Source organism: Eulemur rufifrons, chromosome 2 (genome assembly GCF_041146395.1).
Source record: "Eulemur rufifrons isolate Redbay chromosome 2, OSU_ERuf_1, whole genome shotgun sequence".
Classification (NCBI taxonomy): domain Eukaryota; kingdom Metazoa; phylum Chordata; class Mammalia; order Primates; family Lemuridae; genus Eulemur; species Eulemur rufifrons.
This window is the reverse complement of record NC_090984.1, coordinates 10,775,267-10,845,396: the sequence shown is the minus strand read 5'-3', so window position 1 is coordinate 10,845,396 and position 70,130 is coordinate 10,775,267. Positions and strand designations below refer to the sequence as shown.

Below are 70,130 nucleotides of genomic sequence, written 5' to 3'. Positions count from 1 at the left end.
TCTCTGCTCACATTTACCTTTGATCTCGTATCAACTGCTCAACAGACTAGAACTGGCACACCTCATGTTGAAGTCCAAGCTCCCTTTCTTTTTTTTTTTTTGAGACCGAATCTCGGTCTGTCACCCCAGCGAGAGTACAGTGACATGATCATAGCTCTCCACAACCTCGAACTCCTGGGCTCAAGTGATCCTCCTGCCTCAGCCTCCTGAGTAGCTGGGACCACAGGTGCACACCATCACGCCTGGCTATTTTTTTCTATTTTTAGCAGAGATGCGGTCTCACTCTTGCTCAGGCTGGTCTCGAACTCCTGACCTGAAGCGATCCTCCCACCTCGGCCTCCCAAAGTGCTAGGATTACAGGTGTGAGCCACCGCGCCCGGCCTTAATTCCAATCTCTTGACATGGTTTCCACAGCATTCCAAGAGGGGCTTCCATTGCCAGCTCCAGCCTCACCCGGAGGCCCTCTCTGTGCCTCGCACCGTGCATTTCACAAGGATTCAGACACTTTTACTTCCCCAAACACACCAGCTCCCTCGGGGATGCTTCCACCCTGGCCTTTGCACGGCTGTCCCCTGGAGTGGAAGCGCTGCCCTGTCCCCATGCCCAGCGTGGTGAGTTTGTGCTCACTGCTTCCCTCCCAGCCTCTCCTGCTTTGCCTCCTGGCCCAGCCACGCAGAATTAAGACGGGACTGGGCACCACGTCAGGAAAGGGCAGGCGGTGTGGACGTGCCTACTGAAAGGAGAGATGGTGCCCTTTCCCCACTAAGATCTCCGTGAATCCGTGGAACAGACTATAACGTGGAATTAGAGGCGAGCGCAAAAACCAAAAAGAGTGAAGTCTTGGGGGGGAAATGCAACTGTAGACAGAAAAGCCAGGAGGTGGAGGAGCAGTTTCTTTACTGCATACCTGCTGGGTGGCATATGTTTTATACACATTGTCACTAAATCTCCAAGAAGCCCTGTTGGGTAGAAATGTGCCCCATTTACAAAGAAGAAAGGGGCTCAGAAAAAAGACTTGATTGTACTAATGTCACATAGCAAGTTATTGGGGCAATAAGTATGGACTCCTAGAACTTTCTTCCCCAAAGCCTGCAAGCTTTCCCTTGCTAGCCAGGCGGGGTACCAGGCCCTGCTTCTGGGCTCTGCTCCTATTGCCACTAGGCAATAATGGCAGAGTCAGCAAAAACCGTCTTCCCGTTTCCCCACCTGCCAGCAGAGCCAATGATAACAGGCTCAGGAACAGGCTGTGAGGACCTGCACTCACCATTCAATCTCTGTAGGCTCGCGGTCCCTCAGCAGCTCTCGCACCTCCTGCCGGCAGCGCTCCTGGTGTTCCGGGTGCCTCGCAAGGTTGTACAGGATCCAGGAGAGACCACTGGCCGTGGTGTCATGGCCTGAGGGGCAGCCAGGCAGGCTTGAGTCTCTGGGCTGCTCCAGCACCAGGGTGTGGACAGCGCCCTACATTGAGGCTCTCAGGGAGGACGAGGGTGGGGGAGGAAGGGCAGAATGGAGTGATCCAGGGTCCACCCACTGCATCCCTGGGATGGAGAGACCCCTGTCCCCACTGTGGTCCCACACTGGGACGCTCACCCTCGAACATGAAGGTATCAGCCTCTGCTCGTATGTCCTCGTCTGACAATTCCTTCCCATCTTCATCCTGAAGACAGAAGGCAAAACCCCTAATCACACCAGCTCTGAGGGCACCTGAGTCTAACCTGAAACATTCCTGAAGACCCAACGTCCAAGCAGGATGCCGCCATTGTCATCTCCAGATCTGTCACCCATGTTTGTTAACTGATCTCCTGCCTCTTGCTTGCCACTCCCAGGCACCTTCTACACTACACGGTCACCTCTGCAACTTATCTCTCACTTGTCCCGCCCTTCCTCAAGTACCTTCCATGGCTCCCCAGTGCCCTGTGGATCAAGTACAAGTTCATGGATCTGATATTTGACATCAATGTCTAGTCCACCTCTTGAATTCAGGTCCCAGAGGGCCCCACCTTGGCCAGTAGGAGCACATCGATGAAGTCCAAAGTCTTGGACTTGGCCTTGGCCTTGAGGAAGTCATCAACACCCTGGCTCTCAAGGGTGCGGCGCCGTTCCTGGATGACGGCATTCGTGAAGTCATGCACCAGGTGGCAGGCCCTGCGGAAGCACCGTCCGTCGGGAGTGAGGTAGTACAGGAAGTCCGTGTGCAAGATTATCTGCCGGTGCCGTTTCACTGCGAGAGCACTGAGCCCCAGGACGGCGGCGATGTACTCGCTGGGACTCCTGCAGGACCAGGCCGGAGAGAGGAAGCAGCTCCGTGACACACACAGAACCCCAGAAGCGCCTCCCAGACAGCATCCCCGGACCACGCTCCATCCAGAAGACGCTGCCTCACGCCCACTTCTCTCTCCACCTCCACTCTCTGTGAGCTGCCTCATGTCCAGGTCCCCAGGGCAGAGCTTGGGCATCATGCTCATTTTCTCTCTCTCTTATGCAACATCCAGTCCTGCCCATTCTTCCTCAGTTTCTCCCAAAACTTCCCCATCTTCTCCACCGAGCTCAGACCTCCTCCTCTCCACGGTCCTAATCCTCAGGTCTACATGACAGTCAATCCTCTGTAGAGCCAAATGTCCAAGCTCAGCTCGGACCAAGACTCTCATCTGCTCAAACACCCTCCATGGCTCCCTGGGAACCTCAGGACAAAATTCCTACCCCTCTGCCTGGCTGTCCATGTCCTTAAGACCCAGCCAGTGCCGACCCTCCACCTCCTTTCCATGGCGTCTCCTTACCACCTGTTGCACATGCTCTGCTCGTCCTAGCCTCCCTGCCTTCACGCACACGCCTCCACCTACCTGGAAGAACTGCTCTTTCTCTCTGCCCTCCCTGCTTTTAATGCTTCCCGCCTCTTCTGGGAAGGCTCTGGTCCGCTCTCCCTCGTCCACTTAATCGCACGTCCCCACACCCTGGGCAAGGACTCACTCCTGGCAATGGCTGTCGAAGCTGAAGATGCATTTCTGCAGACTGTCCAAGGTCATGAGGCTCATGTGCTCAAACATGTCCAGACAGGCGCTGCCCTCCGAGGCCAGGCGCTGCCACTTGGCCTGGCCAGAGAAGGGCACAGAGCTGAGGCTGGTCCCTGGCTCCCTTGAGCCCCTGCCCAACCCCAACCACCAGGATAGACTCCCCCAGAAGCAGCCTCCTGGTCCTCTGCCACAGGCACCCACCCCCAGGGACGACCAGGCTTGGATGGGAGAGGAAGCTGTTACTGTTCGGAGATGAAGACCCCCAAGACTGGGATTCAGGAGACCTGAGTTCAAGTTCCAACTCTGTCTACTATGCTCTGAGTGCCCTTGGTCAACTCATTGCCCTCCCCCAGGTCCCACCTGTCAAATCTTCAGTAATAGTTAAGTTGACCTGCTTTGGTGCCAGATAAACCAACCCCTGCTCCACCACTCCTAGCTCACTTACTAGCTGGGTGAACTTGGGCAAGCTCCCTCACCTCTCTGACCCTCGGTTTTCTCATCTATAATGTGGCCATCACAGTCATCTCTACCTCATAGGGTTGTGAAAATTAAATCGGAGACAACATATATCATGGAATTGCTGTATAGTCTCTGGCATACAGCAAGTGCTCAATCTACGTTAGTTCTCATTGTCATCTCATCATTAGCATAGGGCTACATGATGGCAGAAATGTCCTCAATTTTTCATCCTTCCCCCTTTGCCATGAGATTTGCAGCTCCTTCCATTAGGGGGTAGAGCCTTTGTTTCCATCCCTCAAAGCTGAGCTGGACTTGGGACCTGCCTTGGCCAGCAGAATGTGGCAAAAAATGGCGGCATGCTAGCTCCGAAAGCAAGCATCAAGAGGGACTAAGTGTTTCTGATCACCCTCTTGGAACCCAGGCTCCACCATGCTAGCAAGCCCAGGCTAACCTCCTGGAACATAAGGGGCAAATGGAAGAGTCCAGTCGACCCACCAAGGCCAGTGAGGTTTAAAGTGGTTTGTCTTGCAGAAAGAGCTACCCTGCAATCTTCGTCACTATTACCTTAAGTTCACAGGACTTCTGTGAGAGAGACTAGAAATCACTGCCTTCCGAGCACCTATGACATGCCAGATACAGGTCTCTGTTTCATCAACTTGACCGTTCTTTAAGTAGGAATTGTTATGCCTATTTCACAGGTGAAGAAACTGAGGCTCAAAGAGGAAAAGCAATGATCCCAAAGCCACCCAGCAGAGCCAAAATTTCAGACCAGATCTGTCCGAGGTCACTCACTCCCACTTTCCCAAAGTTCCAGCTGGGACCCTGGGTTCAAGGGACTCACATGCATGATGTTGGCACTCTTGTTGAAAATCTTCACGTAGGGCTTCAGGATTTCAAAGTGGAAGGCGGGCGTCAGCAGGCGGCGGTGGCGGCTCCACTTGTCACCGGCACTCAGCAGGAGCCCATCCCCTATGAGGGGCAGCCAAGGGCGGTGGGCCTGGGTAGCAACTTCCCCTGGCCCCCAAGAGTGTCCCCAAATCCCTTCACCTGCAGTTACTCACCCAGCCAGGGTTTCAGGAAGCCATAGAAAGTCATATCCTTGGGTGTGATGGCAGCTGACGTGAATGAGGACCATCAGGGGACACGGAGAGGGGGAGGGGAGGGGATTAGGCTGGGAGATGGAGGGTCCCAGCCAGGGCTTTGCACTGCCCCGCTCCAAGCCCAGCATAGCAGGGAGGGGGCCAAGGGCAGAGGAAGCAGGGAGGACCCGGGTGGGGGGGACCAGGCCAGGCTGCAGCTGACAGTAAGCATGACACGCCCTAACATAGCACAGCACGCCCTGTCATGCCTTGACATGGCTACTGCATGGTCCAACATATTCTGCAACACCCGCGCACAGCCCAACACCCTACAAGACACCTTTAGAGGGACCTAAGACACCCTGCCTGCCTCCGCACTCCCTGGCATCTCCTGACAGGGACCTGGGACGTGGCACATGGCCTGACGTGTGTCGGCATGCTCCTGACCGTGGCCACAACATACATGACCTGCTATGACATGACACAACATGCTCTGACACGGACCCGAAATGGTCTGACGTGACCTCAACTTGCCCCACAATGAGCCCCAGATGGGACCTAAATATGGACCTGCTAGTGTCCCGGGTGTGGCCCAGACATGACCCAGACTTGCTCAGTGTCCTGCTCCACTCCACGCTAAGTACTAAGTGCTTACGGTCAAGGGCTCCTCTGTCCTCGAAGAGACCAGAGGATGCCACCCCCTCAGACGCTGAGCTCTGCCCGCCACGGTGAGCTGCCACAGCTCCCTCCAGCCCTAGAGCAGCCCCCAGGGCTGACCTGACACAGTTTACCAATCTGGGGGTCTGGCGGACCTTCCTCCGGACACCCCCTCCCTCCCAAACCGCCTTTCAGCTTAGGGTCTCTCCCAGCCGAGGCAGCTGGGGCAGCAGAGAGTGCACAGGACAAAGATGGAGGCCTCGGTATGCCGAGAGGCCTTGAGAGGTCATTGTGCCTCCCTAAGCCTCAGTTTCCTTACCCAGGAAATGTCCATCTCAAAAGGGGGTCTGTGACCTGGGCCCGGCAAATTTAAGGGAATCCTGTAAATACAGGGAATTTTCCATGAGGGTTGAGCTTCTGAGACCCACCTTTACCAGCCTGAGAGTGAAGCCATCACAGAGAGATGCAGAACTCAGAGATGAAGACAGGATCCTGGTGGCATTGTCTAAACACCTGGATCCAGCCATGCCTGAAGGCTACCCTTCCTGGACTTTACAGTCAATAGTTTCTCTTTCTTTGCTTAGACCACATGAGGCTGAGTTTCCATTACTCACAACTGAAAGCGACCTCAGTAGCCAGAGAGAGCCAGGGACCTGCCTGGAGTCACCCAGCAGGTTGGTGGCACAGCCATGTTCTCTGTTGGTTGTTTCCGTTTCCCTGCTCAGCCTGGCCTGTCCAGGGGCGGGAGAGGCTGGGAGCAGAGGCAGGGAAGAGGCCGGGGGCATAGGCTCCTGGGAGAGATACCTGAGGCCTGGAGCAGGGGGGCAACAAACTTAGGGTGGACGAGTCGCACGATGGGGTGGAAGGGCCCCATCCACCAGAGGTGGACGTCACGGAAGTAGTGGCCCAGATGCTCCATCAGCCGCATGCTCTCCTCAGTGTTCTGGGCCTGGGGATGGTCAAGGCTGACGCCAGGCCTGGCAGGGAGCCTCGGACGCTGCCACCGCCCACTGCAGCGCCCTGGCCACCACACACCCCCACCCCTCTCGGCCCCTCTGCCTGGATTATTGGTCTACACCTCTTGTGGAGTCAGCTTGTCTCTGTCTCTGTCTGTGTCTGTACCTATGTACCTCTTGTCGCTCACCCTCCTCTTCTGTGTGTCTTTCCCTAGATGGATACGTAGATGATGGATGGACGGATGGATGGATGGAGAGAGCAACAGGATGGACGGGTAGACATGCTAGATAGACATAAATGAGAGGTGAAGACATGGAAATGTGGAGAAATGGGTACATAGGTGACTGGTAGGTAGATAGACATGTGGGTATCAGTGCGTGTATGTGTGTCTTTCACTCCCTGTTTATCTGTTCCTCGCTCTGTGGCCTCCCCTCCCGCCCCCTCTCCCCTCTGTCTCCCTCGCTCTGTTTCTGTCTCTGTGTGTGTCTCTCCCCATTCCCCCAACACCTTACCATTCAGCCCACTTACCGTTCACCCCCCAATTCACAGCTAATCTCACCCCACCCCACTTTCTCCTTTGTCCCCCAACCCCAGCACGGCCGCCTGCCACCAGCTCTGGCCAGATGCCTCCCAGCTGGGCAGCAAGTGAGCTGGGAGGAGGTGCAGCCGCGCCCCTTCCCCAGAGCCTGACTGCACCGCCCCGGGACAGGTCAGCATCCCGGGCTGGAGTTCACCGGGGGACACTGTGTCCCCTCCCCGCCATCACCCCTACACGGTGCCCTGGCTGGATGCAGCTGGGAAGGACCTAGGAGACACTGGGATGGACAGAGAAGGAAGTGGAAGAAAACGGTGGACGCCAGTCCGGGAACAAAAGCAGAGACAGCGGGGCAGTGGGAGAGGACACTGAAGGACAAAGGGACACGATCTTAGCGCGGAATCTCCGGAAGCAAAGCCTGAATGGCAGATGCCTGTGCAAGCGCTTTACTGACGGAGGCACCTCAGAGGGAGCTTGGAAGAAAGAGGGAGAAGCTGAATGGGCAAGAGAAGAAACCAGGCACGTGTAGGCTCAGCTGGCGTCTCCCCTTCCGAGCTCACACACTCTCCATGGCTCCCGGTGGCCCTCAGAATCCACTCCCTTCCCTATCTCCCCTCCCCCTTTTTTCTGCCTCTGACCCTGATTGCTCCAGGGGCACCAAACTCCTCATTGCTCAAAAGCCAGGTGCTCACTCTCCAGCCTGAGGCCGTGGGGCGGGCTACCCCTCCACAGGGAACACACTTTCTCTTCTTTGCTTACAAAATTCCTACTCATCCTTCCAGACCCACTTCCAACAACCCCTCCTCCAGGAAGCCTGCGTGCCTGCCCCAACGGCAGAAACCTTGCGTCCCCTCTGAGGTCCCCCAGCCCCTGTCTCTCCCTGGAACCAGCCCTGACCACACAAGATTGGGGGAGTCTCAGCCTCTCTAGCCCTGGGTCCCCAAGATTGGGGGTGCCTCCAGGGCAGAGCCTGGGCTGAGTCTCCCCAGAGAGCCCCACAGGGGGGTTGGCAAGTCAGTGAGAGAAAGGAAAAGGTGACCAAGGCGCCCAGAGCAGCAGGGGCCCTGGGTTCTGCAGGGGCCACGCACGAGCTGGGCAGGGAGGGGCCGTCAAGTTTCAGACTGTGTCACGGCCCCACCACCAGGTGTTCCAGGTGGGTCCTAGTGGCGTTGGCAACAGACCAGGCACCGTCGGGGTGGCACAGACTGAGGAGGAGGAAGATGGGGCCCACCCACCTCTTAAACCTTGGGGATAGGTGGACAGCAGCTGAGTCAGGACCCTCAAGCCCTGTTCTGTGGGGTGACCTGCAAGGTGGCTGTCACCTCCCCAGAAGGAGCCACAGCCCGTCCCCCCTGCAGCCTCCAGAGGCGGGTGGCCTTGGCAATGAGCTGTCTGTCTGGATTCTGCGCAGATGGAGGGAATCTCTGCTTCCTCCTGCTCTCTTCCTCTGGGAACCAAGGTGCACCCCAGGACAGAGGGAGAACAGGAGGTGCGGGGAAGGACAGGGCAGTCAACAGTCAGAGAGCTGCAGGAGATGGCCGAGGTGGGCCAGGAGGGATCCATGAAATCTGGGGGCCTGGAGGTCTCAGTCATCTCAAGGGAGCATGATAGAGCTGAGGAGCAGGGGAGGAGTGAGCGGGGAAATAGAGGCAGGGAGTGAACACAGCCCGTTGCCCACGAGGGGACGGCAGAGCGAGCCGGCTGGCAGTTTGGGTGCAGAATGAGGTGCCCTGCACAGGGGGTGGGTGGGAATTTACATGTCACCCGTCTGTCCTGCTTTGTGACTCTCCCTAGCATCATTATGGAAAAGAGGTCAGAGAACATGGGCCATTGAACTGATCCGAAGCAAAGATTTTCCAAACGGCCATGAAGGGAGCCTGGCTGGCAAGAGCCTTCAGCCCACGAGCAAGCGACAGAAATCTAAGCACGATGCAGCCCAGCAAGGAGGGTTGAAAGGACACTCTTGGGAGGTAGAAGGGACCGGATGTCCTTGGTGGGGGGAAGATGAAAGGAGGTAAAGAAGGAGGCTGGAAGGAGAGGCGGTCACGGGCAGAGATGCAACACTCCAATCAATGGCTTAGGAGGTGGTGCCCTTACGGGTGACGACAAATCCTACGTACGATTCTGGCAACGGGGAGCCAATGGGACACGGAGGACAGGCCTCTGGGGATGAGGCTAGGACAGTGGGTGAGGAGCCTCCTCCCAGGGAGTTTGGCTGCGAGGGCAAAGGCCAAAGTGATCCCTTCTAGAAGGGAAAGTCGTAGACTTTGTGCAAGCTGGGCGGGGGTCCGTTGAGACATCTTGGCTGTGGAGGGCAGAATAAGCAAAAGCAAGTGCCAAGGAAAGGGAGGGACAGAAAGCACAGCCACACCTCTCCTCCAGCCCAGCTGTGCCCTGCGGGTTGGGGGAAGGGGGTCTTAGCAAATTCCTGCGGGGAGATGCACACACTGGCTGAGGCCAACAGAGATGGGCCCGGCAGGGAGCAGACCCCCAAGGAGGCCTCAAGTCCAGTGATGAAGACTGCACCAGCTGGGGGACAGGGCGGAGGCCCTGCTCCGTGCAGCCCTCCCCGGGAGCCCTCACGGTGCACCAGTGTGGGAAGACAGGCAGGAAAAGGATGCTGAGCAGGCTGGGCTGGGAGGACAAGGAGGGGACAGAGGCCTGGGACGACACAGCAGAGCAGTGAGGCAGTGAGCAGAGGAGTGAGTGAGCCGCCTCCCTCGCTTCTCTGCCGTCCCAGACCCCAGCCCACCTCCACCCCCGGCTCCCTGAGCCCCTTCCGGGCCCTGGGGACGTCCACCCACCCTGACACCCCAGTCCCGTTCTTCTGCCACACTCACCAGGCCCAGGTGACCCCAGAACCAGCTCCGTGTCGGGGGCTGCGGGAAACAGCGGAGGCGGCTGCAGGTGCCATAGAAGGCGTAGGTCCAGGCCAGGACCCGGGCCAGGAGCCAGGAGGCCCCGACCAGCAGCAGCAGCAGCCACGGGGAGGCGGCCACCGGCCCCAGGCCCAGCCAGGACAGGCTCAGCTGCGGCATCCTGCAGGGCAGACGGGTGCAGGGGGAGTTCCTGAGGCCCAGGGGAGGGAAGGGGGCTCCAGGGCCAGTGCAGAGGGGCAGGGGTGGGAGGGGTCACAGATGGGGACACAGGGGTTGAGAGCAAGGAGGGAGAACCAGGGACCCCAGGGGCAGAGGAAGAGGGAGAGGAGGGGGAGGAGGAGGAGAGAGGCTGATGACAGTCAGAAAGGCCCAGCTGAATCACTGGGAGGCTGCCAGGGGCTCAGTTACCAGGAAACCCCCAGTCCCCTGAGCTGGCAGCCTGGAGCCGCCCCAGCTTGGGCAGCCCCTCCCCACCCCAGGCCAGGACCCTCCAGCCCCGCCGCCACAGCCGGGCACCTTTCTCTCAGGAGCAACTTGTACACACAACTTCTTCTCCCCTCCTTCTGGAACTTCTGTGTCTCTGGAGGTCAGAGAACTTTGCCTGCAGGTCAGGCTAGGCTGGGCCGGCCAATCCCTGCGGGCCCAGCTACCTCCTCCCCACCCGGGCAGTGGGCCAAGACATGAAGACACGAGGGCAGGACCAGTTGGGTACAAAGAGCTCACGGTAACACACAGTGTGGGAACCAGATCTTCGCAGCTCAGCACCTCCTGTTCAAACCACGGGTGAAGGTGATTCTGGGCCCCCATGTTTACAGCCGTCCCCACCCTTCCAGGGCCAGGTAAAAGCATGAACTTGAGAGTCCAGGTGCCGCCTAAGAAGGACCAGGACAAGCTTTGTGTCAAACCATCTCCCAAGCCCCTCTCCAAGCGTGGGCTGGGAGGACGTCGTGAACCATTGCTCAGAGCAGAATTAGGAAGATTACAGATTAAAGCCTCTGGCCCCGGCCACATAGTGTGGCAGGAGTTCAAGTCCTGCCTCCTGGGTCAGATTCTGGCTACGAAGATCCCACCTGGAAGGGCAAACTTGGAGGCTGGGCTCAGCATCCAGGGACAGAGGGGAGGCATTGTGGGTGAGGCTGAGAGGGGCCGTGAGCACATGGGGTCCAGGCAGGGCAAGACAGAGCCAGGGGACCCTGAGTGGAGTCAGCCTGCTGCCCCACCCTTGCTCTGACTGTGGGCAGGGCCAGCCAGCCTGGGCTCAGTCTTCCCATCTGGGAAATGGGATGTTGGCCTTAAAGGAGGCACATCTTGTCCAGATACAGTCTCAAGTTCCCCTGTGGGGCCGTCTTAGCCCCTCTAAGGTCAAGCTCCAAGACAAGGGTGAGTTTGAAGGATGGAGCTGCTGAGTGAGAGAATTAGGGTGGACATTTCTCCTGCAATTAATTGAATGTTGGAGAGATGCCCCAACTTTCCTTCCCCTTCCATGCACATGCCTTAAAACCCTATCTGGTCCAGCTTCACATCCTAGAGGGTCTTGGAGGGTCCTGGAGCCCACCCCCCAAAAAATTGAGGTACACAGATTCTCCTCTTTCTCTGTTGGGATAGAAACAGCTGCTGGCAGGTTCATTCATCCAGAGAAAAGCTGGGGTAAGGCCGGGGTTCCCCAAACCAGTGCAGGAAGTGAGAGGCAGCAGGGCTGCCCTGGTATGTCTGGGTAGAAGCAGGAGGGAGGAAGAGGAAACAGAGAACCACAGTAACTTGCACCAGCCACACAGTGAAGTAATTAAACATTAGCACAGGTGAAACTGAATCTTGGCACATAGTAGGTGCTCATTAAATATTTAGGGAAGAAAGAGAATTTGCAGCCATGAGCTCTAAGAACTGGATACTCAAACCAGAGCAGCATCTTGGAAATACGGGATCTTGGACTCTAACCCAGGCCCTCAAAGGTGATGGCTTCAAAGTCTTTCTCGTTATCCTCTACAAGAGGAGGGGTTGGTTTCCCACCGCCTTGAATCTGGACTGGTCTGGGACTGCTTAATCGGTCATGCATGGTGGAGGTGGTAACATGTCACCTCTCTTATGGGAAATTAACAGAGGGAGACATGCTAGAAGGTAGCTGAGGGGACTGTCCTGGACTCGGTGGTCAATGAGGGGCTCCCCATGAGACGGTCACTGAGCACAGACCCGAATGACACGGAGGAGTGTGCCGTGTGTAAGGACCCCCTCCTGAAGCTGCACCAAGAGCATAAAGACCCAGCATCAGGCGGGACACACGTACTCATTCTTGCTTCCACCCTCCACTGTTCTGAGTTAATCAAGACTAGAGGGCACCCTGATCAAGAAGTGCAGGAGAAGCAAGAACTAGCCACACCGGAGACCCACGCAGTAACTGATAAAACCTAACCCAACACTCACACCAGAAGCAGGTGCTGAGGTTTCATTCAACATGATCAAGAACGCGAAACCCAACAGGCCCCTTTAGGCCACCTTGAGGGCAAGACCAGCTGGTGGAGCTACCAAATTCCCAGCCTGGGGGACAGAAAACCACACGAACTGGATTGGAAGTCAGAAAAGTCAGAGGAAAACTCTGGAGACATTCAGAGGACACATAACAGCTAGGAACCACCACTAGGGAGTGCTACTCTAAGTTACTGATTGATTTTCTCTCTTCTTTCTTTATAAATACATTCTATTTTAGAATGTTTTTGTGAGGTTTTTTTGTTTTTTTGTGTTTTTTTTGAGACAGTGTCTCTCTCTGTTGCCCAGGCTAGAGTGCCGTGGCATCATCATAGCTCACAGCAACCTCAAACTCCTGGGCTCAAGCAATCCTCCTGCTTCAGCCTCCTGAGTAGCTGGGACTAGAAGCTCACACCACCATGCCTAGCTAAATTTTCTATTTTTCGTAGAGAGGAGGTCTCACTCTTGCTCAGGCTCGTCTCAAACGCCTTGCCTCAAGCGATCCTTTCGCCTCAGCCTCCTAGAGTGCTAGGATTACAGACGTGAGCCACCGTGCCTGGCCCTAGCATGCATATTTTTAAATAAAATTGTTAAGTGCATATTTCAGGTTTATAGCATGATGTTATGGGATACATATAGATAGTAAAATGGTTACAATAGTGAGGTAGATTAACATGCAATCATCTATAACTATCATCACAGTTACTTTTTGTGACAAAAGCAGCTAAAATCTACTTATTTAACAAAAATCTCTATTCTGATACAATTTTGTTAACCTTAGTCTTCATGTTGTACATTAGATCTCTCCGCTTGTTCTACAGGTCTATTATTTCGTATCCTTTGATCTTCATTTCCCCATTTCTTATCCCCTACCCCAACCTGTGGGCCTTAAAGGAGGCATATCTTGTCCAGGTACAACGTATATATATACAGTGTGCATATGTATATATATATATATATATATACCTCATATTCATACATATATCATATTCCACATATTAGTAAGATCATGCAATATTTTTCTTTCTCTGTCTGGCTTTATTTCACTGAGCATAATGTGCTTTGGGTCTATCCATGGTGTGGCAAATGGCAAAATCACCTTCTTCTTAATACTTTATTGCCTAAATATACCACACTTTCTTTATCCGTTCATCCATTGATAGCTATGTAGACTTTGCCCATATCTTAGCTATTGTGCATAAGGCTGCAATGAACACGGCAGTGCACGTATCTTCACAGGGTGGTGATTTCATCTCCTTGGGGTACATACCCAGAAGTCTCTCTTCTCTTTCTTCTCCTTCATCTTCTTCATCATTTCCTCCTCCTTCTTTTCCTCCTCATCTTCCTCCTCCTCCTCCTTTCTTCTCCTCTCTCTCTCTGTTTGTTGGGTGACAATTGTTTACAAAACCCACCCTGACCACCATCAACCACCCCAAGCCACAGAATGGAAACTTGGGGAGCGGACCATTGGGAAGAGCAGAATCATAAAAACAGGTCATTTTCCCCCTGCCCTCCCATGCGGTACATTAAAGATGGTGGCAAACTCTTTGCTGCCTCTCCTGTTAAGAGGTTGTCATGGCTAGTTTTTTGTGTCACCTTGGCTAGGCTATCGAACCCAGTAATCTAGTTGGACACTAATCTAAGTGTTGCTGTGAAGGTGTTTTGTAGATCTATAACAGTCAACGTCTACAATCAGTTGACTTTAAGTAGAAGAGATTACCCTCAGTGATGTGAATGGGTCTCATGCTACTATCAGTTGAGAGGCCATAAGAGCAAACCCTGAGTTTCTCGGAGAAGAAGAAATTCTGTCCTGAGACTGCGTGTTAACTCTTGCCTGAGTTTTCAGTCTGGCAGCCTGTTGCCCTGCAGTTTACAGACTTCACAGCCCCATAATTGTATGAGCCAGTTCCTTAAAATAAATCTCTTAAGATATAAATCTTAAGATAACTCTATAATATGGCCTGGAGAAGTGGTTCTGCCTGTAGTCCCAGCACTTTGGGAGGCTGAGACAGGAGGATTGCTTAAGGCCAGAAGTTGAGACCAGCCTGGACGACATAGCAAGACCCTGTCTCTCCAAAAAATTAGCCAGGAGTGGTGGCACACACCTGTAGTCCCAGCTACTGGGGAGGCTGAGGTGGGAGGCTCACTTGAGCCCAGGAATTTGAGGTTATAGTGAGCTATGATCACACCACTGCACTCCAGCTTGGACAACAGAGCAAGACCTTGTCTTTAAATATATACCTATTATATACCTTGTGATAAATATATAAAGATAGATTGATTGATTTTATTTGTTCTGTTTCTCTGAAGAACTCTGATACAGAACTGAAGTCTAATTCCCCTCTCCTTCAATCTGGGCTGTCTCGGTGACTTTTGGGTATTCAGAATCTAGGTTATAATATTGGAATATATGCTCTTTTTTCTTTTCTTTTCTTTTCTTTTCTTCTTTTTATTTTATTTTTTTTAGAGGCAGAGTCTCACTTTGTCATCCAGGTTGAAGTGCAGCAGCACAATCATAGCTTGCTGCAGCCTCAAAGTCCTGGGCTCAAACCATCCTCCCACCACAGACTCCTGAGTATTTGGGACTACAGATGCATGCCACTATGACTGGCTATTTTTTTTTTTTTTAATTTTTATAGAGATGGGGTCTCACCATGTTTCCCAGGCTGGTTTGAACTCTTGGCCTCAAATGATCCCCCTGCTTCAGCCGCCCAGAATGCGGGGATTACTGGTGTGGATCCACCAGGCCTGGCCAGAATGCATGCTCTTGGACACAGCTCCCATGTTTAGAGGAAGCCCAAGCATCCCCGTGGAGAGGCCCTATGTGAAAGGAACTGAGAACCTCAGCCGATAGCCAACCATGAGCGTGAGCCATCTTGAAAGGGGCCCTTCCAGCCTCACATGAGCTGCCCAGGCTGACACCCACAAGTTTGGAGTCCTCAAAAAAATGGTTACATGTATATAAATGTATATACATTGAAAAAGCTTGTATATGCAATTTTTAAAAACTGAAAGAAATCACACCAAGCTGCTGGGTTGGGGATGGGGAGCAGAAGCAGAAAGTGGATTTCCCTTTTAAATTTCCACACTTACAACTTGTTCCCTGTTCATTCCATTCCCTCACCAGGGAGGAGGCTCTCAGAAGAGGAGAGAACACATGCCCTGGCGTCAGACAGCCCGTGGTCAAAGCTGGACTCTCCCACTGTTCAGCTGTGTGCACTTGGGCAGGTGACTTGCCCTCTCTGAGCCTCGTGTTCCTCCTCAGTAAAAAGGGCACAATGATATGCCCATGGGGATTGGAGGAGAGAGATGATGTGTGCCTTGGCTTGGGTTCCCTGGAAGTAGACCCTGATGCAAGGATTCAAGCGCAAATACTTTATTTATTTATGCATATAGAAGTGCAAATACCAATTTGGAGGTGACCCTAAGACAAGAATTCAACCGGGAGGCCATCCCAGGAAACACCAGTAGGGCAGCGGGGAAGTGAGACGGGGAGGAAAACCCAGCAGTCAGGGGGACTCATTAGAGGACTTTCCACTGTGGGCAGCAGGGGCTCGGCCCTGCCTGGTGCCTCTGGGAGACAGCACAGGACACGCACCTCGGAGTCATCCCAGAGCGGGGGGACAGGGGCATCGATCCACCGACACCCACCCGCCATTACTCAGGGCCGCTTCCAAGGGCGTTATTTCCCCAGAATGTCCTGCCGGCGCTGCCAGGGTCAGACCTGGGGACGGGACAGTGTGGACTGTTACAGTCACTCAGTGACACCAACACATACACACACACACACACACACGTGCACACACACTTACATACACACATTCACGTGCACACACATGCATGCACGCTAGTCACACCCGCACACATTTACATGACACATGCATGCACGCACTCCAACACGTGCACACACAGCCACCCAAATGCACATGCGGTCACACATACACACGCGGTCACACTCAAACACGCGGACGCACACACTGAACTAATCAAAAATGGACTCCTCAGAACCTGTTGTCGCCAATCCATCCAGCAGAGGGAGCCTTCTCCACACTCAGGAGAGCGAGGAGGTCCCGCAGCAGCCTGGTGACAGGACCGAGCCTGGGTGTGTTTTGAGATTTACACTTGCGGGTGCAGCAGAGTCCAGGGGACCCAGAGACCACACACTTCCTCTCCTCGCTCTCGTTCATCCACTCTCACGGCCCTTCGTGGAAACTCAATGTGCATTACGAGCATGGTGATCTTGGAAAATCTACACCACGAGGGAAAAGTCAGGTGCAGAGAAAGGCAGTCATGTGCCCAGGCCGCTGGTAGGAAGGGACAGAGCCGAAGCTGAATCCATATATGTGGGGTTTTTTTGCTGGCAGATGGCGGGGTTGCACCAGGAGGGAGCAGGAGGTGTTTGGCAAATGATGGGCTCTTGGAGACCCTCAGTCAGGACAGGTGTGGCAGAGGCAGCCACTTGGCTCCTGTACGTTTCCCATTCAGCCCAGGAGGACCTGGGACAGGGATGATTCCAGCAGGTGCCACCTGGGGACGCACAGAACACAGGCCATTGCCACCTCCAGCATTGATGATCCACCCTATCCCAGGCCCTCTTCACACCTCCTGCTATGCAAAGAGACGCTAAGGACCCAGACCAGGACCAGGAGCCTCAGGGATGGGACAGAAAAGGACTAAGGACTCCTGCTGAGGCCCCACCATAAGGATGTCCTTGTAGGACCTTGGGTGAGTCATTTCACTCTGGGGTTTCAGGTTCCACCTCTGTAGAGTAAAATAGTAGGCTGTGTGCACCGGCTTCTGCCTGTAAAACCAGCACTCTGGGAGGCTGAAGCCAGAGGATCGCTTGAGGCCAGGAGTTTGAGACCAGCCTGGGCAACATAGAAAGACTCTGTCTCTACAAAAAATTAGCCGGGCATGGTGGCGCGTTCCTGCAGTCCCAGCTACTCAGGAGGCTGAGGCAGGAGGATCACTTGAGCCCAGAAGTTTGAGGTTATAGTGAGCTATGATTGTGCCACCGCAGTCCAGTCTGGGCAACAGAGCCAGACCCTGTCTCTAAAAATATAATACTAAGATAAAGTTAGTGTGAGGATTAAATGAGAACATAATACATGGGAAGAGCACACAGGAAGTACTCCATCAATTTTAAATTTCATTATTGTTATATTAACCTTGTAGACCCCCCAGGGCTTGGTCCTCAAGCCCTTCCTCCATACACACACACACACGTGCATACACACACGTGTGCACACACACACGGGGCATTATACATCATCTAAATACTAAGCCTCCCCAGTGTACATCCCCAATCTGGAACTCTCTCCTGAATTCGAGAACCATCTTATTCAACTTCCCGCTTGACATCTCCAACTCCTCCTGGCTGAAACTGACACCCTGACCTCACCCCCCTCCTCCAAAAAACTAACTTACTCCACTCGGCACGACCCATATCCATCGTTGGCAGTTGCATCTTTCCAAGCCCTGAAGCCCAAACCTGAAGTCCTCCCTTCTCCTGAAACCCACATTCGATCCATCAGCGAAATGGATCCACCAGCATTGCCTCAGTCTCTGCTCAACGTAGGTGCCAAAGTCCATATAACAAATCTCCCTCCTCTGCTCAGAACCCTCCAGGGCTCCCCTTTTCTCTCACAACAAAAGTGAAAATCCAAGGCCCTTTGGGAACTAACTTATTTTTTTACTTATTTATCATTTATCATCTGTCTTCTCCTGAAGATTTCAACTATGCAAGGGCTTGAACCGTGCCTGGCTCTGTCCCCAGGCTAGAGTGCAGCGGGGCGGTCATAGCTCACTATGACGTCAAACTCCATGCCCCACCTTTCATAGCCCCAATCAGGGACTACTCCACCATCAGGTTTCCCCAACCAAAGACCTGGGTGTCACGCTTGCTGCCTTCCTCCCCTCAGCCTCCGCAGCTCGATAGTCACTTCAATCCAGGCACTTCCTGTCTTGGCTAGACCTCAGCTTCCCTCCTGCCCAGGGTCCCAACCTCCAGTTTGCCCCTCCAAAAAACCACCTCCATGCCAGCTCTAAATCTGACCATGTCCTGCCCTGACCCTGCTCACACTCCCCCCCATGGCTCCATTGCCCTCAGTAAAAAGCCTGTGAATTTGGCCCATGTCCACCACCCTTCCTCCATTCTGCCCAAACTCCCCAGATCCAACCGCTCCAGGCCCTTGCGAATTCCTTGAGCACACTGTGCTCTCCCTCAACTCAGAGCATTTGCAGATGCTGTTGCTTCTGCCTGGAATGCTTTTCCCTCCCCTTGTCACCCACTCAACTTCTCCTGCTTCAGCACCAAAAGAGCCCTGTTATGTTCACCCAGCACCAGGCGCCTCTCCTCTGGAGCACTTGTCATGGGTTGCAAATAAACATTCACATGTGGAATTATTTGTTCAACATCTGTCTCCAACCCTCTGCAAAGGCAGGAACTGGGCCCGTCTGTGCTCCTGGCCCAGTGCCAGCAGACAATTAATAAACATGTGATCTGTTGACGAAATAATCAAATGCACAAACTGTCCCAAAAAAATCTGAGTTTATGTCCTAGGACAAATGGCTTCCCAGATTCTTAGCCCACCGCTTCCCTCAGTTGCTTCACAACTGTCTGGAGCCCCTCATTTCTGGAGTGTAGGGCTACAGGTACAAGGGGCTGGCTGAGCTAGGAGGTGGAGGGTGGGTGGGGTACGTGCATCCCTTGCTTTTATTCTACAAAAATCAGAACACTCAGCAAAGGGCCTTTGCGCAAGGGAGGAAGGAAGGGGTCTGGGTTCACAGAACAACAGAAGCAAACAGCCCCAGTCCTGGGATGCTGCCTGAGCAGTTCGCCCCGTGTGAGCTGAGGGCCTTGCGGGGGTGATGTCACGGGTTCAGGGCTCTCACCCTCCAGCCTCCAAGTCCTCAACTGAGAAGCCAGCCTGGGGGTTCAGCCAGGAGGGGGTGCGTCTCAGGTCCTCAGAAGGTTTGGTGGGCATGGCCTGGGGACCTGGCTCCGCAGGGGTGAGGCCAGAGGACAAGCCACAGGATCCTGGGGGCGGGGCCCCTCAAGCAGAACAGGTGCAGACATTCAGGGGGCGGGACCTAAACCTCAAGGGGCGGGATCAGACCCTCAGGGGCGGAGCCTCGCCTCGAGGGGCATGGCCAGCACCATCAGCCGCTCGACAGCGGCGCCCGGTCCTGCAGGAGTAGAAGCTGGACTTGGAGGGCAGCGGTCTCTGCCCTCAGGATGTTGGGGGCGGGGCCTGGCCTTCGGGGGCGGGGCCGGGGCCTCTCTGGGCGGGGCCTGGATCCCTGGGATCCACAGGGGCGCCCCTCGCTCAGGCCCGCGGAGGCAGCGGCTCCACGTTGAGCCAGATGCCGTTCTCCGTGCGCAGGATGAGCTCTGGCTTCCGCCGCACCTTGCGCGTTCGGTCCACGCTCAGGCGGAAGCGCAGCAGCGTGAGCGCCACCGCCACGCGCATCTCGGCCATGGCGAAGCTCTGTCCGATGCAGTTCCTGCAGGAGGGGACGGGGCTCAGGCCCAGCCGCAGGCGGACGGGGCCAAAGGGGGAGGGGAGAGGGGGCAGGTCCCTGGGCCTCACCTGCCTCCTCGTTTCTAAAATGAGGCAAGCATCCTGGGCTGGATGATGGTTAAAGTGAGACCCCCAAGAATCACTAAATCAATGTGACACTGGGGAGGAGTGTGTTTGAATCCTGGCGCAGCCCCTGTGTGTCCTGGGTCAATGACCTCCCCACCTGAGCCTTATTTCCCTCATCTGTGAAAACAGGGACAATGACATTGTAGAGAGGTTGGGAGCATGCGAGCCCAGAACTCAGGGCCTGGCACACAGTAGGTGCCCAATATCCAGGGATGCTATTGCAGAGTCTGATGGTGGGGGGCCGGTGTGTTGGTGGGGGCGCAAAGATGGTGCTGGGCTGAGGGGTGGGGTGTGGTCTCTGTGCCTGACTGGCACATCGCTGACCTTCCACTGGCTGTGTTCCTCCCACACCTGGTTTGGACTGGGGGAAATCGAGGGGTTACCTGGGTCCTGCAGAGAAGGGCACAAAGGCCAGTGGGGAGCGCTGCTGTGGGTTGTCTGGGTCGAAGCGGTAAGGGTTGTACACCTGGGCAGGAACAGTCCGGGGGTGAGTGTGGGTGCTGGCCCAGCCTTCCCAGCCTGGCTCCCTCCCTCTGCCTCTGGGGACCAGCACCGCTGGATGGAGAGCAGCCCGGGAACACCTCTTCCATTCCACCCCACACTCACGGCAATGTGGCCGCACCTGCCTCCTTCTGTTGGTCAGGCACACCCAGCTCATTCCCACCCCAGGACCTTTGCACTTGCTGTTTCCTCTGCCTGGAACATGCTTCTCCCTGCTCTTTCCACCCTTCGGGTCTCAGCTGAAACATCTCTTCCTCTGCAAAGCCTCTCCCAACCACCTGCACTAGTGCCCGCCCCATCGATTTTTCTTTCTTTTTTGCATTTATCAGTACCCAAAATGATCGTATTTATTTGCTATTGGCTTCCTCTGAACTTCACTATGAGCTCTGTGGGGCGTCCCTGTCCTCACTGCCCAGCACAGCGGCTGGCACACAGTAGGTGCTCAGTAAATATCTGTTGACCTAGAGAATTCGTGAGTGGGTGAATACATGTGGGGGATGCTCAGTGTCTGCAACCAGCCCTGCTCTCTGGCTCCCTGGGTTGGTTGGGGGGGGGGGGGGCAGGGGAGGCCCTGCTGCTCCAGGGCTGCCCCTTCTGGGGAGGAAGGAGCTGAGGGGGCAGGGAGGGTTGTTGGGGCAGCAGCTCACCTTGGAGTCAGGCCACACTGCGGGGTTGTGGTGGGTTCCGTAGATGCTGACCAAACAGATGATTCCTGTGAGGACAGCTAGGGTCAGTGGGGCCGAGGGAAGCCAGAGCTTCCTCCAGAAACCTCCCTTTCCCTGGGTCTCCCTGGGCATTCTCCCTGGGCTGTGGCATTCCCATGAGCCATCTGCCACCACTGCCTGTCCATCCTTCCCTGAAAAATTCTGCTCCCCGATCCACTCCCCCTACATTTCCCTAAGAGGACACCACCATCTTCTTTCTGGCTGCCATGCTGGCCACACAGAGATCTTTCTCACCCACAGATCTGACATTACTCCTCAACTCAAGCACCTCCCTTGGCTCCCTAGTGCCCTCAGGATCAAGTTCAAGTGCTACCACCTGCCAGTGAAGGTCTTTCACAATCTGCACCCTGAGGCTCTGTTCCATAAACATGCTCTCTCTTTCACTTCCAACCTCCAAGGCTCACTGCCCACATTGCCTCCTCCAGGCAACCCTCCCTGCTTTCCTCCCCAGATAGAGCTGTCCCTCCATATTTGGCCTGCTTCAGTCCTTGTCTCTCCCCGTAGCTCATTCCTGGGAATGTCTGCAGCCTGCTGCTGTATCTCCCCCAGACCCCTCGATCCCCGGCATCACCCACGACAGCGCTTGGTCTCCAGGGGATATTTAGCAAGTGAATGAAACTGATCCTCTGCTACCTGCACGCTCACTTGGCCAACCTGCCATCCTGCCTTCCTTCCTTCCCACCAGGACTCCCCCACCTCAGTCTCCCCCCACACACACCACTGGGTTTCCCATAACACCCCAAAACAACAGGCACATAGAGAGCTGCCCCATCCTCAGGGATAGAGCACCTGGGGCGGGCATGGCCAGACCCCCATGGACTACAGAGCAGCCACATCATCAGGGACAGTGCACCAGGAGCAGGTGGCACACAGCGGGCACCTTTGGGGATGACACGCCCATCTGGGAGCTTGATGTCCTCCGTGCAGCGGCGGGAGATTAGAGTCACGGGTGGGAACTGGCGCAGGCTTTCCTTGATGCACATCGTTGTGAAGGGCAGCTGAGTCAGGTCGTCCCTGGGGAGAACAGAACTGTGACTTGAGGCCAGGCCACGGTGACATGACCCACCCCCCACTGCCCACAAACACACATACACTCAAGGGCAGCTGGGCAGGAAACCTGGGCAGTTTTTCAGACTTGCCTCAGTTTCCCTCATTTGCAGCCTCTCATGCACTTACTGCTAACACTTAGGCTGCAAAACATCTGAGCACCGACCAATCAGAACTGCACTAGCACTGGGCCCCCCCGCAGGGCCAGCATTAACCCTTTCATTAATGAGTTATGTGAGACAGGCGCGGTGGCTCACACCTGTGATCCTAGCACTCTGGGAGGCTGAGACAGGAGGATCGTTTGAGCTCAGGAGTTCGACACCAGCCTGAGCAAGAGCGAGACCCCGTCTCTACTAAAAAAATAGAAAGAAATGATCTGGACAACTAAAAATATATAGAAAAAATTAGCCGGGCATGGTGGCACATGCCTGTAGTCCCAGCTACTTGGAAGGCTGAGGCAGGAGGATTGCTTGAGCCCAGGAGTCTGAGGTTGCTGTGAGCTAGACTGACGCCACGGCACTCTAGCCTGGGCAACAGAGCAAGACTCTGTCTAAAAAAAAAAAAAATGAGTTATGTGGAGGTCAGGGGCATCCAGTGGAGGAGCCAGGACAGCCAGGGGGGTTCAGGGCAGCGGGACTTTCTAGCTTGTATGGATCCATTTCAGTATTTAAAAACCAGTGCATCCTCTCTTTATGCTATTATTACTATTATTTACTTAATTTTTTTTCCTTTGGATTTTAGGGCCCAAAATGGGGTTAATGATAACTCTTGGGGTTCATGTTCTAGATCATTTTCTTTAAACCAACAGGTTCTCTCTCTGTCTCTCTTTTTTTTTTTTTTTTTTTTTTGTTTTTTTGTTTTTTTGAGACAGGGTCTTGCTCTGTTGCCCAGGCTAGAGTGCAGTGGCGTCATCATAGCTCACTGAAGCCTCGAAATCCTGGGCTCAAGCGATCCTCCTGCCTCAGCCTCCTGAGTAGCTGGGACTACAGGCATGTGCCACCATGCCCAGCTAATTTTTCTATTTTTTATAAAGACAGGATCTCGCTCTTGCTCAGCCTGGTCTCAAACTCTTGGGCTCAAGTAATCCTCCTGCTTCACCCTCCCAGAGTGCCAAGATTACAGGTGTGAGCCAGTGTGCCTGGCCAGGTTCTCTTTTAAGGAAATTTTATGACCAGGTGTGGTGACTCACACCTGTAATCCTAGCACTCTGGGAGGCCAAGGTGGGAAGACGGCTTGAGATCAGGAGTTTGAGACCAGCCTAAGCAAGAGTGAGACCCCGTCTCTACCAAAAATAAAAAAAAAATAAAAAAATAAATTGCCAGGCATGGTAGTGCGTACCTGTACTCCCAGTTACTTGAGAGGCTGAGGCAGGAGGATCGCTTGAACCCAGGAGTTTGAGGCTGCAGTGAGCTATGATGATGCCACTGCACTCTAGCTAGGGCAACAGAGTGAGACTCTGTCTCAAAAAATAAAATAAAATAAGATAAGTAAATAAGTAAGAAACTTTATGTTGCTACCACAAAGGGCAGACATCATCCCTGGCATAAAGATATCAATACATACAAACACCACTGCAAAAACAGATGAGTGTCATTTAATTATGGCTAGACAACCTCTCCTGCCCAGATCTTTGAACCTGAGGCATCTTCCCATTTTGTTAAAAAGGCAGATTCACTAGGCAAGGTGGGTCCCATCTGCAATCCCAGCTACTTGGGAGGCTGAGGTAGGAGGATCACTTGAGGCCAGGAAACTGAGACCAGCCTGGGCAACATAGCAAGATCCCCCATCTCCAAAGAAATTTTTTAAAAGAAATAGCCAGGTGTGGTAGCACGCCTGTAGTCCCAGCTACTTAGAGGATCAGGCAACACACAAGACCCCATCTCACAAAAGGAAATAAAAAGGCAGATGAAATCCTAGCACTCTGGGAGGCCGAGGCGGGTGGATTGCTTGAGGTCAGGAGTCCGAGACCAGCCTGAACAAGAGCAAGACCCCGTCTCTACTAAAAATAGAAAGAAATTATCTGGCCAACTGAAAAAATTATCCGGGCATTGTGGCACATGCCTGTAGTCCCGGCTACTCGGGAGGCTGAGGCAGGAGGATCGCTTAAGCCGAGGAGTTTGAGGTTGCTGTGAGCTAGGCTGACGCCACGGCACTCACTCTAGCCCAGGCAACAAAGCAAGACTCTATCTCAAAAAAAAGGCAGATGAGCAAAGTGTTCAGGACACAGTAGCTCCAAACTGAGATGCTTCTCTGAGGTCATAATGCAAAAGGTTGAGAGAGAACAGAGGAATTTTCTCACTGTGCAAGTTGATGCTAGTAAATGCTATGTTTTCTTTGCATCACCCAAAGCCAGCTCTACACGGCACACATCTAAAAGAGCCTGGGTTATTGTCTGTGACTCTCCACTTCCTCCCTGTCTTAGAATCGTGCACCTGTGTTCTTTGCTGTTTGATGCGACAGTGCCTTTTGCTCAGGTGGATGGTGTATACGTCCTGCCCCATTCATACTGGGCTTGGCCATGTGACTTGCTTTAGCCAATGTGATGTTATGGTTAAAAGCAAGCAGAGCTTTTAAATTGTGTGGCTTTTGGTGCTTCTGGAAACTGCATTGAGAAGAACATGACCCATGGGTAGCTGTGGGTCCAAGAACAGACTTGAACCCAACTCTTAGTTTGGAAGCAACTCTAGTTCACTCAGCCAAGCCCAGCAGCAACAAAAGTCATGTGCGTCCAAAAGCAAGAAATAAATGCTTGCTGCAAACCACTGAGTTTTGGGGCTGTTTGTTATGCAGCATTTTTGCTGACTCGGACACCCTGAGAACTCCTGCATTGTGAGACATGATTATCAGCACTGTTTTCCAGTGGAAGACACTGGAATTCAGGAAGCGTCCATGATTTGTCTAAGGTCGCACATTGAGTCAGTGGGAGAGCTTCACGCCCAAGGCTCTGGCCTCAGCCTGCCCCCTCCAACTGACCACTCCAGCTCCTCCAGCTCCCGGCCTCTCATGACTTCCTGGATCTCCTCCCGGCACTTCTCCTGGTATTCCGGATACTTCGCCAAATTGAACAGCACCCAGGAGAGCCCACTGGATGTCGTGTCGTGACCTGCAGGCAGATGAGGTCACCTAAATGGAGGCGCCTGAGGACAGCGGAGATGCCATCTACAGACAGTGGTGCCCTCCCTGACCTCCCTCCTCCTCGCCCTATGTCCTCACCCTCGAACATGAAGGTGTCCGCCTCAGCTCGGATGTCCTCGTCTGACAGTTCCTTTCCGTCTTCATCCTGAAATGGGCAGGAGAGGATGCCCAGCCCACTTCATCCCACCCTCCGCATCCCGGGGAGCCCCCAAAAGTCAGATCTCCCCTCTCTCTAAGCCAAGCTGCGGGGGAAAGTATTCCAGGCAGATGGAAGCATGCAACTTGTCTAAGAAAGAGGGCAAAAGAAAAGGAAAGTTAAAGGTGAGCTCCTACTTCCTGAGCAGCTTCTAACACCAAGAATCCTGCTGTTTGCACAGCAACAACCTTGTGATCAAGGCTTCCGATCACCATGGTATAAATGGGGAAACTGAGGCTCAGGGAGAAGAGTAATATAACCAAGGTCAAACATTTATGAAATGGGCTGGGTGTGGTGGCTCATGCCCATAATCCCAGCACTTTGGGGGGCTGAGGCGAGAGGATCACTTGAACCCAGGAGTTTGAGGTTACAGTGAGCTATGATCATGCCACTGCATTCCAGCCTGGGTGACAGAGCAAGACTGTGTCTCTAAAAGATTTAAAAAAAATAAATAAATAAAAAGAATCCACTAAGTGGCAGAGGCAGGACTGGAATCTAGGACTCCGAATCGAGAACCCATATACTGCTGAAAAATTCCACGGAAATGCCACCAGCGAGTGATTGCACTCCGGTGCAAGCGTCACAGCTCTCCATGGTCACGTGTTTCATCTTTGTAGCTGTTACGGGCTGAAGGGCACCCCGTCCCCTAGAATTCATAAGTCCTAACCTCCAGCACCCCAGATGTGATCACGTTTGGAGACAGGGTCTTTGCAGAGGCAATCAGATTAAAAATGAGTTTATAAGGGTGGGCCCTAATCCAATATGACTGGTGTCCTTATAAGAAGAGATTAGGACAAAGACAAAGATTATGCACAAAGGAGAGAGGAAGTACAGATGAAGGGAGAAGACGGCCATCTATAAGCCAAGGAGAAAGGCCTAGAACAGATTCTTGCTCCATGGCCCTTAAAAGAAACCAACCCGGCAGATGCCTTGATCTTGGACTTCCAGCCCCCAGAACTATGAGAGAATAAATGTCTCTTGCTTAAGGCCATCCAGTCTGCGATATGCTGTATGGCAGCTTGAGCAAACTCACACGGTAAGTCTTTTTATTTTATCTATTTTTTTAGAGATAGGGTCTCACTCTGTGGCCCAGGCTGGAATGCACAGCACGATCACAGCTCACTGCAACCTCCAACTCCTGGCCTCAATCAATCCTCCTGCCTCAGCCTCTCAAAATGCTGGGATTACAGGCATGAGCCACCAAGCCAGACCCTTTGTGAGTTTGAACATGTATCATTTCACGAAGTTGGTGCCGTTCCGGGGGAGGACGTCCAGGGCAGGGCTCTGCCCGCCAAGGGCCCAGCCTCACCTTGGCCAGGAGCAGCACATCGATGAAGTCCAAGGTCTTGCCCTGCTTCGCCTTGAGCCAGGCCTCGGCCCCCTGCTGACGCAGCGCCCGCCGCCGCTCCTGGATGACTTCATTGGTGAAGCGGTGCACGGTGTCACAGGCCTGCCTGAAACGCCGCCCGTCCGCCGTGCGGTAGTAGATGAAGTCCAGGTACTGGTGCAGGCGGTACTGGCGCTTGACGGCCAGTGCACTCAGCTCGATGATGGCGGAGATATAGTCGCTCATGTTCCTGCCGCCAAGAAGAAAGGCCATGAGCGTGGCCCATCCCCTAGCCCAGCCCAGACAGAACCCCGGCTTGGCTAAGACAAGCCTCCTATCCCCATTGGGTAAATAACAAACAGAAGCCCTGTATTAACTCTATTTTGGGGGCATGGGGGGTTGTGGGGTTTGTTTGTTTATTTTTCTAAGACAGGGTCTTGCTCTGTCACCAAGGTTAGAGTGCAGTGGCGTCATTGTAGCTCACAGCAACCTCAAACTCCTGGGCTCAAGCTATCCTCCTGCCTCAGCCTCCCGAGTAGCTGAGACTACAGGTGCAAGCCACCATGCCCACTATGCTTTTTTTTTTTTTTTTTTGTATTGTTGATGCTCTGACATGTAGGCCCTTGCTAACTGGAGAGAGATGCCCCTTGAAAGACTAGCAAATTCTTAAAGAAAGTAAAGAGCTCATCCAAGAGCATGCCTTTCATACACAAAGTAACTAATGGAGAACACATACTCTAACCTTGATCAGGCCCACACACTATCCCCCTCTCTTACTCCCCGCGGGGGCTGGGTACCACACAGCTATAGGCAGCTCCTACATACCCCAGGGACCAATGGAATTATTCAAATTAGCCAACCCTAAGCCTGTTTACCCTGCCTCACCTGTTCTTTCCCACAGAAACTGCAAAAAAGGCTTTTGCGCACATTTTTTCCTGATGGATCCTAGTACTTCCCTGTGTGGCCCTGCGTGATGGAATGTGCCCCCTGTTCTTGGAAGCTGTAAAAAAACAAACTACCTTTTCAATATCAATCATTTCCTGATCTGCTGGCCTCAGCAGACATGAATAAAACCAAACTCCCAGGCCCAAAGAGTGATGGGGACTTCCAAGACAGATGTACCCATTGTAACATCACTACAACTAAATGGCTGCAATCCTCAGATGGGGAGAAAATATTTGCAAATCAAATATCTGATAAGGTACTGGTACCAAAAATAGATAAAGAACTCTTACAACTTAATAATAAAAAGACAACCCAATTTAAAAACGGGCAAAAGATCCAAAAGACATTTCTCCAAAGCAAATAGACAAATGACAAGTGTGAAAAGATGCCTGACACTGTTAGCCATCAGGGAAATGCAAATCAAAACCACAATGAGGTGCCTCTTTACCCGACTCGGATGGCTAGAATCAAAAAGAAAAATAAAGACAAGTGTTGGTGACGATATGGAGAAATTGGAACCCTCTGCCAAAGACTTAGGATTATGAAGAAAAAGAAGAGAAAATAAGCAACTGGAACCTTCATACACTACTGGTTGGAAAAACAAAATGGCGCAACCACTCTGTGGAGAAAGAAAAGCCTAGCAGTTCCTCAAAAGGTTAAACATGGGGTCACCTTATGACGCAGCAATGCCACTCCTGGGAATCTACCGAAGAGAATTAAAAATATATGTTCACACAAAACCTTGTATATAAATGTTTATAGCAGCATCATTCCTAATAGTTACAGAGTAGAAACAATGCCCATCAATTGGTGAATGGAAAAACAAAGTGTGGTACGACGTGACAAATGGAATATTACTCAGCAATGAAAAGAAATAAATCACAGATGCGTGCTACGACCTGGATGAACCTCAAAAACGTTATGCTGGCCGGGCGCGGTGGCTCACGCCTGTAATCCTAGCACTCTGGGAGGCCGAGGCGGGTGGATCGCTCGAGGTCAGGAGTTCGAGACCAGCCTGAGCAAGAGCGAGACCCCGTCTCTACTAAAAATAGAAAGAAATTATCTGGCCAACTAAAATATGTATATAGAAAAAATTAGCCAGGCATAGTGGCACATGCCTGTAGTCCCAGTTACTTGGGAGGCTGAGGCAGGAGGATCGCTTAAGCCCAGGAGTTTGAGGTTGCTGTGAGCTAGGCTGACGCCACGGCACTCACTCTAGCCAAGGCAACAAAGTGACACTCTGTCTCCAAAAAAAAAAAAAAAAAAAACGTTATGCTGAGTGAATCGAGGCAGACACAAAATTCATATGATTCCATCTATATGAAATGTCTATGATAGGCAGAAAGTAGATTAGTGATTGCCCAGACCTTGAAGAATAGCATAGTATGTGAATTGTATCGCAATGAATCTATTATTTATTTATTTATTAGACTAGTCAAATGCAGTAGTGATAAGGGGGTAAATCTATTATTAAAAAAAAAACAAAACCACTAATCAGCCTGGGTAACATAGAGAGAGAGAGAGAGACCCTGTCTCTCCAAGAAGTTAAAAACCTTAGCCAGATATGGTGGTGCATGCCTGTACTCCAGCCTAGGCAACTGAGTGAGACCCTGTCTCTAAAAAACTAAATAATCTTAAAAATTAAATAAATAAACTCAACTAAAATAAAATGAAGCAGGGTTGCAAGGAGCTGTCGTTAGTCCTGAAGGGGGCTTGTTTTCATGCATTTATTACAGTCTGTTGTTTTCTCATTTGTTTATTTGTTCATGGTTAACTGCCTGTCTTCCCACCAAAATGGAAGCTCCAGAAGAGCAAAGGCTTTTCTGTGTTGTTGGCTACTGTGTTCCCAGTACCTAGTTCAGGAGGGGCACACAGTAGGCATTCTGCAAATATTTCTTGGATTAATTAATTAATTAATTACTAAGGTCATCGCTGCCTTATCCAGCTGAAACATGCCCCTACATTGCCTGAAGAAACAAAGTATCAGCTTGTTGCTGAGGACCTACTGTGTGTTACAAACTTTATGTTCATTGTCTACCTTGTTCCTTATCTCCCCACATAGACAATAAGCTCCATGGAACGGTGACCGTCTGTGGCTCACAACCACATCCTCAGCAGTTAGTCCGGTGCCAGGCACACAGTAGGTACACAATGAATATTTGATGCATGAATGAATGAACCAGGGCAGTGCTTTTATTTTATTTAATTACTCAACAAATATTCTCTGAGTATCCACTATGTGCCAGGTCAGTGCCACATTTATTTACCGTTAAAGCATCTCTCGAGGAGTCGTGGGTTATCATCTTTGTTTGACAAACAAGGAAACTGAGGCTCAGAGAGTGGGGGTAGGACAGACGCTGTCCAAAGACCACACACTCTTCATGAAAGAATGAAAAAAACCCTAACATGTCCTGAGCCCCAACTATGCGTCGAGCCATTGACTCACATGATCTCATTTAATTCTCCCATGATGACGATGGGAAAGGGTCTATTACGATGTCTATTTTTTGACTAAGGAAACCGAGTCTCAGAGAGGTGATGTCGGTTTCCGAGAACCACATGGCCCGTCGGGGGCGGAGCTCCTGCAGCCCAGGCTGCCTGACACCTGGGAGTTCCCTTTCTCCTGCCACCACCTTGCCTGTGGAGCAGCCGGCCCCGTCTTCCCAAGGAAGGTCACACTCACTCTTGGCAGTTGCTGTTGTAGCTGAAGACACATTTCTGGAGACTGTCCAGGGTCATGAGGCTGACATGCTCGAACATGTCAAGGGAGACCACCGAGCCCTCTGCCAGACGCCGCCATTTAGCCTGGAAGAAAGACACAGGGCGAATGGGTGGGGAGCCCACAGATGGAGGGGAGCCCACAGGTGGGGGGGAGCCCACAGACGAGGCTGGGGAGCCCACAGATGGGGGCGAGCCAGACAAGGATCTGGCTGCGTCCTCGCTACAAACCCACTTTATAGATAAAAAAAGAAACGAGGCCTCCTGACATCGCCTGACCTGCCCGTGAGCTGGAGCCTACCCCCGTCTCACTGCCGGGACTCACGTGCATGACGTCGGTGCACTGGTTGAAGATCTTCATGTACGGCTTCAGGATGTCGAAGTGGAAGGCGGGTGTCAGCAGGCGGCGGTGCCGGCTCCACTTGTCACCTTTGCTAAGCAGGAGCCCATCCCCTGGGCCCCAAAGACTCAGGTTAGGGGGCCTCACCTGTTACTCTGAAACCCTCCAAGGAGGCCCCATGCCCAGATCTCTCTTCCCTGAAGCCCCAGTCTGCCCACCTGGCACTCACCTAGCCAAGGTTTCAGGAAGCCATAGAAAAGCTCGTCCTTGGGGGCAATGGCAGCTGTGGAGAGGGAGGTGGCAACAATGACTCAACACAGAGTTCTGAGCATTGACCTTTGCTTGTGACTTCCTGGGCCCTCCTTTCTGAGGGCTCTGACCTCCCACTTCACCCCTCCAATCCATCCTCCACACCTGCCCCAGAGAGATCCTTATAACACGCTGACCTGAACATGAGCCTCCCCTGCTCAAACACCTCCCATGGCTCCCCATTGCCCTTGTAAAAAAGTTCAAGTTCAGCCTAGCACTGAAGGCCCTGCCCCATCTGGCCCTTGTATGCCTTGCCTATTGCATCCTTCAACATACACCAGGTAACCCCATTCCCATGGCATGCCGTCACTCCCCTCCAAACCTTTGGCCAGGCTGGGTGCTCTACCCAGAATGGCCTTCTTCACTTGAGTCTCTCCCACCCGCCTCTCTTCTGCTAGCTCAGGCCATCTGAATCACACCTCCTGTGCTCCCAGCCTCCAGCCTCACCCTGTCCACTCTGTCTCTCACGCTGGCCCCACAGGGATCTCATCCGACTGCCGGATCTGCGATGCCCCTTCCTGCTCACACACCCATCACCCTCACGCCCTAGCCGCTCAGCCCATTTGCAAAGCCCTGAATGATCTGCCCTTGTCCAGACCTCTCAGAACACCTCTGTCCTCCACCCCCCGCCAATCGACATCACGGAACTCTTCTCAGCTGCCCCAAAAGGCCATGCGCTTTCTCTGCCCTCAGCCTTTGCACCAGCTGCCCTCTTGCTCCCAAACCCTCCTCCCTCATCCTCCAGTCCCGACTTGGATGCACCTCTCTCCAACAGCCACTCCGGGTTGGGTCCTAGCCACCCAGTGACAAGCCCCGCTCAAGGGGAGGGACCCAACTGATCGCTGATACGTATTGGTGCTAAAGAACTTTTTAGTGAATGAGTGAATGAATCAAAGAATGGATGAATGAAAGAATAAACAGCTGGATGGATGGATGGATGGATGGACCCTTCCTCTATAAACTCAACAAATTTAGGACTGAATGGGCAGGTGCCCAGGAAGGAAGCACCTGAAACTCAAGTAATGTCACTTTTCCCTTAGTGTGACTCAGACACCCACATGCACACGCTCCCCAGGAATTGGCCAGCTGCTAGCCCAGTCATCTCTCCACTCGTTCTCCCGCTCCTCACACCTCTTCTGCTCCTTCCTGTGCCCAACCCACGCTGGGTGAAGCTGGGGACCCAGAGATGGCTCAGCTCCACGCCCTGCCTGAAGGAGGAGCACCCGGGGTAGGGTGGGAAGGGAAGCGGAGGCACACCGTGCAATCATCAGGAAGGTAGGTCGTGTGCCAGGTGCTAAGGAAGGCGTGGAGAAAGGGCTGCTGGAAGTCAGGGCGGGCTTCCTGGAAAGGAAGGCGGACCCCGCAGGGATCCTTCGGACACTCCGGTCTGGTCACTGGCTGCCCTACTCGAACATCTCCCATGGTGCCCGGTCACCCCCAGGATGAAGTGCAAGCTCATTCCCTTTGCAATCCAGTGAGGTCTCATTTCCTACTTCCCCTGACACATCACCTCCACTCCAGTCACCCCAGGTCACCTGAATTCCCCTGGAACTTTCACACCCCTGCCCCCTTCTCACTCTCCATCTGGGACGCTTCACCTGGCAAACTCCTACGCATCCTTCAAAGCCCAGCTTCATGGAAACCTCCTCCAGGGAGCCTCCTCCAAGCGCCCTTCCTTCCCGAATCCTTGCTTTCCATCCTCACATCCCTCCTCTACTCCAACCCTGACCATGTGATGCCAGGACAGTCTGTGTCCAGGTTGGCGCTCTCATCCGATTCCCCCTGCAGTAAAAAGGGGACAGTAATGCTGACCTCGGAGAGATTGTATAAGAAAAGCTTCACATGGTTGGTTCCCAGTGCGGGACAGCTGTTGACCAGGAAGGTGTGCATCACTATGGCTGACAGCTTGGATTCTGGTCAGCCAGGTCTAGGTTCAAATCCAGCCCTGCCCCCAACTAGACATGTAAGTCTGGACGTGTCACCGCTGTCAAAGGAGGCAATCGAGCAATACTCCCTCGTAGCGTCCCTGCACGGCTCAACAAGCCGATGTGCTCCTGGCACACAAGGTGCTCACTGCCTCTGTGTGACACAAATGAACAACTGACCAACTGTTGGCTATTTTTATTACTGCAATTACAATGATCTCTTGCTGCCTCAAGAACTTGTGAGAGGAATGCTTTTGTGCCCTATTGGTAAAAAAAAAGTGAATGCACGGCCACTGTGGAAGACAGCACAGCGATTCCTTAGAAAGTTAAACATAGAGTCTGGGTGCCGTGGCTCACGCCTGTAATCCTAGCACTCTGGGACGCTGAGGCAGGAGGATGGCTTGAGGCCAGGAGTTTGAGACCAGCCTGAGCAAGAGCGAGACCCCGTCTCTACTAAAAATAGAAAAACTAGCCAGGCATGGTGGCGCACGCCTGTAGTCCCAGCTACTCGGGAGGCTGAGGCAGGAGGATCGCTTGAGCCCAGGAGTCTGAGGCTGCAGTGAGCTACGATGACACCACTGCACTCCAGCCTGGGTGACAGAGCGAGACCTTGTCTCAAAAAAAAAAAAAAAAAAAAAAAACCAATGAAGCACTGACACCTGCTATGACGTGAATGAACCTCAAAATCATGATGCTGATTGAAAGAAGCCAGATACAAAATGGCACATTTTATATGATCCTTTTTATATGCTATACCCAGAATAGGCGAATCAAAGAGAGAGAGAGCACAGGAATTAGAGGTTACTGGAAGGTAGGAGGGAGGGAGAAATGAGAAGTGATTACTTAATGGGTACGAGGTTTTTCATGGGGTGATTAAAAATTTTGAAACTGGAAAGAGCTGGTGGTTGCACAACATTGGAAATATACCAGATACCACTGACTGCTCACCTTAAACGGCTAATGGTATGTTATGGAAATTTCACTGCAATTTGAAAAAGAGCACATAAAAGCAAGCTATAATTACATGCCTATATATCGTGGTCCGTCCTCTATAAAGCATGTTTTCCTACTTCCTCTCATTAATGTTCCCTATTCCGAAGGCCTATGCGATGACAAGGAAGCAGAGGCTCCAACAGGGGCTGTGCGGGTCCAAGCCCCGAGCGGCAAGTCCCCCCAGGTGTGGCCCCAGCGGGAGACAGAGTCTGTGACTTGGAGCTGGGCGTACAAGGCTGAGCGGGAGCTCCCAAGGGCCAGGAGGCCTGACTCCAGGCTGACTCACGGTCCCACCCTCTGCAGCTCCCTACCCGGCTTCTCCAGCGGGGAGGCAGAGGATGCCTTGCCTGTCCTGCAGGAGCCGGGGCAGGGGAGGAGAGACCCAAGCATCTACTAAGTGCCAGCCCATGCTGGAGGCTCTACTCCTTGGTTGACTTGGAGACTCACAATTAAGCAGAACCGTGTTCAGGAAACTGACGCTCTGAGACGGAGAAGGGAGGAGGGGGGAGGAGGAGGGGCCAGGAGGAGAAAGAAGAAAAAGAGAAGGGAGGAGATGGGGAAGGAAGGAGAGAGAGAAAGAGAAAGAAAGAAGTATATACCCGGGCACAGTGGCTCGCATCTGTAATCACAGCACTTTGGGAGGCCAAGGCAGGAGGATCACTTGAGGCCAGGAGTTCGAGACCAGCCTGGCCAACATAGCAAGGCCCCACCTCTAAAAATACATATATATTTTAAAAATCAGCCAGGCGTGGTAGTGCACACCTGTAGTCCCAGGTACTTGGGAGGCTGAGGCAGGAGGATCGCTTGAGCCCAGGAGTTTGAGGCCAGCTTGGACAACATAGCAAGACCCCATCTCTAAAAAATATTTTTTAAATTAGTTGGGCATAGTGGCACACACCTGTAATCCCAGCTACTCAGGAGAGTGAGGTGGGAGGATCACCTTGAGGCCAGGAGTTGGAGGCTGCAGTGAGCCATGATCGCACCACTGCACTCCACCCTGGGTGACAGAGCAAGACCCTGTCTCTATAAAAAAAAGAAAAAAGAAAGAAAAAAAGTATATTAAAAAGGCAGAAGAGGGAAAACTCTTATTAGTACCTACCCACATTATATTATTGAGTCCTCACAACTGCCCCCATTTTACAGATCAAAAACTGAGACCCTGAGATGCTAGATGAATCGGTGGGGTCACATAGCAAGAATGTGCCAGAGCCAGAATTCGACCCAGCCCACCTGAGTCCTGGCCCAGCGCTCTGTCCACAGGTTGATGTCCATCCCTTAGAAGAGTCACTTCTTCCAGGGCTGGGTTCTCCCCTTAGTTTGGTGGGGAACATCATCTTTTCACAAATGCAATAATCGGGGACAAAGGGGCACGGGGAAGGGAAGGACGACAGTCCCTTCCTCTGTCGTGGCTCCGGGGCGGCAGCCTCAGAAGTGGTCTCCAGATGTGTGTTTTTGTAGGAGGCCCAAGATGGGGCCAAAGATCCTAAAATTCCTGGAGCTCTTTCTTTCCCATCCTTTCTTCCTCAAATGCCCCCGGCGGAGCCTCACTTACCAGGAGGGTGTCGCCAGACACAGACATACCCAGCCCTGAAGGGTCAGGACTCAGAACAGGAACAACCAGAGGAGGGAGCTAGTCTGTCTAGGGGGTCAGGGAAGGACTCCTGGAGGAGGAGGCCATGGAAGTGGGTGTTGAGGGCTGAGCAAGAGCTTGCCAAGCACACTTGGGAGCCCACACTTAGGGATGGGTGTGGACTGCACAAAGAAAAAGTAATCCTTCCACTTCCCCCTCCCTGACAGTCGGGGCCAGCCCAGATGATGACAGCAGGCTGCAGGCTAGGCCACCAAGAGCCCTGGACAACCTAGGAGTATCAGAACCCAAATGATGGGAGTGCCATGGCCTGGGATGAAGCAACACCAACTTAGCAAAACCCTAGGTGAGCAACTGCCTATCTGAACATGCTTGGATCTGACTTCCAGATAGGTAGACATCTTCTCAGAGTTCCTAGGACTCTTAGTCATTGTCACATCTTTGTCCATGCTGTTCCCACAATCCGGACTGCCATTCCTGTGAACTCCTATTCATCCTTCAAAGCCCTATTCAAATGGCCCTTCTTTTGGATAGCCCACCTGCCTAGAATCCCAGGTGGGCTCTGGGAGTTGAGGATTCACCCACTGTTCAGAGGCCCAGCCCACCTACCTGAGGCGCCTACCAGGGGCTTAATGTAATCGGGGTGCACCAGAACCACCAGTGGCAAGATAGGTCCCATCCACACCAAAACCACATGGTGCATGTCGTCCAGCACCTTCTTCTCATCTTGAAGGCCCGTCTCATTTGGAAGGTACTGCAAGAGTAAGGGAGAGACAGTGAGGAGGTGCCCAGCCCCAGCTTTCCCACCATCTCTCCCTCTGACGGCAGTTGAGAGCATTCATGAAAGTACAGAGCAAAAGCCCCAGCATGGACCTAACACATGGCTGGTGTTTATGAGATAAAAATAGGGGCCTCGTGTAGCGGCTCACAGCTGTAATCCCAGCACTTTGGGAGGCCAAAGCAGGAGGATCACTTGAGGCCAAGAGTTTGAGATCAGCTTGGGCAACATAGCAAGACCCTATCTTTACCAAAAAATAAACATAAAATAAAAAACTTAGCCAGGCATGTCAACACACGCCTGTAGTCCCAGCCACTCAGGACGCTGGGGTGGGAGAATCACTTGAGCCCAGGAAGTTCAAGGCTGCAGTGAGCTGTGATCACACCACGGCACTCCAGCCAGGATGACAGAGCAAGACTCTGTCTCCAAAAAAAAAAAAAAAAGAAAAAAGAAAAAGAAAGAAAGAAAAGAAGGAAGGAAGGAAAGAAAAATAGTAATGGCAAACACAGTAATGATAATGGTTGGTATTTATCAAGTGCTTGCTACGTAAGTAATACAATATTACCACTATTGTTACCTTTAACACATACATGTGTCTGCACTATGTCAGGCGCTGTTGTGGGAACTTTTCATATATTGGCACATTCAACCTGCACAAGACCCTATGAGGGCGTTGCTGCTATTTTTCCCATTTTACTTTGCTCAGAAAGGTCAAATGGCTTGCCTGAAGTTACAAGCGAGTAAGTGACTGTCCTGGTTTGGGCTCTCCAAGAAGCAGGTCCTAAAACAAGAGTTCTAGGGTAAGTAGTTTCTTTGGGAAGTAATAAAAAAAAAAAAAAAAAAAACACGGCAGGGTCATGAGGAAGTGAGACGGGAAGGGAGGCAGCCTATAAAGCGGGGGTTGTTACGGAAGTTACCACCATGGGCAAATGGGGCTCAGTCCCTCACCAGCAATGGGGGAGTCCTTAACTCACAGAGTCCACCTGGGATTCTAGGCGGGTAGGCTATCCAGGGGAAGGGTCATTTAAGTAAGGCTTTGAAGGATGAATAGGAGTTCACAGGCATGGCAATACAAATTATGCGAGTAGCATGGACAAAGATGTGACAATGACTAAGAGTCCCAGGAACTTTGAGGGAATGCCCACTCACCTGGAAGTCAGAGTCAAGCATGTTTGGATAGGAAGTTGTTCATCTAGCATTTGGGGGTTTCGGAGGACAGCATAGGGCATTGTACCTCAGAGTCATCCCACCTGAGGGCAAGGGAGCTGGGGTGTTTATCCACCGATACCCATTAATAATCGAGGGCTGCGCCTGAGGGGGATTAATTCCCAAGCTCGCAGTGCACATAGGCAGAGTGGACTCCAGCCGCCGGGGTGAGCCCTAGGATGCAGATCCAGCAGCGGGAAGTGGGACCGTTGCATCCAGAAATGGGCTTAGAGAACACGGGCAGGTGCTGACATCACCGACCACAGTGGCAAAGCCAGGACCCGATCACAGGCCACCCATCTAGGAACCTGCTCGTCACCAACCTGCTCTTCGAGGCAGAAACACTTCAGACTCAGTGTCAGATGGAGCTGAGTTCAAACCCACCTTCAGCCGCGGCGTGACCTTGGGCAAGTCACTCACAACCTCTCCGAGCTCGAATCCACACAAGAGCGAATCCAGGAAACAGGACAGATCCAGCCCAATGTCACAGGTTGTGGGAATTAGGGGAGAGCTCAGGTGGGAAGGCGCCTAACCCAGCGTTCGGCCTGCAGTCGGGCCCAGCAATCGCCAGAGGAATGAACGGGCAAATGACTCCTTGCTGGGTCCTGGTCTCCCTCTGTGTCAGGCTCAGCCTTGAGCCCGTCCACAGCCAAGGGAAACTGTGGCCTCAGCCAGGCCCCGACGGCCTAGAAGGTGGACTGGACCCACATGGGCAAAGCCGGGCCTCGCCAGCTGCCTCTGGGGCAACTGTGGTGTCCAAAAGGAGCTCCCTGGAGTACGGGCATTGGAGATGGGGCGTGGAAAATGAGTAGAAGCTCATCTGACAGAGAATGGCATGCCGGACAGAAGGCACAGTTATGGCAAAAGCCATGCAGGTGGGAAGTCAGAGCCATGTTATGGGAGCACAAGTCATTCCTTGGGACCAGAGGGCGATGGTAGAACAGGTGAGAAGGGCGGGACTCAGTATCTAAAGGGCCTTGAACACCAGCCTTTCCCTGAATGGCAATAGGGAGCCATGGAGGGTGTATGAACAGGGGAGGGACAGGGTTGGATTCGAGAATCCCTCTGGGGCCCTTATGGAGGGTAGACTGGAGGGGTGAGGCAGAAGCCCAGGGAGGCAGCTGACCCATGGTCCAGCAGGGGAGGATAAGGCCTGAGCAGGGCCTGGGGAAGAGGCAGGAAGGTCGGCGAAGCTTCCTTCCTTCTACGCCCTTCACGCTGAGATAATTCCAAAAACAAAATAAAATGTTCTTTGAGATATTAAGTGAAAATGTGTCTCCCAGTTCCTTCTCCTGAGACTCTCGGTTCAAGCAGTACCTAACATATTTCTAGAATCACGTGATACTGCCAGTCTCGGCAGGACCCAGCAGTTGAGCACACGCACCTGCCAGGTGGCGCCTGCTGTGTCCCAGGCCCAGTGACAAGCACATCGCACACACAACTCCAAGGAATCCCAAACATAATCCCATCAAGTTACTAAGAATTGTTAGCGACCCTCCTCACCCCCACCCCCAGCCCAGGGTTCCAGACTTCACAGGTGAAGGTACTTGTTGCTATAGTGATTGATAGCTACAAAATTGTAGAGAGAACTCGTCTTTCAAATCGGTTCTGCCTCATCCTGGCCGTGTGACATTGGGTAAACTGCTTGCCCTCTCTGAGCCCCATAAAATAAATCTGCTCACAGCCCCAACAAGGCTCTTGGGAGGACGGAGGACGTCGGAAGCCTACAGTCCCACCGTCCTTGCTGAATGCCTTGCACCTGCGCCAGCCCAGCCCCGCCTGGCCACACTCACCATGCCCAGGTGGCCCAGCAGCCAGTTGCGCCGCGGTGGCTGCGGGAAGCAGCGCAACCGGCGGCAGGTGACGGAGAAGCCCCAGCAGAGCCGCAGGAACTGCAGCAGCAGGCGGAACACAAAGAAGAGCAGGAGGAGGAGGAGGGCGGACACTGCGTACAGGCGAAATGTCGTCTTCTCCAGCCGCAGGAGGTGCAGCAGGTGGTCTGTGATGGGTAGCATCCTGGGCACAGGCAGGGTGGGGTCAGTGCTGGTGGGGACCGCTCTCCAGCCACATGTGTGGCACATACACAATGACCCCTAGGGTCGAGCACAGTGCAGCCCAGACACCAAGAATACCTCTTCCTCCCCTGGCCATGACCTCCAGCCAGCTGGCCAGACGGATGCACCTGGGTCCCCACCCGTGTGCCCTCAGCCTTGACTTTTGCAGGGCACCCGGGCTGCCCATGCACAGCTGGGCAGAGTCCTGGAAAAGTAGGACCCCCGCGTAAAGGAACAGGTCTCAACCGACGACTGATGTGCACTGGTGGATAAATGCCCCAGCTCCCTCTCCCCTCAGGCTGGGTGACCCTAAGGTGTGGGTTCCACACTGCCTCCAGGTTTCCCAGTGGGCTTAAACTCCAACTGCCCACAGTAGAAACTTTATCTGTTGGCTGTCTCCCTTCCCTCTGCTTCTTTTTTTGGGGAGCCGGGGGCACAGACAGTCTCGCTCTGTCACGTGGGCTAGAGTGCAGTGGCATCGGCCTAGCTCACAGCAACCTCGAACTCCTGGGCTCAAGTGACCCTCCTGCCTCTGCCTCCTGAGTAGCTGGGACTACAGGCACGCACCACCACACCTGGTTAATTTTTGTATTTTTTTTTTTTTTTTTTTAGAGACAGGGTCTTGCTATGTTGCCCAGGCTGGTCTCAAACTCCTGACCTCAAGCAATCTTCCCACCTCAGCCTCTCAAAGTGCTGGGATTAAAGGCACGAGGCACTGCACCCAGCCTAAACATGATGTTTTTGGGGTTCACCCACGTTGTATCACGTATCAATGCTTCATTCCCTCTGCTGCTGAGTAATATTTCATTGCATGCATTTATCCCATTCTGTTAACCCATTCATCTGCCGATTTGGGCTGTTTCCGTCTTTTGGTTTCTATGAAATGTGCTAATCTGAACATGCGTGTACCTTTAGTTGTTTGGGTACCTGTTTTCAATTCTTTGGGGCTCACTTTCGTCTTCCTTGCTGGTATTTCCTGTGATCACTTCCCAAATAAATTACTTGCATTCAAATCCTCGCCTTAGGGTCAGGTCCTGAAGGAATCAAAACAAAGTGGGTGGGTGACAATAATAAGAATGAAACAGTGAACAGGTACCGAGTGTTCACACAGTGTGCCGCATGCCACGCTCAGCGCCGTGCAAGCCTCACGTCAAGGAATTTCACACAAGTCCTCAGAGGTCGGTCCTACCACTGTGTCCATTTTCCAGATGAGGAAGCTGAGTCTCAGCTCAGTTTCTTCAATGCAAGGGAGACAGGAGGTGACAGAAGTCCCCTGAGCCTGCACCAAGGGCCAACCTCAGTCACCCTCGCTTTGGGGGACCCCAGATCTCAGATAACCCCAAGAAGGCTCCTAAGTTGGGTCTGGCTCTCTTCCTTCCTTCCCCTCTGTGTGCTTCCACCTCCTGGGGCGACACAGGTAAAGGAGTCTCTGCACTCCAGCTGTCCCCTGAGCCCTGAAACCCTACCCACCCGCCAGTGGTGCACCCCCTAAGGATTCAGACCCACTGGCTCTTCTACCAGGCAAACCGCATCATCCATGCAGGAGAAGTGAAATTTCTATTGGTTACCACGTCCCGGGAAAACAGCTAGGTGGGTTGTCGCCAAATTTAGAGAGCCCAGTTAGGTAGGAGAGTTGGTATGACTTAAAATACAGACTGTATGACCACTCCTTAGGATGGCTGCTATCAAAAACAAAAACCAGGCCAGGCACGGCCACTCATGCCTGTAAGCCCAGCACTCTGGGAGGCTGAGGTGGGAGGATCACTTGAGCTCAGGGGTTCGAGACCAGCCTGAGCAAGAGCGAGACCCCGTCTCTACTAAAAATAGAAAAATTAGCCGGGCACAGTGGTGCACCTGTAGTCCCAGCTACTCAGGAGGCTGAGGCAGGAGGATCGCTTGAGCACCGGAGTTTGAGGCTGCTGTGAGCTGTGATGATGCCACTGCACCCTACCCAGGGCAACAGAGTGAGACTCTGTCTCAAAAAAAAAAAAAAAAAAAAAAAAAAAAAAAAAAAAAACACAGAAAAGAACAAGTGTTGGTGAGGATGTGGAGAAACGGGAATCTTTGTGCACTATCGGTGGGGATGTAAAATGGTGCAGCTCCTGTGGAAAACAGTATGGCGGTTCCTTTAAAAGTTAAACATACAATTACCATGATCCAGCAATTCCACTTCTGGGTACACACCCAAAAGAAGTGAAGGAAAGATCTCGAAGAGATATTTGTTCACCCGTGTTTATAGCAGTGTTAGTCATAGTAGCCAAAAAGTGGAAGCAACCCGGGTGTCCATGGATGCATGAATAGATAAACAAAATGTGCTATATATCTATACAGTAGAAAGTTATGCAGCCTCAAACGGTAATAAAGTTCTAACACAATTGCTACAACAGGAACAAACCTTGAGGATATTATATGCCACATGCAATAAGCCAATCACAAAGGACAAATGCTCTCCGATTCCACTTAGACGAGGTCCCTAGAGCAGCCAGATCCACGAGAACATAAAGCGGAATGGTGGGTGCCAGGGCTGGGGAGGGGCATTGGGAGTTAGCGTTTTATGGGGACAGAGTTTCAGTTTGAGACGATGAGAAAGTTCTGGGGAGGGACAGTGGCGATGGGTGCACCACACTGTGACTGTGCTTCACGCCACTGAACCGTACATTTCAAAATGGTTAAGATGGTCAATTTTATATGTATTTTACCACCATTAAAATTTTTTTCAAAAATGAAAGAGCCAGGTGTAGTGGCACGCACCTGTAGTCCCAGCTACTCAGGAGGCTGAGGCAGGAGGATGGCCGGAGCTCAGGAATTGGAGGCTGCAGTGAGCTGTGATGATGCCACTGCACTCCAGCCTGGGCAACAAAGTGAGATCCTCTCTTTAAAAAAAAAAAAAAAAAAAAAAAAACCAGACTACCTGATGTAGGCGATATTTACTTTGGAAAGCCCAGGGTAGAGGAAAGGGTCTGGAATAAGCAACCTCCCAAATGAAACCAAAGCACAAGGAGCTCCAAGTCCCAAGTCCCACATAGGTGCTCTGAACTGGGCACACTGATGTGCACCTGGGCTGCTTCCCACACAGGCCTCTCCAGGTGACATCCTCCATAGGGAGCAGCCGTGGGTATTTACTTCCTTACCGATTTAATGATGGGTAACGATTCTCCCTAGCAATGCCAGGCAAGCCAGCTAATGATGACTAGTGCTAACGGTCACCTTTCTCCAGGTGCTTCCCCACGCCAGGCCTGTCACTAAGCACTCCACGGGAATTTCTCTGGCATTCAGCTGGCAAATAACTTTCGAGTCCCAGCTATGTGTCTGATCCAGTTCTAGGCATTAGGGCCACCTCAGTGAGCTGGACAAACACAGTCCCAGCTCTCAAGAAAGAAGACCTGATATAACACAATACAAAGTACATGTGTCATGAAAGAGGTAAGGCAGGAGGTGCTGGGCTGAAGAATAGCCCCTCAAAAGATACTACCTCCGGCTAGGAAATGTAATCCCCCTCCCACTGGGAGGCCGAGGCAGGAGGATCTCTAAAGGCTAGGAGTTTGAGACCAGCCTGGCCAACATAGCAAGACCCCATCTCTACAAAGAAATTTTTTTTTTTTTTTTTTTTTGAGACAGAGTCTCACTCTGTTGCCCAGGCTAGAGTGAGTGCCATGGTGTCAGCCTAGCTCACAGCAACCTCAAACTCCTGAGCTCAAGCGATCCTCCTGTCTCAGCCTCCCGAGTAGCTGGGACTACAGGCATGCACCACCATGCCCGGCTAATTTTTTCTATATATATTTTTAGCTGTCCATATAATTTCTATTTTTAGTAGAGATGGGGTCTCGCTCTTGCTCAGGCTGGTCTCGAACTCCTGAGCTCAAACGATCCTCCCACCTCGGCCTCCCAGAGTGCTAGGATTACAGGTGTGAGCCACCGCGCCCGGCCAAGAAATTTTTTTTAAAAAATTAGCAGGGCATGGTGGTGCTCACCTGTAGTCCCAGCTACTCAGAGGCTGAGATGGGAGGATCATTTGAGCCCAGGAGTTTGAGGTCACAGTGAGCTATGATCGTGTCACTGCACTCCAGCCTGGGTGACAGGGCAAGACCCTGTCTCTAAAAAAAAAAAAAAAAGAGAGAGAGAGAGAGAAAAAGAAAATTTTACTTCTACTTCCTAATGTCCTTGGAACCCATGAATGTGACCTTATGTCCCAAAGTCTTTACAGATGCAGTTAAGTCGAGGATAGTGAGACGGGGAGATGAGCCTGGGTTATCTAGGTGGGACTTAAATGTAATCACAAGTGTCCTTACAAGAAAGAAGCAGGGGTAGATGGGACACGCAGGAGAGGAGAAGGCCATGTGACGACGGAGGCAGAGATTAGAGTGATGCGGCCACAAGCCAAGGAGCCCCCGAAGCTGGAAGAGGCCAGGAACGGCTGCTCCCCGAGGGCCTGCAGAGAGGTCGCAGCCCTGCCAGCACTTGGATCTCAGACCTCCGGACTCCAGAACTGGGGGATAATAAATTCGTGTTGTTTTTAAGCCAGCGAGTCTGCGGTCATCTGTGACAGCAGGCACAGGAAGCTCCCCCACAGGGGCAGAGAATGGAGGATAATTCTTTTGGACAAGGTGGTCAAGGAGGGGTACCTGGGCAGAGGTCTGTGTGAAGTGAGGAACTTCCACGAAGGGGGATTTCTTATTAAATGCACGCATGTACACCCATGCACACGCGCACACATGCCACGAACATCTGGGTTCTATCTCTGACTCCTTCACTGCCTGGTTATGTGGCATGGGCCTCAGTTTCCCCATCTGCACCTGGCTGGAGTGACTGTAAAAAGATGATCTCTGGACCCACCCCCATGTGGACCTTTCCTGCCTGTGGCCCAGTGGCGGTGAGGGGGGTGCCACAATCTTGGCAAGCCCAAGAAGCCTGAGAAGGAGTCAACGTTTTCAGCCACGTGGGGCCACATGCATCACCTGCACCCCCATAGGCCACCTGGCTGCAGTATGGCTCCCATCCCAGCCACCACAGTCACCTTTATAAGGGCCTGCCACTCCCATGCTCTAACACCCTCCATGGCTACCTACTCCCCTCAGCCTGGCATCCAAACCCCTTCAGGCTCAAGGATCCCCCTTTTTGGTCTGCTTTGGACCCTTCTTTCTTCACCCAGTTTGTAAATGTTGGGGTTCCTCAGAGCAGCATTTGTCCCTGCTTCCCTCTGTGCACCCCTCCTGGGGATCGCACACCTCCTGGGGATCTCACCCCTCCCGTGACTTCAGCGAACCCATCTCAGAGGCGATTCTAATGTCTTGGTGTCCAACAATGATAGGTCCAGCCAACTCCTGGACGTCCCCCGGGGGCATCTCCCAGACCTCAGATTCACCTCACCTCCTTCCTCCCCCTTTCTCCCCACATCCAAGCTGTTGCCCGGTCCTGCCGGTTGTCTCGCCTAAACATCTTTCACATCCACCCATTCTTCTCCATCCCCGTCATCCCACTGTGGTAGCCTCTTCCCACCGGTCTCGAGTTCCTCCCTTGCCCCCCACCCAAGAAGTCCATTCTCCACACAGCAGCCAGAGGGATCCTCCTAAGATTAAATCAGACCATGAACTTCCCCTGCTCAAAATCCTCCATGGCTCCTTACTACACTGTAAGTAAAATTTAGACTCTTTGTCATAGACCACAGCACCCTGTGTGGCCCAGTCCATGTGGATCCCTTTAGCTCTGTCTCCCACCACCCTCCTCCTCACTCACTCAACTCTGGCCACCCCAGCCCACTCTGGCCACAGGCCAAGCTCATTCTTACTCAGAGCCTTTGCACATGCTGTTCCCTCCACCTGCATGCCTTTCCTCCAGCTCTGCCCATGCTGGCTCCTCATCCTCCAAGCCCGACTCTGCCTTGATGGTCCATTCCTTTTCGCCACAATCAGCCACCTCCCCTTCCTCGCTCCCAAAAGAATGGCTGAGCTCCTGCCGCACGCGGTGATTTTCACAGCTGCTTGTTTCATCTTCTCAGGAGCCCTCAAAAGGAGTCGGAGGACTTCGGAGTGGAGTCACAGGAAAAGCCCCCACCCAGGAAAACCCTAGCTGAAATCCCCAAAAAGGAGATGTCTTCTTGAAGGGTTGAAATGGGGAGGAAATGGGACAAGCGAGTGCGCCAGCCCTGAGAGGGGTCCCTGCTCTGGGTGTCTGGGTGCATGCAGAGGTACATGGCTGGGCGGGTTACAGTGGGGAGTTCTGAAGCCCTGTGCCCACCTCATCTGCCCCCAATCCAGGCATGCGCTGCAGTCCTTCCCCGGCTGGCTCTGCTCCCAGCAGAAGCAGCATATACTGTGGGTACCCAGATGGGACAGTCCTTGGGAGCCTCAGTTTTCTCAACTGAAAAATGGTAATAATAGCAAGAAATCTATCCGATGCTGGTGGAAGGAGCCCCATGAGTGGTATATTGGGGAAGTCCTGTACTTTCCACGGCTGGGTTCCCCCTGCCTCCCCAGACAAGACCACTCCTGGCCGACACCCCCAAAAGAAGGTGCCACAAAAAGTTTTGAGGTGGCACAGCCACTGTGGGAAACAGTTTGGCAGTTCCTCAAAAAGTTCAACATAGAATAATCACATGACCCAGCAATTCTGCTTCTGGGTGCGTACCCAGAAGAATGGAAAACAGGTGTCCAAATACTCATACAAAAGCTCGTAGCACCACTAATCACAGTAGCCAAAAGGTGGAGCAACCCAAGTGCCCATCAGTGAATGAATGGATAAATAAAACGTGGCATATCCAAACAACGGAACATCGCTCGGCCACCACAGAAAGGAACGAAGCACGGGCACATATGACGATGTGGGTGAACCCAGAAAACACCATGCTAAGCGAAAGAAGGCAGACAGCAAACACAAAAGGCCACATACGGTATGATCCCAGGTATATGAAATATCTAGAATAGGCAAATCCGTAGACAGAGAAAGCAGACGTGTGGCTGCCAGGGGCCGGGGAAGTGGGAATCAGCAGTGACTGCTAAGGGGGATGGGGTTGTGTCTGCGGGGGATGAAAATGTTCTGGAACTAGACAGAGGGGGTGGTTGCACAGATTATGAATTTACTAAATGCCGCTGAATTGTATGCTTTAAAATGGTTAATTTTGTATTAGGTGAATTTGCCTAAATTTTAAAAAATATCAAAAAAAAAAAAAAAAAAAAGAGAGAGAGAGAGAGAAAGCACTTTGAAAACTCCTGAGAAATTGATCATGTTGGCTGCCTCTGGAAGGGGCCTAAAAGAGCTGCAGGCAAGCTGGGCCAGGCGCGGTGGCTCACGTCTGTAATCCCAGCACTCTGGGAGGCCGAGGCGGGAGGATCGCTCGAGCTCAGTTCCAGACCACCCTGGGCGAGAGCGAGACCCCGTCTCTACTAAAAATAGAAAAATAGCCAGGCATGATGGTGCACGCCTATAGTCCCAGCTAGTCAAGGCTGAGGCAGGAGGATCTCTTGAGCCCAGGAGTCTGAGGTTGCAGTAAGCTGTGATGACGCCGCTGCACTCTACCCAGGGCGACAGAGCGAGACTCTGTCGCAAAAAATAAAAATAAAAATAATTTAGCCAGTATGACTATTCCTATATTACTATTTTGTAGTAGCGAGAGCAATTCAGAGGGCACCTTCAGCACGCCGGGACTGGCTGGCGTGCCCACTCCTTCTCTGAACCAGCCCCCAATCTCATCCCAGACGCAGGGCAAGGCACCCTGGCAGAGGCGGCCCCGCCCTGCTGGGGCCGACATTATCTGGCCACGGAAGCGCCAGTGACGGGCTCCCCGGCACGGCCCACGCCCAGGGAGCGCTGGTTTGTCAGGTTGGCCCGGCCGGTCGCCAGCTGGAGACTTGTTATACAAGGTGTGTGGGCTCCTGAGAAGGAATGCGGGACATGGACCCGGGCCCAGGTCAGGCACCAGGTACATGCCTCTTCTTGAATGGCGGGGGTTGGGGCCAGCCGGGAGCCTGGCGGAGGAGCACCCCAATGCTGGTCCCGTCACCCACGCCCCAATCCTCCTTTCCGCTCCCTCTCTCAGCCTGCAGTCAAGGCATCCTACCTCCTGTTCTGACTCAGGCTGTCCCCTGCACTTGCTCAACACCAAAGGGCTGGCTCACCCCAGACAGCCATATTCCCCCAAAGTGCCAGACTCCAGAAGGTCTGGGGGCTTCTAGGTCTGATGTATCCACTCTGAGCTCTCCAAATTTGTGAGGTTCTGAAAAAGAGCTTCAGGGTCAGTAACGATTATGGATGGCAAGGCCAAGTTGGCAAATGGGGTGGGAGATAACCCCACTGCGGCTTTGGTCATATCTTAACCTTTCACCTGTAATTTCCCTGGCCCAACGGGGTTAAAACCACGTTTTAGAAAACCACGTTTTAGACCACGATCTAGACCACTAGTCGTCTAGATCATTCCAGGGCTGTAATTGTGTCTGCCTACTGTCTGGTGTAGCCATGCCTGGATATTAACCTCAGAAAGAATTCTATTAAGCTCTACCTCTTAGCTGTGTGACCTTGGGGAAGTGTCTGCACCTCTCTGAGCCTCAATTTCTTCATCCATAAGACAGAAATCCTGTTTACCCACCCCATTGGGTTGTGATGACAACGCAGCAGTATTTTTTGTTTTGTTTGTTTGTTTGTTTGTTTGTTTTGAGATAGAGTCTCACTCTGTTGCCCAGGCTAGAGTGCCGTGGTGTCAGCCTAGCTCACAGCGACCTCAAACTCCTGGGCTCAAGCAGTACTTTTGCCTCAGCCTCCCAAGTAGCTGGGATTACAGGCATGCGCCACCATGCCCCGCTAATTTTTTCTATATATTTTTAGTTGTCCAGCTAATTTCTTTCTATTTTTTAGTAGAGACAGGGTCTCGCTCTTGCTCAGGCTGGTTTCGAACTCCTGAGCTCAAACGATCCACCCGCCTCGGCCTCCCAGAGTGCTAGGATTACAGGCGTGAGCCACCGCCCCCGGCCAACGCAGCAGTTTTAAAGCGTTCAGCTCGCTGCCAGGCACACGGTAAGCCCTTGATGGAAGATACCTCTCAAGCTCTCACTGCTGTTGGCATTACCGTCATATTCATTATTATTTCCTGGCCATGTAAGATTTGGAGAATCGGGTCCAGGGTCTGTCAAGGAGGAGAGATGGGGTTCCACTCACCGAATGTCTCCCAAGTCATCCAAGCCTCTGTGCAGATACCAGCCTGGGTCACTACTGCACAGCAGCCCAGAGCTAATATTACCTCGCAGAAACCCAAGCTGGGGTGATGCTGGGGCCATTGGAAAGGTGGCCCAGGATTTGGGGGTCAGATAGGGCCTGTTTGTTCAAATCCCAGCTCCCGCATGGGGTGTCCATGAGCACATGCTCCCCCTGTCTAGGCCTCAGTTTCCTGCCCTGTAAAATGCGGGTGGTTGAGAGGATTTGGGGGGTTCCACCTCTTCAGGCCTGGCGAGCAGCTTGAAGGTACTTCGGGAGGAGCTTGCTGCCACCAGCTCTGGCTGGGCTCAGCTCCAGGACCCAGAAATGGGGGGCGGGGAGGAGCGCAGAGGAGGACTTCCAGGAGTCCAGCCGGCCCTAGCCGTCTCCTTTGCCTCTGGGGTGGGGAGTGATGCACGGTGAACGCGCGCATGAGGGGTGAACGGGCACATTAGCCGGGTGAGGTACCCTGAGCAGGGGCACCTCCTGCCAGTCCTCACGGAGGCCAGGGGCAGCCTGGTTTTACTCTTGACCCCTTCCTCCCTGTCTCCAGCCCGAGACTCCCTAAGCGGTGAGCCTCAGCCACCTTGCATGGCCCCGGCTGGCCAGCCACCCCCTGGCCCAAGACCCCGGGGCGGCCCCAGAAAGCATCGTCCTCCCAGCATCTACAGGACAAACCACACCAGGGACCAACTGCGGGACCTCACATAACCCTTACGGCCAGCCCTGGAGGCTGGAAGAACATCCTCTCTTCCCAGAGGGTCACTTGGAAGCTCTGCGTCTGACATGGACAGGCGGAGGGTCCCGGATGGCAGCCGGACCACGAACATAAACCCCATGGGTTGAAAGCACGGTCTCCCCTTCAAGACAACGTGCGGCAGTGAACTCCCAGGGATCCCAGTCAACTTCAAGGAGGTATCACAGGGCAGGGTTTGGACCCACCTGGGGTCCCCATGACAGACACCCAGACAGAAGACATCCAGGACTCCAAGGTGCACACAAGAAAAAAAATGCGCATAAGTGCAGCAACCGTCGGGGACACCCCCCACATCCTCCCCGCACACCCACCCGCCAAGTGTCCCGGACGTGCAGCCCCGTTTGGGGTCCTGGGGGGTCCCCGGGGCCGGCTGCACCCTGCCCGCTGCGGCGCCCTCGCGCCCGCCCCGCCGGCCCCGAGCCCGAGGAGCCTCGGGTTACCGGCCGCGCTCGGGTTACCGCCGCCCCGCGCGCACTCACCGCGGGTCTCGGCCTCCAGCGCGCAATCGGGGTCCGCCGGCGCCAAGAGCCGGACTCTGCCGGCGCCGTCGGGCGGCCCGAGCCTTTAACCGCGCCCGGCCCAGCGCAGAGGTCCGCCCCGCCCGGACACGCCCCCGGCCACCTCGCCCTGGGCCCCGCCCGCCTCTGGGCGGGGACGCGAGCGCGGCCCCCAGAGATGGGAGGATGAGAAAGAGGCGTGGAAGGGTGGCGAGAGACAGAAAAGGACAGAGGTGGAGACTGAGAGGGAGAAAGTGACAGGTGGAGAGGTGTAGTCAAACCTGGACACCTAGAAGCCCCAAACCATTAGGCTTCCCGCCCCCTGCGACTGTCTGGCCTCATCAGCGTCCAGTTCCCCCTTGGAACCACATCAGCACCCCCCGTACCCCCCAGCTCAGAGCTTGCTCACAAGCTTGGACAGAGGGCCCTAAACTATCACCCGGGGGCCCCAGAGACTCCCCCCCCCCCCAAGGAGCCTCCTCTGGGGCCCCCAGGAATTCTCAGACCCCACCAGCTACTGGGAAGCCGCCCTTCCACTCTCTCCGAATCCTAGGCCTGACCCACCCACCCTGAGACTGTGCGGCTAGCAGCAGCCTCTCCCTCCAGGAAGCCCTCCAGACTCAACAAGCAACACCAGACTGGTTCTGCTCCCCACCCTACCGTCCCCACCCACTGCCAGTCACCATGATGACCCTCTGGCCAGGATGTTGTCCTTGGCCAGCCCATCTGCCCCAGATGTGTCCAGACAGAATCAGCCCCGCCTCTGGATGTGTCGTCCTGGGTCGGTGGGGGGCGGGGGGATGGTGGTGGCTGACCTTAGCAAGTGGGCAGACAGATGGAAAGACAAGTGTAAGGAATTCCATTTGTCCCAGCAGGAGGTAAACATAGAAGATTTCTTCTTCTCGCTTTATTTTAATAATGCTTTCTCACTTGCTGCTGGGCCCTTGGGGAGGGTGGGTAGGAAGAGGGGGACCTGTTTCTAGGTGGAGTAGACAAGATACAAATAATTGAAGCTTTGCTGCTTGGAATAGGCAGAAGGGAGGCCAGGGAAGACGACGTGAAGGATGTGACATTCGAGCTGGAACTTCAGGGAGAGGTTGGATTTCAACAGGTGCAGGAGAGGGGGTGGGGCTTAGGCACAGAGAAACTGGAGGGTGTGGCTTGGTGGGTGGCTTTCCCTGGCCTTGGGGTGTGAGAGGTGAGGAGGCTGGAAGGACAAGGGGTCGACTGTGAAGGGCCTTGAAGGCTTGAGTGACTGGGGGTGGATCTGGTGGGCAATGGGGAGTCACAGATGGTGCTTGAGCAGGAGAGGTGCCCCCTGCTGGTTGGTTTGTTTTAAAGCTCATTAGAGCTGTCTTTTTATTAGTTAATTTTTTAAACTTATACTTGACATATCATTAGAGCCTATTTTTTTAGGGATGTGGGTTTACTTTTGCCGATGACACTGGCAAAAGGAGCTCATTAGAGACACTGTGGAAAATATAAAAATTCACAAAGAGCAAAGAGCTTGAGAGAGACCCCTCCAGAGGGCAGGGGCAAGTGGTGGGGTAGCTGGGACCTGAGAAGGGACTGGAGCTAAGGTCCAGCAGGTCGTCCATCACATTGGTCACTGGCTCAGTGTGGGGTTCTAGGGACCAGAGAAGGAGAAGAGGACAGGGCACCCACATGGCTTCTCTACTGTCAGAGAGGTGGAGATCAGAAAGGAAGAACAAGCGCAAAGCCCTGGGAAGGAGGATGCTCTGAGAGTGGGCTTTTTGGCTACGTGACCTTAAGTAAGTCACATAACCACTCTTCGCCTCCCTCCCGTCTGGACAAGACCATGGGATGAGACGGTATCTGCGGGGCGCTCAGCCTCACATCTGGTGGAGAGCACAGGCTGGGCGCACATCAGCTCTTTGAGCTTGCACTTGGATTTGGGCTACCCCACCAGTCCTCAGCCAGGGCAGATTTTCCCCTGAGGGTACACTGGGCAATGTCCCGAGATACTTTTGGTTGTCACACTGATTCGGGGAGGGGGCGGTGCTGCTGGCGTCTGGTGCCCGACATCCTCCAATGCACAGGACAGCCCTGGCCACACAGAATGACACAGGCCCAGATGTCAACAGTGCTGAGATTGGTAAACCCTGGGTCACCTCCAGTCTAAAAGGCCCGTGGAACATTCAGGGAGGCACCGAGGAGGCAGCTAGGCCCAGAGAGCAAGCAAAGGGCTTTTCCTGGGGCTGCAAAAGCTCACAGCAGACTTTCAGGGGCAGAGTTAAAAAGAAAAGGGATCTCCCTGCACCCTGCTGATGCAATGATGTAAAATGGTCTGGCCGCTGTGGAAAACAGTTCGGCGGTTCCTCAAAAAGCTAAACATAGACTTACCATGTGACCCAGAAATTCCACTCCTGGGTATAGACCCCAAATAATCAAAAGCAGGTTCTCACGCGTATACTTGCACAGGAGTGCTCGAGACAGCACTATTCACGATCATCAAAAGGTAGAAACATCCCGAATGTCCATGAATGGATGAAGAATTGTGGTCCATCCATACAATGGAATATGATTCAGTCATAAAAAGGAATCAGTCCTGATCCATGATCCAAAGTGTGGGTGAGCCTCACAAACATTGTTCCGAGTGAAAGAAGCTAGACACAAAAGGTCACACGTTGTTTTATTCCATTTATATGAAATATCCAGAACAGGCAACACCTTAGAGACAGAAAAGGAAATTATGGTTGCCAGGGGCTGGGAGAGGGGAAATGGGGACAGAAACCAATACCCTGGGGGGGAATGGCTGTGTGGTATCTTTTTGGGATGACAAAAATGTATTGGAACTAGATAAAAGTGATGGTTGCACAACACTGTGAATGCACTAAATGCCACTGAATCATACCCTCAATTTTTTTGAAAGAGGATTCTAGCAGGAAACAGATGGAATACTGCAATGGGATAATCTGAAGAGAGTTTAAGAAAAGTGATATTTTCAAAGGGATAGTGCAGCACGCTGAGGGTTAATAGCAACCAGGAGCAAATCATTGCCACCTTTAGCACCTGGGGCCAAGGGGCCGGAACCTGGACATCATAGGGCTAGGTGGAGAGGACTGCCTGGCAGGAGCTGTGAACCTTGCAAGGCACACAGCCAGCCTGCATGGAAAAGAGATGAGGTAGAAATACCTTGACCTCACTTTCCTCCCTCTCTCCAGTGCCTGCTGTGGCTCCCTATTGGCTGGATCCAATTGGGAGCCACAAGGCAAGGAGTCCATCGAGTGGTCCACGTAAGTTAGCCTCCTGGGACACAGAATGGGGGAGGGATCAGAAAGGTGGCGACAGGACAGGACCTATCTGATATTTCAAGCAAAAAAGAGAGCAGTTCAAAGGTGAGGGGCAAATGGAGTGTCAAATGGCCCCTTCCAATTTGTGCCAGCCACTCTCCTCCCCACGCACGCACGCGCCACTTGGGACCATTGTACCAAACCCACCGAGAATCTCTCTCCCACTTGAAAGCCTTTGCATATGCTATTCCTTCTGCTTGGAATTCTCTTCCTGCCACCCACCCAGCTAACTCCTACTTACCCTTCGGATCTCATCTCAAAGGTCATTTTCTCTGAGGGATTCCCCAACCACTGGGTGCAGTTCAAACCCACACTCTGCAGCCGCAGCCCCTGTGTGTCCCAGAAAAATCACTCTTGGAATGATCTCGGGACTGTCTCCCTAGATGGGGCTGTGAGCTCCATGCAGGTGGACAGAGTCTTTCTCATTCCCTGCATTTTCCCCAGCCCCAGCTGGCACACTGCATGTATTCATTCAACAAACACCAAGTTCCCACACAGTACCAGGCATTGTTCTACAGTGAACAAACAGAAACACAGAATCTAAAAACGAGTATATTCTGTGTGATACGTGCTATGGAGGAAAATCCAGCAAGGTAAGGAGATGGGGAAGGTGTCTCTGAGGAGATGATATTTGAGCAGAGACCTTAAGGGAGGGAAGAAAGGCATCCCAGGCAGAGGACATAGCTTGTGCAAAGGCCCTGAGGCTGGACAGTGCCTTAAGGAACAGCCAAGAGACCAGTGAGGCTGGAGCAGGGTGATTGAGGGGGGGAGTGGGAGAAGATGAGAACAGGGAAGTGACAAGGCAGATTATGTAGGACCTGAGGGACCACTGGGAGGACTTAGGTTACTACTCTGAGGAAGGTGGAAGCCACAGAGGGCTCTGAGCAAAAGAGGATGTGGCCTGACGGGTTTTGTCACTGGCTCCCTCTGGCTGCAATATCATGGGCAGACCAAAGGGGGAGCAAGGGCTTCCTAAGCACCCAGCACTGGAGGGACTGAAAGTTGCAAAAGGTGGTGGAATTAGGCGTTTGTTTTAAACGACGAGCTGATAGGATTGGTGACAGATTGGATGTGACTCCCAGGGGTTTGGACGTGGACAACAGTTAGGTTAGAGCTTTTAATGGAGTGAATAGAAGCGGGGTGGGGAGGGTAGAGATAAACACAGGTACCCAGGGAGATAGGGGTGGGGGGAGGTAGAAGGGAGAAGTTCAGGTGGAAATTCAGGTCTTTATTGCTTCATTATCTAATCGCAATAAAGACCCAGGTGGGTGCAGGAAGATGTCTTGGGGCAGGTGGAAAGAGGTGAGGTCCTTGTCCTTAGAAACTAGAGCGATGGACAGCAAGGTCCCCTAGAAAGGGAGACAGTAGGGGTAAAGGTGTGGTTGGGGAGGGGGCGGGGGGCAGGGAGCACCAAGGTGGGAAGGGAGGACCTTTCCCTCTGCCCTGGGGATTTGGGGTGGAGAAGAGTGATACCTCTCCCTTCTGAGCCAGAAATCCTAGTGATGGAATCGGGTCACTCTGGAGGAGGTTTGATGGGAGGTGGGGAACAAGATTCTCACCAAGTATGGCTGGGGAGGTGTCCCCTCTGGCCTTTGCCTGGAGTGACCCGGCCCCCTCCCCTCCTCCACACACACCTGCTTCTATGTCCCCATAGTCCACGGGGATTAATCACCACCTTCTACCAGGGCCCAGGGACACAGGATTAGTGAAAGAGAGGGAAAACGATGCTTCTGACACCCAGCGAACCTGTCATGCCAATCAGACTCCACCTTCTTATTCCTCAGCCAATTAAATGCTCGCCTATCCCTCAGCCAATCAAACTTCAATCTCCTGTTTCTCATCCTATTAGACTGCGCCTTCTGCCCACTCACTCAACCAAACTCTGCTCGCCTACCCCTCAGCCAATCAGACTCTGCCTTAGCCAATTGAACTACGCCCAGATCTGCTCACCTAACCAATTACTGCCACTTTCCAGTCCCTTAGCCAATCAGGTTCTGCCTCCCCTCCCCAGCCTATCAGAAACAACCCTCTTGACCCTCAGCTAATAAGAATGCCCCTTTAGGAGAAGCCGACAGGTGTCTAGGTCTGGCTCTGCCACTTGCCAGCTCTGTGACCTTGGGTACACTTCCTAACCTTTGTGTGCTGCTTTTTTCTCAACTCTAAAATCACCCTCCTTCCCTCTTAAGATGGTCCTAAGGCTCCAACAGGCAAGGGAGTGTGAAAAGTGGTCCATCCCCAAGAAAATGTTGTGTAAACGTCCCTTATTACTTCTCCTCCAACTTCTCCTTCCCCCAAATCCCCTAAAGCTGTTCCCTCTGCTGGAATGCTCTTCCCTGTGGGATCAACTCCCAGTCATCCTTCAAAGCTCCTGCAGCAACACCCTGACCCAGAAAACTTTCTCTATGTTCTGGCTATCAAAAAACATTTAAGTAAAACAGAAACCTTCCTATACCCTCTTCCCAGGCTGTACGCTAGCTCCCCAACTGGGAACCACATGGGGCTGCATTTGCCCCCAAGCTGGGAACATCAGAGCCCAGAGCTGGGAGCTTTGGGAGCTCCAGAATCTCCCAGCATGAAGCTGGGCACAGAGTGTAGGTGCCATTCAGATGGTTGCTGACCAACCGAGCCAGTGAAAAAATCAATTTTAATACTGATCAGCTGGAGGGAAGTCCAAAATTGGACTTTTGGAGGCGAGGGGGGCAGGTTGTTAAATCCCTTAAAATCATGTATAAAATCATGAGTTTATTCTTCAGGGAAGACTAGGACCATAGCTTTCCCTAGATTTTGAAAAAGAAAATGTTTTTTTTTTAAAAAAAAAAAAGTAAGAAAGAAAAGAATTTTGTTTTTTAAGTTGGAGGCCCAGAGAGGGATAGTGACTTGCCCAAGGTCACACAGCCTGGTGGGGACAGAGTCAGGACTTGAACTCTATGGCTCATCTGAGGAGCATCCCTAGACTCCAGTGCTGAGCATGGAAAAGGCCTTCATCCTCATCAGCTTATTTAGGAAGAAAGAAAATTCATATTGATAAGAATAATCAGCCCAGTAGTCAGTCAGTCAACAGATGTTTCCTGAACACTGAGTGCCCAGGGATGCAGCACTCGGCAGGACAGGTCCCTGCCCTCCTGGGGATTCCATTCAACTGAAGGAGGCAGCAATGCCAAACAAGCACATGGATAACAGTAGTATCAGATAAGGATCTGAGTACACAGGATGAGGTCACAGGGAGGGACTGGGAACATAGTTTAGATAAGGTGATCAGGGAAGGCTTCTAGGAGGAAGTGATGATTTTTTCATTTGTTTAATTTTTATTTTTAATTATTGTGGGTACATAATAGTTGTATATCTTTATAGGATCCATGTGATGTTTTGATACAGGCATACAATGTGAATTAATCAAATCAGGGTAAGTGGGGGATCCATCACCTCAGGCATGTTACATTTCTTTTTGTTAATTAAGAACATTCCAGGCCGGTCATGGTGGCTCATGCCTGTAATCCTAGCACTCTGGGAGGCCGAGGCGGGTGGATCGTTTGAGCTCAGGAGTTCCAGACCAGCCTGAGCAAGAGCGAGACCCCATCTCTACTAAAAAAGAAATAGAAAGAAATTAGCTGGAAATATATACAAAAAAAATTAGCTGGGCATGGTGGCACATGCCTGTAGTCCCAGCTACTCGGGAGGCTGAGGCAGGAGGATCGCTTGAGCCGAGGAGTCTGAGGTTGCTGTGAGCTAGGCTGACGGCACGGCACTCTAGCCGGGGCAACAGAGTGAGACTCTGTCTCAAAAAAAAATTCCAATTCCACTCTTTTAGTTATTTTAAAGTATACCCTAACATTAATGATTCTAATCACTTTGTTGTGCTATCAAGTATTATTCATTCTGTCTAACTACATTTTTGCACTCATTAACCATCCCCACTTTATCTCTCCCTCCCTGCTAACCCCTTCCAACTTCTGGTAACCATCATTCTACTCTCTGTCCCCGTGAGATTAATTGTTTTTAATATTTAACTCCCACATGTGAGTGAGAACATGCGAGATTTGTCTTTCTTTGCTTGGCTTGTTTTGCTTAACATAATGTTCTCCAGTTCTATCCATGTTGTTGCGAATGGCGGGGTGTCATTCTTCATTGTGGCTGTGCAGTATTCCATTGTGTCTGTCCATTCATCCATTGATTGCATTTCTTGGCTATTATGAATAGTGCTGCAATAAACATGGGAATTCAGATATCTTTTCAATATACTGAATTCCTATCCTTTGGATATACACCCAGCAGTGGGATTGCTGGGTAGTATGGTAGTTCTATTTTTGGGTTTTTGAGGAACTTCAATACTGCTTTCCATAGTGGTTGCACTAATTTACATTCCCCCAACAAGATACGAGGGTTCCCCTTTCTCCACATCCTTGCCACATTCGTTATTGCCTGTCTTTTGGATAAAAGAGATTTTAACTGGGGTGAGACGATATCTCATTGCAGTTTTGATTTGCATTTCTCTGATGACTAATGACGTTGAGCATTTTTTTTCATACACCTGTGGGCCATTTGTATGTCTTCTTTTGAGAAATGTCTAGTCAGATCCTTTGTCCATTTTTTAACCAGATTATTTGATTTTTTTTCTTACTGAGTTGTTGGAGCTCCTTATATATTCTAGTTATTAATCCTTTGTCACATGAGTAGTTTGCAAATATTTTCTGCCATTCTGTGGGTTGACTCTTCACTTTGTTGATTGTTTTGCTGTTGTTGTTTGTTTTGTTTTGTTTTTGCTGTGCAGAAGCTTTTTAGCTTGCTGTGGTCCCATTTGTCCAATTTTGCTTTGGTTGCTTGTGTTTGGGGGTATTACTCAAGAAGTCCTTGCCCAGGCCAACGTCCTGAAGAGTTTTCCCAATGTTTTCTTTTAGTAGTTTCATAGTTTCAGGTCTTAGATATGAGTCTTTAATCCATTTTTATTTGATTTTTGTATATGGTGAGAGATAAGGGTCTAGTTTCATTCTTCTGCATACGGATGTGCAGTTTTCCCAGCACCATTTATTGAAGACACTGTCCTTTCCCCACTGTACATTCTTGGCTCCATTGTCGAAGATAAGTTCACTACAGATGTGTGGATTTATTTCTGGGTTGTCTGTTGCATGATCTATGTGTCTGTTTTTATGTCAGTACCACGCTGTTTGGCGTTTCTACAGCTCTGTAGTGTAATCTAAAGTCAGGTAATGTGATTCCTAGAAGGAAGTGATGTTTGAGTGATCCCTGAATGATGGGAAGACATGATTACGAGCATTCCAACCAAAGCCTGCAGCAAGTGCAAAGACCCTGGGGCTGGAATGAGGGTGGTATCCTCCAGGAGCTAGAGGCCAGTAGGCTGGGGGACCCAGTAGGAGAGATCAGAAGGGTTGGTAGAAGCTGGATTGTGAAAATTCTTATAGGGTTCCACTGTGTGCCAGGCAGAAATAAGAGGGAAAGGGGAAGGGTACCCCGGAACAAAGAAACCAGCAGCAACCAATGGCTGGAGGCGGGAAAGTGCCTGGCATGCCCCCATTTGAGGCCCTGGAAATCACCCTGCCTATGGCTGTGCTGATATAAACGGAAGAGCAGAGAGGGGGCGTGAGTGGGTTAGGTTAGGGCAAAGGTAGCTCAGCCTCCTCCACCAGAGAACCAGTTGCTGTCATTCATGACCACAGGCCACCACAGGCTGACTTGGCAAGATTTTGCATTGTCAAAGGTCAGCTCCCTGCAGACCAAACCAAGACAGCAGCAAACGCCCTCCCTAGAGAACCTGTCTTTGGAATCTCTCCTCACTGGCTTCTGGAACGGTTAGGAAGCTTCAGGAAACTTCTCAAAAAGGCTTGCAGGCTGGGTTGAGGTCTCACGAATTCCTGTGTGACTTTTGACAAGTGACTCCACCCCTCTGAGCCTCGGTTGACCGCTTTTTGTCTGTTTGCTCCATTTGTAAAGCAAACGTTTGATACAGGCTCCATCCTCTGCCTACATTATCAAATTAGTTTTCCTCAATAAGGCTGTGAGGTAGGGACTTGAATTATGATCATTTACAGGTGGAAAAGCTCACAGTGAGAATGTAACTCGCCCAAGTTGGGAGTTAAACACAGGTCAGATTCCAGGGACTGTGAGGCTATTTGGTGGACAATCCTAAGACCCTCGTTAACCAGTGGGTGGCAACCAATGGTCACTTAGCAGATGGGAGCTATTCTAATGGTTATTAACCTCAGACTGGCATGGGACCACATCTCCCAGCCTCAGTTTCCTTGTCTGCAAAATGGGGGTGTTAACCAGTCTCCACTTAGAATTCTCTCCTCAATGGCTTTGGGTGGCATCAGAGATATAAAATGTGTAAAAATAAACGGTGGGGTTTGGTAGTTCCTCAAAAAGTTAAACATAGAGTTATCACATGACCCAGCGACACCATGCCTAGGGACATACCCCAAATTATTGAAAACAAATGTTCAAGCACATGCACACAAATGTTGATAGCAGTATTCTTTACCATGGCCACACGCGGGGACAAACCAAACGACCATCCAATGATAAGAGGATAAACAAAATATGTCCCACCCATGCTATGGGATATTATTCAGCCATAAAGAGAAGTGAAGCCCTGACACATGCTACGACCTGATGCCGAGTGAATGAAGCCAAGCACAAAAGGTCACATAGTACATGGTTCCGTTTATCTGAAATGACCGGAATAGATTAGTCTGTAGAGACAAAAAGCAGATTGGTAATTGTCAGTGGCTGGTGGAAGGAGGGGTTGCCGGGGACGGGAAATGATTGCTCAATGTGTACAGGGTTTCCATCTGGTATGATGCAAATGTTTGGGGACTAGGTAAAGGTGATGATTGCACAATATTGTGAATGTACTAAATGCCATGGAACTGTACACTTTAAAAATGATTAATTTGGTGTTACATGAGTTTCACCTTCATAAGTAAATAAATACACAAAAAAATGATGGGAAGCTGGTTGATAGAATCTCGTTCCCCAATTCCTTTGCCAGGAGATTAAAAAAAAAAAATCATTATTCCCATTTTATTATTTTTTCATTTTATTTATTTTATTGTTTTGATTTATTTTATTTTTTTATTTCAGCATATTACAGGGGTACAAATGTTTAGGTTATGTATATTGCCCTTGCCCCACCCGAGTCAGAGCTTCAAGTGTGTCCATCCCCCAGACGGTGCTCACCGCACCCATGAGGTGTGAATATACCCATCCCCTCCTCCACCTCTCATCTGCGACACCCGATCAATGTTATTATTATATGTGCACTTAAGTGTTGATCAGTTAATACCAATTTGATGGTGAGTACATGTGGTGCTTGTTTTTCAGAGATGGAGAGATCAAGGCACAATAAGGGGAGTGAGGAAGCCTGGATTGGTCTCGGGGTCTTCCTGACCTCAGGCAGATTTACTCCGGTGGCCACAAGCCACACAGGTGACAGACACACACAATGAAGTCACCACCCTTGAGCACAGGTGGCTCAGCTAGAGGGCAGAGACTGGACAGCTTGACCCAGTACTTTTTCCCTGGCCCAGGAAAGCCCAGCCAGGGAGGACCAGAGCTAAGGAACTGTCATTTATTCAGGCAGAAAACCTTCCTGAGTTTTCACCTTTCCATGCCAGTCCTGTGCTGAATGCCCCAAGATGACTCAGCCCTGGGGCCGGCCCTCAAGGAGTTCCCAATCTAGAGAGCATCAATTTGACACAGATGCTCCCAGCCTCTCTTGGAGTCAGGGCTGAACCGAAGAAAGGAGCTTGGAACTGGGGATGCCAAAAGGAGGAAGCCAGACGGAAGGAAAGGTTTCTTGGAAAACGGAATATTGGAGATGGGTTTTGAAGAATGTATAGGAATCCACCGGGTCAGATGAAGAGGACTGGGAGTATTTTACACACTCACGTACTTTACTAGTGGGGATGCAAAGTGGTATAATCTCTGGGGAGGGGAAATTGGGAATATCTGGCAAAATTACATATGCATTTATCCACTTACAGGGAAGTGAAATAAGCCAGTCACAAGGACAAATATTGTATGATTCCACTTACATGGGGTACCTAGAGTACTCAGATTCATAGAGACAGAAAGTAGGATGGTGAGTGCCAGGGGCTTTGAGGAGGGGGAAATGGGAAGTTAGTGTTTAATGGGTACAGAGTTTCGGTTGGAGAAGATGAAAAAGTTCCGGAGACGGACGGTGGTGATGGTTGTGCAGCAACATGAATGTACTTAATGTCATAGAACTGTACAATTAAAAATGGTTAAAATGGGCCGGGCGCAGCGGCTCAGACCTGTAATCCCAGCACTCTGGGAGGCCGAGGTGGGAGGATCGCTTGAGCTCAGGAGTCTGAGACCAGTCTGAGCAAAAGCTGAGACCCTGTCACTATTAAAAATAGAAAAATTAGCCAGGTGTGGTGGTGCGCACCTGTAGTCCCAGCTTCTTAGGAGGCTGAGCCAGGAGGATCATTTGAGCCCAGGAGTTGGAGGCTACAGTGAGCTATGATGATGCCACTGCACTCTAGTCAGGCAACAGAGCAAGACTCTGCCTCAAAAAAAAAAAAAGTTTAAAATGGTAAATTGTATGTTATGTATATTTTACCAAAATAAAAAAAAATAGTGTAATTACCTCATTTGACCCAGTAACTCTAAGTTTCATGTGTGATAGTACTATATTTAGTTATAGTGATATTTTTAAATGTGGAGTAGATGTAATAGTGAGGTGAACTTTGCAATAATAACAGATTAATAATAATAATTATTATTATTATATTAATCCTGCTATTGGAGCTGTTTTTTTTTTTGTTGTTGTTGCCCAGGCTAGAGTGAGTGCCGTGGCGTCAGCCTAGCTCACAGCAACCTCAAACTCCTGGGCTCAAGCAATCCTCCTGCCTCAGCCTCCCGAGTAGCTGGGACTACAGGCATGCGCCACTATGCCCGGCTAATTTTTTTCTCTATATATATATTTAGTTGTCCATATAATTTCTTTCTATTTTTAGTAGAGACGGGGGTCTCGCTCTTGCTCAGGCTGGTCTCGAACTCCTGACCTTGAGCAATCCACCCGCCTCGGCCTCCCAGAGTGCTAGGATTACAGGCGTCAGCCACCGCGCCCGGCCTGTTTTGTTTTTTTGTTTTGTTTTTTTTTGAGACAGAGTCTTGCTCTGTTGCCTGGGCTAGAGTGCCGTGGCATCAGCCTAGCTCACAGCAACCTCAAACTCCTGGGCTCAAGCAATCCTCCTGCCTCAGCCTCCTGAGCTGGGACTACAGGCATGTGCCACCATGCCTGGCTAATTTTTTCTATATATATATATTTTAGTTGGCCAGATAATTTCTTTCTATTTTTAGTAGAGACGGGGTCTCACTCTTGCTCAGGCTGGTCTCGAACTCCTGACCTCCAGCGATCCACCCGCCTCGGCCTCCCAGAGTGCTAGGATTACAGGCGTGAGCCACCGCATCTGGCCTAGTTTGGAATTCTTTATATAAAAAAAAATATGTTGAAAGCCCTCTGCCCTGTGCCATTCTCTTGAGCAGGGGGATGACAGCTAGAAACCGTGGATGCTTGGTGAGTATTGCCCCCAGGGAGTGCCAACATCTGGTCCCATTCACCCCACACCAATTCTTGGCCCCTTACACACTGCCAAGGGCTGAGCTCACCCTGTCTTTGCGGTATCCCATGTCCTCGGTTGCAAAACTCCCTCCCCACCAGTTCCAGGGCCGAGCGCCTGACAGATTAAATCTCACCTCTGCTGTCCCAGAAGGGTGCAACTGCAGTCAACGTCTGGGGATGGCAGAAAAGCCCCAGCTGGGGGCTGTGGGGTCAGTGGCTCGCATCACGACTTGGTTTCTTCCCTTTCGTGAATTGGGTTCAGCCAGTTCTGGGGCTGGCCAGCCCCAGCTTTCATGATGTGGCTGTAGTCGTAGACTGGCTCAAGGCCCAGCCCTAAGGCCCAGCTGACAGCTGGGGGAAGCCGGGGGCCAGCAGGGAAGCCCTGGCATTGGACAGGTGCCCCAGATGCAGAAGTGATAAATGACTGTGAGTCTGGACTCCTCTAGGACACGGGAGTCCAGCCATGATCATAATTGAGTGGATTATTCCCGTGGGCTGGGCTGAGCCTCTGCTGGGGAGGCGGAGGGCAGGTGAGTGGGACAGCAGGAACTCGGGCTGCCACTGTCCCCAACTCACCCAATGCTTTCCACATGCTAGGCGCTGTCCTAAGCCGTTTACAAGTATCACCTCGTTTAACCTTCACATTCACAGTAACCCTACAAAGTTGGGACTATTCTCCCGTTTTAGGGATGGACAAAATGAGAACCAGAGAGAAAGCCACTTGTTTAAGCTATTAGTAGTAAGCAGCTCAGCAGGGGTCAGCAAACTTCTTTTTTTTTTTTTTTTTTTTTTAAGACAGTCTCACTCTGTGGCCCTGTCTAGAGTGCAGTAGCATCTTCACAGCTCACTGCAACCTCCAACTCCTGGGCTCAAGTGATCCCCCTGCCTCAGCCTCCCGAGTAGCTGGGGCTAGAGGCACGCACCACTACGCCCAGCTAATTTTTCTATATTTTGTAAGTATGGGGTCTCACTCTTGCTCAGGCTGGTCTCGCACTCCTGAGCTCAAGCAATCCTCCCACCTTGGCCTCCCAGAGTGCTAGGATTACAGGTGTGAGCCACTGTGCCCTGCTCCTGGCTAATTTTTTTTTTTTTAATTTTTTGTAGAAATGGAAGTCTCGCTATGTTGCCCAGGCTGGTCTCAAACTCCCAGCCTCAAGCATTCCTCCTTTCTTGGCCTTCAGAAGTGCTGGGATTACAGGAGTGAGCCACCTTGCCCAGCCTGCATATTTTGAGTATACTAAATACCACTAAATTGTACAATTTAAAATGGTGAATTTTATGTTAGGTGAATTTCATCTCAAAAAACAAAATAGGTTTGGAATGTGTTGAAAAAACAAAACAAAAAAAATTATTAAAACAGACAGCCGGCTAATGGGCTGTGGTTTGCTGACTCCTGCTCTGTGACATCTCTTAACAAAACCCAGAGCTAGGCTGGGTGCGGTGGCTCAGGCTTCTAATCCCAGCATTTTGGGAGGCCAAGGGGAAGGATCTCTTGGGCAACAGAGGGAGACCCTGTTTCTAAAAAACAAAAAAACCCAAGAGCTGAATAAAAAAACACAGGCACCTAAAATATTAGCTCAGAGCCCCACGCATAGTGGTTTTCATTGTTATTGTCAGGGTCTCATTAGTGCCACCACAGTGAATCAACTCTGACCTTCAGCCCAAGCCCAGCCCTGTCCCAGGTTCTGCTTGAGAGGCAAGGCGCAGGGCTCTGCCTGTGTGTGCCAAGGCTGACTCCGTGAGAGCTGGCCCCACGCCCTAGTCAGTGGCCACTCTCGGGAGACCCCTGGTCTGTCACAGCCTGGAGGGGCCTCGACCTCCCCTGGCAAGTGGGAGGGAAACTGGGGTGGGGGTGACTCATCGTGGGATTCCCAGCCTTCCTGCTGCCTCCCCGGCACAGCCCATCCCAGATGCATTGGTATGTGGGTGAGTGAACGTGTGTGCGTGTGTTTCAGAGCCCAAGCCCAACCCCAAACTGACCCCATATCCTCAATTGGGTTTGGTTTTCCATGCATGTAGCAGTCCCTCCCTGCCACCCACTTGGTCCCGAGCCTGTGCTGGGCACTTCTGAGCACCCCAAGAGAACTTGACATCTCCTAGTCTGGGGGAGACAGAATTGGATAGAGAAAGTCCCAGCCCTGCAAGCACAGGCCTTGGACAAAGGAAGGAACCCCAAGCCACAGAGCTGGGAAGAAGAAAGGGGAGCAAGGGGCAATCGGGAAGGCTTCCTGGAGGAAGAGTTCTTCCCCAGAAGGTCACACATCCTAAGTAGACCCTGTGGAAAATGCCGGCCACCTGGGACACGCCCTTGGCTCAACACAACACAGCCTCTGCCCCAACTCCCAGCTTTAAAAGGAAATCAACACTGCCCAGCTGGGTGGCCCATGAATTCCTGGGTGTGAAGTTGTCTGAGGGCCGTCTTTGAACATTTCCCCTTCATGAAGGGTCTGACCCAAGCCTGGGCTGGTGCCCTGGAAGCCTCAGCCTGGGATATTGGAAACACACGCTGGGTTTGGAGCCGCATCCTATCCTGAGTTCTAGCTGTGTGACGTTGGGCAAGTCACCTAACCTCTCTGAACTCAGCCTCCCACTAGGTAAAATGAGGATAAATGGGGGGCAAGGATTAAATAAAACCACAAGGGCCCCCCACAACTCCTGTCAGTAGGGAGAACAGAGGAGCCAACCCAGGATCCACCGTTGGATCAAGGTCATTCCCAAACCAGGTGAGAATCTCACCAAGTGGGGATCTCACATAAGAGGCACCCCTCCACATTCTGGGGGCTCCACCCTGGCAGACGCAGGGCCAGGACCAGGGCAAGACCAGTGAGGTGAAAAGATAAGATCAGAATTTCTGATTTTTCCTTTTGCTTCTGGCTCCAAATTATCTCAGCACAGCACAGCTACTGGTCCTGTCTTCATTTAAAATCTTAATATTGTATTCATCGTCGATGTTTTGCATTCATGTTGAATTTTAAGACATTGCACTAAAAAAAAATTATTTATCTCAATAATAAAAGATGAGGAGATGAGCCAACAACTGGGAAAAAATACTGACAAAAGATCCATCTGGTAAAGGATTGGTCTCCAAAATAAAAAATAAATTAAAAAAAATCAACTCTTAAAACTCAATAATAAGACATCAATATGATTAAAAAATGAGCCAAAGGCCTAAACAGACCCCTTCCAATGAAGATATAAAGATGCTCTATATCACGTGTCATCAGGTGGATGCAAATTAAAACAACGAGATACTATTAATAATGATACCTATTATAGAATGGCCAAAATCCACATCACTGACAACATCAAAAGCTGGAGGGGGTGTAGAGCAACAGGAACTCTCGTTTGTTGCCGGTGGGAATGCAGAATGGTGCAGCTTGGGCAGGTCCTGGCAGTTGGAAGGCAGTTTGTAAATTTCTTACAAAACTAAACATACTCTTACCGTATACCATCCAGCAGTTGCACTCCTTGTTATTTATCCAAAGAACTTGAAAACTTAAAAGTTCACGCAAAAACCTGCACACAGGTGTTGACAGCAGCTTTATTCGTAATTGCCCAAACTTGGAAGGAACCAAGATGTCGTTCAGTAGGTGAAGGGGTACACAAATTGTGGCGCACCCAGACAATGGGATATTGCTCAGCACTAAAAAGAATTGAGCTGTCAAGCTGTGAAAAGACACGGGGGAAACTTAAATGTATATTACTGAGTGAAAGAAGCCCATCTGAAAAGGATACGCACTGTGATTCCAACTATAGAATGTTCTGGAAAAGGCAAAACTACAGAGACAGTGAAAAGATTGGTGGCTGCCAAGGGCTAGGGAGGACAGAGGGATGAATATGTGAAGCACAGAGGAGTTTAGGGTAGTGAAAATACAGTTGACCTTTGAACAACTCCGGGCTCAGGGGCACTGACCCCCCGACATACACACAGTTGAAAATCTGTGTATAACTTTCGACTCCCCCAAAACTTAACCACTAATAGCCTACTGTTGATGGGAAGCCTTACGGATGACATAAACAGCCAGTGAACGCATGTTTTGTATGTTCTGTGTATCATATGCAGTATTCTTACAGTAAAGTAAGCTAGACAAAAGATAATGTCATTGAGAAAATCCTAAGAAAAAGAAAATGTATTTACTATTCATTAAGTGGAAATGGATCATCATAAAGGTCTTCAGCCTGTGAACTAAAATAAAATGTTAAGGCTCACCCCGCCACCAGCTGACTGAATGGACCCCCTCGTGGCCAAAGGAATATCCTAAAACTAAGTTGCCTGCCAGGAGGAGGGAGGTCAGACGTGCCTCATCATGTCCCCCTCCCTTCTTGGGGACATCCTTTGTAACCCATTAACAGGCCTAAGGGTATGTAGGACAAACCTACAGGCCCTCAATTTACACAACAAATCTATGTCCAGTGGCTTGTCTCTGATAAACAGCAACTATGTTAAAACATTTCAAGCCCTTAGACAAAGCTTCATGTCTTTTTTTTTTTTTAACCACCATGAGGAACTTTATTCACAAGTAACTTTTTAAACTTTTTAAAATTTCTTTTGAATCAATACATAATGTTTATACATATTTATGGGTTACATGTGATATTTTGATATATACATAGAATGTGTAATGATCAAATCAGAGTATTTAAGATATACATCACCTCATTTATCTTTTTTTTTTTTTTTTGGTTGGGACATTTCAAATCTTCTAGCTATTTTTTTTTTTGTTATTATTTCAGCATATTGTGGGGGTACAAAAGTTTAGGTTATGTATATTGCCCTTGCCCCCCCCCAGTCAGAGCTTCAAACGTGTCCATCCCCTAGACAGTGCGCATCGCACTCATTATGTATGTATACACCCGTCCCCCCCCCACCCACATCTGCCCGACACCTGATTAATGTTACTCCTAAATGTGCTCTTAGGTGATGATCAGTGAAACCAATTTGGCTTCATGTCTTTAACCAATTACAAGCCAAAGAATCTTTAAACCCACCTATAACCTGCAAGCCCCCGCTTTGAGATAGCCCACCTTTTCAGGCCAACCCAATGTATGAGTCCCACGTATTGATTTATGACTTTACCTGTAACCCCTGTCTCCCTGAAATGTATAAAACCAAACTGTAACCCAGCCACAGCGAGTCCACTTGCTCAAGGCCTCTTGGGCGTGGCTTCGGGTCACGATCTTCAAATTTGGCTCAGAATAAATCTCTTTAAAATTATTTTACAGAGTTGGTTTCTTTTCCGTTGACAGTCCTCATCGTCTTCACCTTGAGTAGGCTGAGGAGAAGGAGGAGGAGGAGGAGAAGGAAGAGGAGGGGTTGGTCTTGCTGTTTCAGGAGTGGCAGAGGTTGGAGGAGGTGGGAAAGGAGGCAGGAGAGGCAGGCAGACTCGGTGTAACTTTTATTGAAAAAAAAAATCCATGTATATGCATCACATGTACTCACCAGAAAATTGGTTTCCCTGATCATCACCTAAATACAAATCTGGGAACGACACCAATTGGACATCAGACTGAGGTGGGGGGTGGGGGAGGGGATGGGGGTATGCCTACACAATGAGTGCATTGCGCACCGTTTGGGGAGTGGTAACACTTGAAGGTGCTGACTCGGGAAAGGGGGGGTGGGGAAAAAATATGAAACTATTGTTTTTAACTTGCACTGTTCACTTAATAATTTATCATGAATAAAAAAAAAATAAAATAAAAAAAAAATCCATGTATAAATGGACCCCTGAGGGTTAAGCCTGTGTTCAAAGGTCAACTATACTCTGCATGACACTATAGTGGTGGGCACATGTCATTATACATTTGTCCAAACCCATAAAATCTATAACAGCAAGAGTGAACCCTAGTGGGAACTATGAACTCTGGGTGCTGTGGGTACCTCAGTGCAGGTTCATCGACCGTAGCAAATGCATCCCTCCGTTGCGAGATGTTGGTAATGGGGGAAGCTGTAAATGTGGGGAGACAAGGGGTACACGAAAACTCTCTGGCTCTTCTGCTCAATTTTGCCATGTACTAAAAGTGCTCTTAAAAAAGGTAAAATCTTGGCCAGGCGCAGTGGCTCACACCTGTAATCCTAGCACCCTGGGAGGCCAAGACAGGAGGATCGCTTGAGGTCAGGAGTTCGAGACCAGCCTGAGCAAGAGCGAGACCCCGTCTCTACTTTAAAAAATAGAAAAATTAGCGCACAGTGGTACACACCTGTAGTCCCAGCTACTTGGGAGGCTGAGGCAGGACACTCGCTTGAGCCCAGGAATTTGAGGTTGCGGTGAGTTATGATGATGCCATTGCACTCTAGCCTGGGCCACAGAGCAAGACTCTGTCTCAAAATAAATAAATAAAGCCTTTAAAAAAATTATTTATCTTGTTGACTGAGATTTTCAGCTCTGCCTCAAATTTTTTTTTTTTTTTTTTTTTTTGTTGTTGAGACAGAGTCTCACTTTGTTGCCCAGGCTAGAGTGAGTGCTGTGGCGTCAGCTTAGCTCACAGAACCTCAGACTCCTGGGCTTAAGCGATCCTCCCGCCTCAGCCTCCCAAGTAGCTGGGACTACAGGCATGCGCCACCATGCCCGGCTAATTTTTTCTATATAGATTTTTAGTTGTCCATATAATTTCTTTCTATTTTTAGTAGAGAAGGGGTCTCGCTCTTGCTCAGGCTGGTCTCGAACTCCTGACCTCGAGCGATCCACCCGCCTCGGCCTCCCAGAGTGCTAGGATTACAGGCGTGAGCCACCGCGCCCGGCCACTGCCTTAAATTTTGCACCAGGAAGGATGCCTCACCTTGTCCCTGCCTGGGTGGACACCCAGCCCACATCCTCCATGTGGTTCTACCAGGCAGAGCCCCCATCCCCAAATCCTTGGGAACTCAGGCTTGGAGGAGGATATTGTCTCTGACTCCTCTGGGGAGTGGTCTCATACATGCTACCCCTCAGCGCCCTACTTCCTGAGCCTCCACTGTGTGCCCAGCCAGAGTCCCCAGCGGAGGACAGCTGGTATATGAGGGGAATCCCAGGCCTACCTCAGTCTGGGCATTCTCAGACCCGCCCAAGTCCCGCCCAATGCTGAGTCCTCTGCTGAGTGGGTCTCCCGGAAACTCCCCTGGCTGGTTTTGGGGTGGGAGGCCCACAGGGAAGCAATTTACATACACAGCGGCCCAACCACATCAGCCCGCCCCACCTGACTCCAGAATAAAGGGGAGACGGACCCACCCTGCAGGACTCAGCCACGGGTTCCAGGGAAGAGGAAGGACCCCTCACTGCCACCCCAAGTAAGACCAGAAGCCAGCTCCCAGGACAAAGCCAGGGTCCTGAA

General features: G+C 51.5%; 3 protein-coding genes across 4 annotated transcripts in view; 1 reads left to right on the top strand and 2 right to left on the bottom strand.

Moving 5' to 3' along the window:
• Positions 1 to 10,103, bottom strand: part of LOC138389637 (cytochrome P450 4F2-like) — a 15,879-nt gene extending 5,776 nt beyond the window's left edge. Inside the window, exons 1-9 of the mRNA XM_069478136.1 lie at positions 9,986 to 10,103; positions 9,539 to 9,737; positions 6,011 to 6,155; positions 4,532 to 4,585; positions 4,312 to 4,439; positions 2,968 to 3,089; positions 2,001 to 2,271; positions 1,591 to 1,657; positions 1,265 to 1,394 (exon numbers count right to left, since the gene is read on the bottom strand). Of these exons, the coding sequence (XP_069334237.1) occupies positions 1,265 to 1,394; positions 1,591 to 1,657; positions 2,001 to 2,271; positions 2,968 to 3,089; positions 4,312 to 4,439; positions 4,532 to 4,585; positions 6,011 to 6,155; positions 9,539 to 9,736 (1,115 nt within the window). The 5' untranslated portion in view covers position 9,737; positions 9,986 to 10,103. The remainder of the gene's footprint in view (positions 1 to 1,264; positions 1,395 to 1,590; positions 1,658 to 2,000; positions 2,272 to 2,967; positions 3,090 to 4,311; positions 4,440 to 4,531; positions 4,586 to 6,010; positions 6,156 to 9,538; positions 9,738 to 9,985) is intronic.
• An 8,473-nt stretch (positions 10,104 to 18,576) lies between these two features.
• Positions 18,577 to 49,945, bottom strand: CYP4F22 (cytochrome P450 family 4 subfamily F member 22). Its single transcript, XM_069478119.1, has 14 exons — positions 49,890 to 49,945; positions 40,401 to 40,507; positions 39,213 to 39,435; positions 36,045 to 36,189; positions 30,850 to 30,903; positions 30,606 to 30,733; positions 30,246 to 30,367; positions 26,600 to 26,867; positions 25,173 to 25,239; positions 24,933 to 25,062; positions 21,793 to 21,926; positions 20,835 to 20,899; positions 20,070 to 20,152; positions 18,577 to 19,543 (listed from the first exon to the last, which is right to left on the bottom strand). Exons 3-14 carry the CDS (start codon positions 39,432 to 39,434, stop codon positions 19,366 to 19,368), a joined length of 1,596 nt encoding a protein of 531 aa, XP_069334220.1. The 5' UTR covers position 39,435; positions 40,401 to 40,507; positions 49,890 to 49,945; the 3' UTR covers positions 18,577 to 19,365.
• Positions 49,946 to 69,956: 20,011 nt separating this feature from the next.
• Positions 69,957 to 70,130, top strand: part of PGLYRP2 (peptidoglycan recognition protein 2) — a 6,203-nt gene continuing 6,029 nt past the window's right edge. The window contains exon 1 of one of the 2 annotated variants that reach the window (XM_069478068.1): positions 69,957 to 70,086. The gene's annotated coding sequence lies outside the window, so the exon portion shown is untranslated. The remainder of the gene's footprint in view (positions 70,087 to 70,130) is intronic. The other variant, XM_069478082.1, reaches the window with a different exon arrangement.

Bases quoted from the DNA above. Each gene is read 5' to 3' on its own strand.
- CYP4F22 (XM_069478119.1), bottom strand. From the start codon at position 39,434: ATGCTACCCATCACAGACCACCTGCTGCACCTCCTGCGGCTGGAGAAG. The intron at 30,368-30,605 runs GTGAGTCCCGGC...TCTTTCTTCCAG, and splicing joins AGTGCACCGACGTCATGCAC to GCTAAATGGCGGCGTCTGGC. The intron at 19,544-20,069 runs GTAACCCCTCGA...CCCCTCCTGCAG, and splicing joins CCCTTCTCTGCAGGACCCAG to GAACTGCATCGGACAGAGCT.